Source organism: Megascapheus bottae, chromosome 6 (genome assembly GCF_031878675.1).
Source record: "Megascapheus bottae isolate mThoBot1 chromosome 6, mThoBot2.hap1, whole genome shotgun sequence".
NCBI lineage: Eukaryota > Metazoa > Chordata > Mammalia > Rodentia > Geomyidae > Megascapheus > Megascapheus bottae.
The window spans coordinates 1,909,654-1,979,687 of record NC_143514.1 but is presented as its reverse complement, the minus strand read 5'-3'; the positions used below and the strand labels follow the sequence as shown (position 1 = coordinate 1,979,687).

At 51.7% G+C, this 70,034-nt stretch overlaps 2 protein-coding genes across 2 annotated transcripts; both read right to left on the bottom strand.

The window, feature by feature from the left end:
* Positions 1–22,459: 22,459 nt before the first annotated feature.
* On the bottom strand, positions 22,460–30,150 carry Mab21l3 (mab-21 like 3). The gene is made up of 6 exons (XM_090333660.1): positions 30,075–30,150; positions 25,776–25,916; positions 24,543–24,834; positions 24,287–24,465; positions 23,892–24,086; positions 22,460–22,693 (listed from the first exon to the last, which is right to left on the bottom strand). The coding sequence occupies exons 1-6, from the start codon at positions 30,120–30,122 to the stop codon at positions 22,460–22,462; spliced, it is 1,089 nt and encodes a 362-aa protein (XP_090189786.1). The 5' UTR covers positions 30,123–30,150.
* Positions 30,151–45,130: 14,980 nt separating this feature from the next.
* On the bottom strand, positions 45,131–67,310 carry Slc22a15 (solute carrier family 22 member 15). Its single transcript, XM_090333659.1, has 12 exons — positions 67,180–67,310; positions 59,171–59,377; positions 52,854–52,986; positions 52,119–52,283; positions 51,425–51,554; positions 50,681–50,896; positions 49,705–49,845; positions 48,564–48,649; positions 47,436–47,547; positions 46,390–46,462; positions 45,735–45,923; positions 45,131–45,223 (listed from the first exon to the last, which is right to left on the bottom strand). Exons 1-12 carry the CDS (start codon positions 67,264–67,266, stop codon positions 45,134–45,136), a joined length of 1,629 nt encoding a protein of 542 aa, XP_090189785.1. The 5' UTR covers positions 67,267–67,310; the 3' UTR covers positions 45,131–45,133.
* Between the last annotated feature and the right edge of the window lie 2,724 nt (positions 67,311–70,034).

Here is a 70,034-nt window from a genome sequence, read left to right as displayed (position 1 = left end):
CAGGGAGAAAATGAGGGGCTTGAGGGCCAAGTCCAAGGCATTCTTGCCCTACTTCACACACACACACACACACACACACACACACGCGATCCTTGGGGCTTGACCTCAGAGCCTGAATGCTGGCCCTTAGCTCAAGGCTGGTACTCTATCACTTGAGCCTCAGCTCCTCTTCTGATTTTTGCTGCTTAATTAGAGATGAGCGTCTCATATACCGTCCTGCTTGGGCTGCCTTTGAACTGAGACCTGTAGCTTTCAGACTCCAGAGCAGCTACCATAACAGCGGTCAGCTCCTGGCAGCAAGACCACAAATGCTGTTGTGAGCGTGATTGTAGCTGGTTCCCGGCAGATCTGGGGTTGGTTGGCCTCTGGACCCACAGAGGGTGGGTGGGCCCTGATCACTGGCAGGAAGGTGGGCAGGCCTTGGGCAGGGTAGCAAGAGAAGGACACCAACCCCGCTGGCCTTGAGTTCTGGCCCGTGCAGCAAGTTGTGTGCCCAGGAATTTGTCCTTGTACAATTCCTGGGCTTGTGATTTTCCAGAGCTTTCCCTCGGTGTGTGGGGAGGAGGAGGGCAGGGCCTGGGGACAGAGAGGGCTTCTCTCCAGGAGCTCATCTCCCAGGCAGCTGGTTTTTTCCTACCTCGCACTCCAAAGGCGATGCAGCAATTCTAGGAGAGCCTGGAGCCTGTGCCAAGGGCAGGGCACGGCCGGTCCTGTCCAGCCACCGCTGATCTGCCTTGAGTGCTTCTGTACATTAGTGAATGCATTTGGCACCAGCCATGCAGTTGCTGGAGGGCTATGGGCCTTGAACCGGGGGCCTAGAGCTTCCTAAGAGGGTGCTCTACCACTTGAACCACAGCCTCAGCGCACAGTTGCTCATTAATTTAACCTGTTTCATTTCTCTCAGCAATGTCTCTTCTTGCAATGGCTACTTCCGGTCTCTCTTGCGTTTCTGTGTGTCCATCGTCAGAGTCTAGAACTTCTCCCAGTGTGGGGCTGGGACAGGTACTGCATACGGATGTGGTGTGGATGGAGGGGTGGGGGCTGGCACTCCTTCACACACGGTCGTGGGCAGACACTGCTCGTACTTGTCATCACTGCCAGTCTCTGCCACCTAGGGGCTTGCTCTAAGGGATTTGTCAGTTTGGTGCAGTTGTGTGAGGAGAGCTGGAAGATTCTGGAAGATTCTGGAAATGGAGATGCCAGAGAGCTAGCTCTCCCAGGGCCCGGTGCACAGACCTGTCTGCCATCGGTCACTTTGCCCCTGTGACCCCTCTCTGAGTTATTCTTTATATATATTTAATTTTTTAGACCTTCCTTCTCATTTTGTTCTTTCCAGTTGCCGTTTCCTTTCCCTTTTCCTTTCCCTGTCCTCCTCCTTCCTGAGACACTGCACTGTGACCTTGAATGCATGTCTGCCACCAGGCTTTTCATGTCCCAGCATTCCCTCTGGACTCTGGATGCCCTTTTTTTGTTTCCTCTTAAACATTCTTCCTCTTATTTTGTGTTGCCTCGTATCAATAGAGTGTCTGCATGATGTCTATGTGCGTGCACGCATGCATGTCTGTGTGTTGTGTACACATGTGTGTACGTGTGCTCGTGCATTCTGACCCTCCCACATATGAGATGGCTGACGGAATGGAGTTTGTATGGAACACGAGGCTTGCACGTCACCTGGCTTGGGCTGCAGTGTGGGGTGATGAGGTGCACGCCACCTACCTCAGTCTCCCCTTCTTTCAGCCAGTGATGAGATTGGCAAAGCAGAGCTTGGCTCAACTCGGGTGGGGGATGCCTATGGCCTGTGACTCTTTCCCCCCATTCCCAGTCAGTCCCCAGCCAGCTGGAAGTCCCTCCACCAGCACACCAGCGGCAAGGCAGGGCCCGGCTCAGCTGTGGCCTTTGGCAGGGGAGTGGCTCTGCAGGTCACTGATTTCAGAGTCTCAGCATTTTGACTTCGATCACTTTGTACTTCTGCCTCTTTCAATTCAATTCTAATAACTTGATTGGCACCAAGCGAAGATGGAGAGTGCATTGCAGCATCAGGGATCCAGTTCCTTGCCACCAAGCATAATTGTTATTTTCATCATCGCCAGAGCTTACTCTCTGGGGTGTTTATTCGTTTGAGGCCGTCCAGTCATGCTGTCTCCCAGATATCTATCTTTCCTTCCTCCCTCCCTTCCTCCCTTCCTTCTTTCCTTCCTTCCTTCCTTCCTTCCTTCCTTCCTTCCTTCCTTCCTTCCTTCCTTCCTTCCTTCCTCCCTCCCTCTCTTTCTCCCTCCCTCCCCCTTCCCTTTCTCCTTCCCTTCCCCCCCCCTTCTGTTGCCAATCCTGGAGCTAGAACTCCGGGCTGAGACTCTATCCCTGAGCCTCTCTGAGCTCAAGGCTAGCACTGTACCACTTGAACCACAGCACGACTTCCAGCTTTTTCTGTTTATGTGGGACTGAGGAATTGAACCCAGGGCTTCATGCATGCTAGGCAAGCACTCTACCACTGAGCCACGTTCCCAGCCATTTCCCACTTTTTTGGAGTTACTTATTGGAGATAAGAGTCTCATGGCCTTTCTTGCCCAGGCTGGCTTAAAACCGTAACCCTCAGATCTCAGCCTTCTGAGTAGCTAGGATTATAGGTGTGAGCCACCAGCACCAAGCTTCATTCTTTATTTTCTTCTATAATTTTTTTCCCCTGGTGGTTTTTGTCTTTTTCATACCATGGCTTAATGATAAAAAAAAAAATGTCAGGCAAACAAATATTTCCTGCGTATGTACTATGTCTAGGCACTGGGATGGGTCTTAGAATATGCACTGTTATCTATCAAGGAACAGAAAACCTCTAGGCTAGGAAAGAAGTGTTCGAAAGGTGGCTTCCTGGCCATACCATACAATCTAGAAATAATTCCTATAAAGCAGAAAGCATGGCTCAGCATGCTTCATGGCTCTGCCCCGCCCCCGGAAGTGACTTGGGGCAGACTTCCTGTGCCTCCATTTCCTCACTAATAAAAACAGAATGGCAGGTGGGTGCCAGCGGCTCACACCTGAAATCCTAGCTACTCAAGAGGCTGAGATCTGAAGCCTGAGGCTCAAAGTCATGGAAAGTCCATGAAGTCCTTATCGCCAATGAATGAGAAAAAAGCGGGAGTGGAACTGTGTGGCTTGAGTCGTAGAGGGGGAAAAAAAAAGGTACACGCCTAAGTCCTGAGTTCAAGTCCTAGCACCAACACAAAAAAATAAATGTCCGTGGTTGAAGAACCAATCTGTTTATTCATTCTCTCCCTCCCTTTAGCCTGGACACCTAGTAACAGAGCAGAGAGAGAGGGCCCTGCACTGTCTTAGCCTGGCACGGGCACGAAATCACCCAGATCCAATCCTAAACTTCCAGCCTGGAGTCTCATGCGTAACCCTTCATTCCAAGAATTAGAAAGGTTTCAAGCTGGGCGCTGGTGGCTCACGCCTATCATCCTAGCTACTCAGGAGACTGAGATCTGAGGATTGCAGTTCAAAGCCAGCCTGGGCATGAAAGTCCACGAGACTCATATTTTCAATGAATCATCAGAAAACGGGAAGTGGTACTGTGGCTCGAGTGGTAGAGCATTAGCTCTGAGCTGAAGAGCTCAGGGACAGTGCCCAGGCCCCACAACAGACAAAAAAGGAAAGAAAGAAAGAAAGAAAGAAAGAAAGAAAGAAAGAAAGAAAGAAAGAAAGAAAGAAAGAAGATTTTTTTTTCCAGTCCCAGGGCTTGAACTCAGGCTTGAGCACTTGTCCTTGGGCTTTCTCAAGGCTAGAGCTCTAGCTCTTGAGCCTCAGCACCACTTCTGACTTTTTCTGTGTATCGAACCCAGGGCTTTGTGTATGCTAGGCAAGCACTCTACCACTAGGCCCACTCTCCCAGCTCATTCTCAATTGTGTGCAGCAAACCCCCAAAGAATGAGCATCCAGGAGGGAGAGGGCAGCGTGCACTCCGTCCTTTAATCATTGTTATTACTAAGTAGTCGAACCGAGTGGCTACAGTTCCATAGAACATTAAAGTCTTGCTCTCCCGCTTGATGACTGACTTGCTGACAAGAAAGCATTAGAAACCCAAGCCGAGCCTGTGAGTCTGGGAGCAAAGCTCTCCACATGCCCTTGTTGAGATGACAGCTCTGCCCTTTCCGGTTTGGGCAATGACCTTGGAAGGTTCTGCAGATACAATCAGGCAAATATTAGACAAGCATTTAGGAGTGAGGCTTAGGATCCAGCGGCTCAAACAAAGAAGGGTCTGTTTCTGTCCACAGCCAGGGGTCAGGAGGCAGATGGTGCTAGGACGGTTGGCAGAGTGGCAGTGAAGAGTGCCGGTATCTCGCTGCCCTGGCCTTGCTCCTAGGAACACAAGAAGCCTCGTGTGAGTGGATGCTGTAGCGCAGGCTTGTAATCCAAGACCGGCAAGGGCTACAGTAACAACACCAGCTTCGGTAACTACAACAACCAGCAACAAAGGAACAAATGACAGAAGCTCAGAAAAGTAGCAAGGTGAGTATACTTAAAAGTAAAGTTTTAACCAGGCACCAGTAACTCATGCCTGTAATCTTAGCTACTCAGGAGGCTGAGATCTGAAGATCATGGTTCGAAGCCAGCCTGGGTGGGCAGGAAACTCCATGAGAATCTTATCTCCAATAAATTACTCAAAAAAATCAAACTGAAACAAAAAGCCAGAAGTGGCACTGTGGCTCAAATGGTAGACTGGTCACCTTGAGCAAAAGAAGGTCAGGGACAGCGCCCAGGCCTAGAGTTCAGGGCTCAGATCAGAAAAAATAAAATAAAAAATTGAAGCATCATAAGCAATAGATTCATGTGAGCTTTTGTCTTCAGGTTGTGTGTGTGTGTGTGTGTGCACCCCAGTATTAGAATCTGTACTTAGGGCCTAGGCACTGCTTCTTAGTTTTTTTCACTCAATACTTGTGCTCTACTACTTGAGCCACAGCCCCACTTCTTTTTTTTTTTTTTTTTTTGCCAGTCCTGGGCTTGAGCTCATGGCCTGAGCACTGTCCTTGGACTTTCTCCAGGCTAGAGCTCTACCACTTGAGCCTCAGCACCACTTCCGGCTTTTCTATATATGTGGTACCAAGGAATCGAACCCGGGTCTTCATGCATGCTAGGCAAGCACTTTAACCACTAGGCCAAACTCCTGGCCCGGAAAGACACATTTTAAGAGTCTCCATTTCTCCCCACTACAGCTTTTTTCTATGTATATGGTACCGAGGAATTGAACCTGGGCCTTCGTGCATGCTAGGCAAGCACTCTACCACTAGGCCAAACTCCCGGCCCCCACTTCTGGCTTTTTAGTAATTAATTGCAGACAAGAGTCTCACAGCCTTTCTTGTCCTAGCTAATTCTGACCTTGTTCCTGCACAGCTGTGTGAAGTCTGGGTCTAGCACCAGGCCCTGGGTGGGAATGTTTCTTGAACTGTGTTCATGTGCTAAACCCAAACCTGGTTTTAAGACTGGGGTATATTTTATTTGAGAGGGAGGTTTTCTAGCTATCTGGGGTTCCAGTCAACAAATAAATCATTCTACTTTTGAGACCGCCTTCTGGTCTACGAGCTGGGACCACAGTATAAGCAAAATAGTTAAAAAATATGTCATTTTTCTAAAACACTCTCCAAATGTTCCGAATGTTCCTGGCCAGTAAACATACATTTTGGGGTTGTTTTTAACCACTAAGTTCTATCTATTCGACGAAGTTATATTTAATAGAGAAACTTTATTGATGATTTTTTTGGATTTTCCACTGTGGTTTCTTCCTCCCTCCCCGCATGGTTCTTCTTCTTCTTCTTTTTTTTTTTTAATTGTTCGAGGCTGGAGCTTTACCACTTGAGCCACACCTCCACTTTCAGCCTTTTTCTGGTTTTAATTGGAAATAAGAATCTCTCTGATTTTTTTTTTTTTTTTTTTTTTGCCAGTCCTAGGCTTGAGCTCAGGGCCTGAGCACTGTCCTTGGACTTTCTCAAGGCTAGAGCTCTACCACTTGAGCCTCAGCACCACTTCCGGCTTTTTTCTATGTATGTGGTACTGAGGAATTGAACCCGGGTCCTCGTGCATGCTAGGCAAGCACTTTAACCACTAGGCCAAACTCCCAGCCCCAAGAATCTCTCTGATTTGCCTGGCTGGTTTCAATGGATCCTCAGATCTCAGCCTCCCGGGTAGTTGATAGGGAGGGCACTGTACCCGGCTCTTCCTGCTTTCTAAAGCCTGTAACGGGACTGTGGCATCCACACCAGCTGAGCATCAGGTATGATGACTGAGTGGTGATTCTCTGTGCATCCAATGGTGTAAACGAAACCCACGGACAATGGGAAGCTGTGGCTTGTTCTGTGGTGCTAAGGACGCAGGCAGGCCCTTCACTTGAGCCACTGGGTATCAGCAGTTTGCATTTTTTCCCGAACCCCTGCGTCTTGTGCCACCCTCACCCTAAGCGCAGCTCTAACAGCTTATGTATCATACAGTAAAGGAATGTGTCACAGTCGCCACCACGTCCCCTCAATTCTCAGCACAGGCCACAAGTGAGGCCAGCAGACTCCCAGCCAGCCTTTGTGACAATGGGAGGGTCTCTCAACCCCCTTCTGTGGGAGTCCCCGGAGCCTTCCCTGCTGCCACTCCCAACCCAAAAAAGTTGGGCACTCGGTGGCACACACCTGTAATCTCAGCCACTCAGGAGGCTGAGTGGCTAAGCTGGAAAGTTAGCTGACTCCACGAAGCTCTTATCTCCAAAAGCCAGAAGTGGAACTGTGGTTCAAGTGGTAGAGCACCAGCTTTGAATGAAAAGAGCTCAGGCCAATGCCCTGAGTTCAGGCCACCAGGACTGGCATAGAGTAACAGACAGACAGACAGACAGACAGACAGAAGTAGACAGAAAGGCAGAGAGGGCAAGTGAGCTACTCAAGTAGGAAAAATGGAGACCAGGAGGGGGTGGAGGCACAGGTGTCCTGGGGACCTTCTGCCTAGTGACTTTTATGTGAGGCTGGGCTCTGTGTCACCCTGTGGAACCACAGCCCTAAGGAGGAAGGGGGGTGAGGGAGTGAACCTGAGAGAGAGGAGAAGGGAGATGGATAGGGAGAGGAGGAGGGAGAGGAGGAGGGCTGTGTCCTCAGACGCCCTCCTCTCCCCCTCCCCCACCGCAGGCCCCTGAGCCATCCTGGAGCCAGGGCCTTGTCACAGTGACGTCATCTCCTGTGCCAGGAGACATCAACTCATTTCCCAGAAGCTGCAGTGGCTGGCAGAGCTTCCAACTGATGAGCCCTGGGGGAGGGCGAGGGAAGAGGAGGAGGAGGAGGGAAGAGAGGAGGAGGGGTGAGGAGGGGGGAGGGGGAGGAGGGGGAGGAGGAGGGAGGAGGAGGAGGAGGAGGAGGGGGAGGAGGAGGGGGAGGAGGAGGAGGAGGGGGGGGAGAGGAGGAGGAGGAGGGAGGAGGAGGGAGGGGAGGAGGATGAGGAGGAGGAGGGAGGAGGAGGAGGAGGAGGAGAAGGAGGAGGGAGGGGAGGGGGTAGGGGGAGGGGGTAGTAGTGGTGGAGAGTTCACTAGAGCAGAGAACAGCAATAGTAGGAACCCACTGCTAGAATTGAAGTCATAAATAAAACCATTTAACTGAGATGAGACTGTGGGGAGGAGGAAAAACCCCTACCTAGAAAAAACTCACAACCATCCTCAGAGGGCACTAGTGGGTGTAGAGGGGTGATCCCCTAGGGAAAGACCCAGACAGCAGACAAGGTGCATTCAGAGGAAAAGGACAGAGTGACAGGGGGCAGTGGTTGCCCTCCAGGGTGAGGCCCCCAAGACAGTGATTTTAATCTCACTTACGAGTTGTGGAGGGCACACAGACAGGGTCCCCCAGAAAGTGGGGAAAGGAAGGGTGGGAGCTTGAAGGACACCCGAAGATGTTGGGTCTGTTTTGTCCCACTCCCTGCACAGTGCCCGTGTTGCCTGCACGCCAGACCGGTTGACTGAATATATGACTAAACAAACTGGCACAAAAATATGTTAATCTGCTGGTTGGCTCAACACCTGATATCCTAGCTACTCAGGAGGCTTAGATCTGAGGATCACAGTTCAAAGCCAGACTGGGCAAGAAAGGTCCATGAGACTCCTATGTCCAATTAACCTCCAGAAAACCAGAAGTGGGCACTGTGGTTCAAAGTGCTAGAGTACCTGCCTTGAACTGAAGAGCTCAGGGGCAACACCCAGGCTCAGAGTTCAAGCCCCAAGCTCATATACATAATATAATATATATATATATATATATATATATATATATATATATATATATGTATCTGGCTGGATGCAGGTGACTCATTGCCTGAATCCCCAGCTTACCTCGGGAGGCTGAGATCTGAGGCTACTCAGTAGGCAGTACGGAGGCCATGAGTTCAAAGCCCAGGACTAGCAAAACAACAGCAACAATACCAAAAATGCCTTTGTGTGGACTGCTTGAGATTCCACAGCTTCACCTTCCCTGTGGTGAGAGAATCTTTGGGGCTTGGAAGGGGAGCTGAGGCTCCAGGGGAAGAGGGCCAAATGGGAGCCAAAAAGCTAAGTGCGAGTATGAGGCTCTGAGCTCATCACTCGATCCTCTGGCATGCCCGTTGCCAGCTACGCGATAGGCAGCAGAATACCTGGGGATCCCAGTTAGAAAGCCAGCCCAAGCAGCAAAGCCCCCGAGACTCTTCTCTCCAATTCATCACCAAAAAACCCAGAAGTGGAGTTTATGGCACATGTGGCAAAGCCACCATTCTTTGAGCATATAAAACCAAGGGAGTGTGGAGGCCCTGAGTTCAAGCCCCAGTACTGTCCCAAGCTCTGTCGCTGCTGAGCCTCTCCTTGCTCTTAGCCTTTGAATCAACATTCATGGAAAAATGGACTGTGCCAGTGCGCCGCTCCTTCCACGGTCATACTGAGCCTAGGTGGGCAAGGCCAGAGCCCAAGTCCTAGCCCAGCTCCTGGTGAAGCACCCCCCCCCCACACACACACCAGAGTCCTGTGGCCCTGGTACCAGGTACCCACTTTGTGTGGAGACTCAATGAGGTCCCCTCCCCCACAAGGGTCCTCAGGGGGTCCTTGTTCCATCAAGGTGGCAGCAGAAGGTCCTGGGGGCACCTGTTCAGGACGGCTTCCTGCCAACCCAGTCGCCTGTTCTCTAGGGGATTGCTTTATTGTTTTATTGCAGGTGTCTGCCACTGGGCTGTCTGCCCCCTCTCCTGCCTCACTGGCTTCCAGCAGATGGCACAGCCAGAACCAAATGTCCAGCACCAACATACCAACTAGGGAGTAGTGCCCCCCAGCAGGCACTGGCGGCCCTCGCCTGTAACTGGAACTATTTGAGAGGCTGAGATCTGAGGATAGCAGTTCAAAGCCAGCCCAGGCAGACAAATATGAGTGGGTTGTTTTTGTTTTTGTTTTTGTCTCCAATTAGTCAGCAAAAAGCTGCAAGTAGAGGTGGAGATGCAAAAGTAGAGTGTGCCAGGCTTGGGCAAAAGGAAAAAAAAAAAGCAAGAGCAGGAAGCCTGGCGCCAACACTCATACACAAAACCAAAACCAGCAATAAATGCCAAATGAATGGCAGTCGGGCCAGACAGAGGCCCCTGTCACCCACTGCCTGAACTACGAGGACCCCCTCTCCCCCACCTATGACCCGGCCAGGAATACCAGGGTCTCTAGGTGTGGAGGCACCGCGCATGTGCAGAGCTCCTCGCCAGCATCTGTGGACCCAGTAAGGATGGAGATGCGTAACCATGGAAACCTACACTGCCCTCCCTGCGCAGTGGGTGGGGCCTGAGACCCCAGGAAGCCTCTCCCGCCCCCCCCCCACATCAGTCTGAGCCCCCATGCTGCTTGGCATCCCTCTCTGCTCAGGAGGCTGAGAGCTGGAGGATGGTGGCTGGAAGGCAGGCAGGAAAAGTCCAGGAGAATCTTATCTCCAAAGAACCAGTCAAATTTCAGAAGTGGTGCTGTGGCTCAAGTGGTAGAGCGAAAGCTCAGGGACACCACCCAGAATCTGAGTTCAAGCCCCCACACTGGCCAGTGTGAGTCCCAGGAGCAGCCAAGGCTAGGTCACTGGGTCACGGAGCTGAGCTGCCCTGTGTGCAGCCTGGAGGATTTGTGGGCGCCATTTTCTTCTTTCATGAAAGCTGAAACCTGTCTCATCCACTGACAATGGCGTTCCTTTGTTAAAAATAGAAGAAACTCAGCATCCTGTGAAAAGGCCAAGATTTCCCATGAGGAATTACCGTGCTGGAGAGTGGCCAGGCGGCCCTGGAGGCGTGCCTGCAATATGGGGAGAGCCCGGGGCCTGGCGGGCCAGCTGCTGCTAAGGAGGCGCCTGGCTCCTGACCCTGCTCCCCAGCCGGCCTTTGGGGAGTCTACAGAGCCTCTTTTCTGGGGTGTCCTGGGTCCCCCCTGCTTCTGCCACATTCCATCCCATCCTAATCCTTTTGCCACTATCAGGGCTGGAACATGGGGCTTGCAATTGCAAGGCACGTGCTCTACCACTTGAGCCACTGGCCCAGCTGCCAAATCCTTTCGTCCATAAATAAGAAATAAGGCCCCTTGCTTCTGCCCAGTATTCTAAATTCTAAAGAGAAACCCCACCTGGGAGGTTGAGATGTGCGCTGATAAACCTTTCTTCACATTGCAGAGCCTGGATGAGCTTTGTAAGGCCCGTCCTTAGTCTTGATTCTGTGCCCCAGCGAGCATGAGGCCTGCGATTTGCTGGGAGCTATGTTAAGAGAATAAAAGACCCAGCAGGAGATGGAGGTCCTGACCAGAGGGTTCACAGAGGTTAATGTGTTCTGGATTAGGGGACCCCCCTCCCGCCTCCTGGCCTCCATTGTCCCTCTGCTTTACCCCTAGAAAGCCCTGTGAGCTGAGTGTGGTGATTTACACCACTAATCCAGTTACTCATGAGGCTGAGAGCTAAAGATTGTGGTTTAAAGCCAGCTTGCATAGAAAAGTCCATGAGACACTCATCTCTAGTTAACCAGCAGAAAGCTGGAAGTGCAGGTGTGGCTCAAGTGACGCCAGCCCTGAGCTGAAGAGCTAAGCAAGGATATAAGCCCTGAGATGGAGGGAGTTCTAGTACCAGGCATGCACACACACACACACACATAGAGCCCTTTGTGTCTCTGAGTGCCCACCATGATGGAGCTGAGGACACCCCCTCCCTTCCAAGATGCCAGCCAGGGAATCTTCTGTTGCCCCTATCTCTTGAAGGTTGGGTTTGGCTCAGTGAGCAGCCAGAAGCACAGCCCACTGAAGGCCCGGGCATAACCAGTTCCTTCCAAACCCACTAGGTACAGCACACCCTGGCAGACTTGGCAGACCTGAAGAGCCCTCGGGGAGGATTTGGTGGGAGCACTAGCAGAAGAGTGGGAAAGAAGCTCATCAACACCTGAATTCAAAATAGCAGCTCCATGCTACCTGCGCCTGGGCCCAAAGCTGAGAAAATGGCCTGGGGTCACCCAGGAGTGGAAAGCAGTACTGGAATTCACAGTAGTAGATGTCCAGATAACGAAGCAATTATAACCTCATTTCCCTTTCCTGACTGGGGGCTGGGGTTTAAACATTTTTAATTGCTGTGGACTTGGTGTTGTTTACAATCTGCAAAAGGCTAAAACCCAGAAACCCATGTAGATTTGTCATTGAACAGCCAAACTCAGGAGAGCGAGGCACTGGTGACTCATATCTGTAATCATAGCTACTCAGGATGGAAGGAAGGAAGGAAGGAAGGGAGAGAAGGAAAGGAGGGAGGGAAGAAAAGGGAAGAGAAGGGGAAGAAAATGAGTATGTTGGGACTCTAGAGAAAGATTTTTGTAGACTTTATGAGTCCTTATAGCCCTAACCTGTCAAGTAAGATCTCTCTCTCTCTCTCTCTCTCTCTCTCTCTCTCTCTCTCTCTCTCTCTCTTCTCTCTCTCTCTCTCTCTCTGTCTCTCTCTCTCTCTCTCTCTCCCCTCTATCCCCCTCCCTCTCCTTTTCCGTCTCCCTCTTTCTCTCACATGCATAGGCGTGCACAGCCAAGGTCACAGCCAGGGTTGTGGCACAGCTCCCAGGTCCACTGGCACTGTTGGTTTAGCACCAGTTCAAGTCTGAGTCTTTCTGGTCAAGCCCACTGGGGTGGGGCTGGGGGGGGGTTGTACAGAAGATTCTAGAAGGTATAAAGCTTATACAACCAGAGCTTTGACAGCTCCTGGTTCCTGAGGTGGTGGTGGGGGGGGGTATTTATTTTGGGAGCAAAGGGAATTTTGAAGAGGGTGATTTTATTCCCTCCTGTCTCCAGCTAATTTAAACCTCCCCCACCCTAGGGAAATTTTTAGTGTGGTATAATAAGGAACTTTCCAGATCACAGCCTCTTTTCTTTTTCTGAATGTGTTTCTTATGTAAATGCTGCATGGGGGAAAGCTCCCAGGCTCTGCACCCTCTTTCTGCTCCCCAAACCTGCAACCTAGAGACCCAGGAAAAGATGCCTTGAAGCACCTGGGTTTCTTTGCTTTTCCATTTTTATCCCAGCTTCCCACTTTTTTTTTTTTAATCTTGATTCCTCAAATCAAGCATATTTTAGACTCATCTGTGAAACTAGAGGAGTAGCTGGTCTCATTTAGCTTACCGCATGGAGCTGACATTTTGCCCTGGACCCCCAGTCTGGGGATGCAGGGCTGAGGGGGAGAGAGCGGCAGGGGGGAGGGGGAGGACAATGGGAGGAAGTGGAGGGGGGGAAAGACACATTTTTTTTTTTTTTTTGCCAGTCCTGGGCTTGAGCTCAGGGCCTGAGCACTGTCCTTGGACTTTCTCAAGGCTAGAGCTCTACCACTTGAGCCTCAGCACCACTTCCGGCTTTTTTCTATGTATGTGGTACCGAGGAATCGAACCCGGGTCTTCATGCATGCTAGGCAAGCACTTTAACCACTAGGCCAAACTCCCGGCCCGGAAAGACACATTTTAAGAGTCTCCATCTCTCCCCACTACAGCTTTTCCCCCAGACCACAGTACTTCTGGCTTTTCATTTATTTATTTATTTTCTTTTGTAACAAGTTAATTGGAGGTGCGGGTTTTTTGGATTTTTTTTTGTGGGGAGGGGCCAGGTCTGGGGCCTGAGCACTGTCCTTGAGCTTTCTCAAGGCCAAAGCTCTACCACTTGAGCCACAGCACCACTTCCTGCTTTTTCTATACCCTTGGATTTTCTTTTCTATCAGGGCTAGATTGGAACCACAATCTTCAGATCTCAGCCTCCTGAATAGCTAGGATTACAGGAGTGAGCCACCAGCTCTTGGACATTAATCCCCTGTTTAAACACAAGGCCCATTTCTCCTACAAAAAGTGGGCAGAAGTGAAGACCCCTGGAACACGGCATGGGGCCTGGACTCCCTGGCACCCCTCCCCCCGCCAGGTGCCAGCATTGGACATTGGCTAAGCCTTGCTGTGGTGCAATGCTGCCAGGCCCAGGAGCCGGCGGGGCCCAGGGCTCTCACACATGCTGGAGGCCAGCTGTTACAGCCAGGGCTGCTGGACTACCCCAGGGCCTTGATAGTGCCAGGAATGTCCAGGGGGCTGGGATACCGCCCCCCTCGCACACACACACACACTTGGCAGTACTGGAGTTTGAAGTCACAATTCTGCCCTTGCTAGGCAGGTGTTTTACCACCGAGTCACACCTTCGGGTTCAGACTTTTTTGGTACTGGTTTTATTAATAATATTATTGTTCGTTATTATTTTGGTGATACTAGGAATTGAACCCCGAATCTCACACTCACTAGGCAAGTGCTCTACCACTCAAGTCACAGCTCCTTGCCCTTTTTTTGTGTGTGTGTTGATTATTTTCAAGACACGGTCCCATGTAAAGCCTGAGCTGGCCTGAACTGTGATATCCCTGTATGTGCTTCCTCGTCTTGCCAAGAATGACAGGTGCTTGCTTCTCATGCCCCTCCATTGGTTGAGATGGGGTCTTCTGAACTTTGTTTTGCCTGGACTGTCCTCACATCTCACATCCTGACCCCAGCTTCCCGAGTAGCTGAGATGACAGGGTTCCATTGCTGTGCCAGACACTTATTTATTTATTTATTTATTTATTTATTTATTTAATGATCTCACATTCCTCCTGGATTTAAACCTGGTCTATGGTGGACCTGTTTTAGGACCGAGGTAACTGCCTCCAGGCCACTTTGCCAAGCTCTCAGTTCAGAAGGTGTTAGCTTGGCTCCATCTTCCCAGCTCCTTTCTGCCAAGCAGCTGGGATGCAGGTGTGATTTCAGGGGTGACTACAGGCAAATGCCACTGGCATAGCTCACAGCACTTCCGGAACCCACCTGTCCCCCTGTACCCTTGGTCTCCAATCCCGGCCTGCAGTCTGCTCTGTTGGAGAAAGCACCAGGCCAGAGGCTGCCATGTATGGGCTATTAGTACCAGGCATGGGGCCAGATGACCTGGGTTCAAGTCCCTGCTCTGCTGAGTTCCTTCACCCTGGGCCTCAGTTTCCTCCAGTGTGAAGTGAGAGCAAGATGGTGCCCTAAGGCAGGCGGGTGGACAGGGGCTGGCCTGGAAATGACCACAGACGCTGTCTGCGCTAGCCACTGGTGTTCTGGAAGAGATGTACAGGTCATAATTGCTGGCACCCGATTTCCGCCCAGGGTACAGTGTGTTCCGCCAGCCGCCGTGCCTGGGGGAATGGATAATAATATCCATATAATGCTATCAAGCCTAATGGCTCCAAGCAGCAGCCAGAACTCTGAGATTACAAAGGTGGTGTCAGTCCATCAGTGCCCAGAGCAGAAAGCCAGCCCAGGGTGATGAGGGGAGGGGCGTCACCAGGGAGAGCCTGGCACCCCTCAATCTCTTTCCCTTTTATTTATTTTATATTTTAATGCTGGTACTAGAGCTTGCACTCAGGGCCTCTGTTCTTGCTTGAGCCACAGCTCCACTTCCAGCATTTGGAATCATGTTGGTTCACTGGTGATAAGAGTTTCTTGGGTTTGTTTGTTCAGGCTGGCCTCGCCTTGCGATCCTCGCCTCTCAGCCTCCCAAGTAGCTGGGATTACAGGCGTGAGCCATCACAGCTTTCCTAAGGCACTGATTGCTGGGGAGTGGGAGGTTCTTGAGCCCCCACCCCATGTCTCTTCATACACCAGTGGATCTCACCATGTGAATTTGGAGGCTCAGAGCAGCCCTGCAGAGGGGTCCTTGACTCTACTCCCTCTTCCCTAGCTCAACTGGACTTCATTTTGCCAGGCAGGCCAATAAACGAGGACGAACCCCTCCTTTCCCAACCTTGAGCACCAACCAGGTAATCCATGGCAAGGTTGGCTCAATCGCCAGTGTCCATTGGTGGCTCCTGTGCCCAGGAAAGCTGGGTGAGGCTTGAGTGCGGAGGCTGTATGGGGCATCATCTCCAGGGGACGCCCTTCACCTCCAGGAGATATTATTCCCCTTGAAGCAGGACAGGGCCAGCCTTTCCAGCCTTTCTTTTTCCTCAAGACCCTTTCTGACCTCTAAAGTCCCAGACAAACGCAATCCCCCTTAGCGTATCTTATGCCAAATCTAGTTCTTCCTTAATTCCTTCTGCTTTCAAATCCTCCCTCTTTAGAAAAAAGTAGTTATCTGAACGAGAATACAGGCCACCCTGACCTATCATTTTGAGGGTAGATGCAAAGATTACAAGATTAATTTAAATTTCATAGCATTATTTGGAAGTCTGATGACAGAATTCTTTACCTTTTCTTTCTTTCTTTCTTTTTTCTTTTCTTTCTTTATTTTTACAGTACTGGAGTCTGAATTCAGTGCCTGGCATTTGCTAGGCAAGTGCTCAACCACTTGAGCCACACCCAGGCAATATTACTTTGGTCACTTTTTAGATAGGGTCCTGGGGCTGGCTTTGGACAACAATTCTCCTACTTCTGTGGCAACTGAAGGCATAAACTGTTTTTCTCAGCTTATAGTTTTTCTTGCCACCTTTTCATCCAGGCTGGTCACTGCTGTCTTGCAGGCAGCTGGGATTACAGGCATGTATTATCATGAAGGTAAGATTTCAAAAACCTTGGGATGAGTTACAGAGACAACGTGTGAGCATCTGAGCGGCTCTGTGTCTGCACAGCTGTGCCACATGCCCTCAGATCACATCGTCCCCACCTCGCAGCAGCCACCGTGGGAGGGAGGGAGGGAGGGAGGGTGAGAATAGGGTCTTCGCTTTCCAGGTAGGAAATGGAGACTAGAGAGATTAAATTGTTAGTCCACGGGAATTTCAGGAGAAATCGCCTCTAAATAAAACAATTTCCAATTAAATTAGCCATCTGGATTTTTGTTTTTAAAGCTCAGATTGGCCTTGCTTCTGCTTCCTGACTACTGAGATTATAAGCACGAGCCACCATATCCAACTAGAAATCTTTTTATTTTCTTTAAACCACAGCTTCTATTCCAGACTTTTTTTTTGTGGTGGGGCGGGGAGTGGTGTCATGAGGTTTGAACCCTGAGCCTGGGTGCTGTCCCGGAGCTCATTCTGCTCAAGGGTACCACCCCTTGAGCCACAGTGCCACTTCTGTTTTGCTGGTGGTTAATTGGAGATAAAGAGTCTCACAACCTTTCCTGCCTGGTCTGGCGTGGAAACTCATCCACAGAGCTCAGTCTCAGAGCTCAGGTGTGAGCTCCAGTGCTTGGCTAGAAGATATTTAGAACTAGCTTCTTCCTCCTCCTTCTTTCATAGGTACAACCCTTATTCAGTAAAAAGTAGAATAGACAAGAACAGAGTCAGATGTCCAATGTGAGGGCACTGGGTTTTCTGACATGCACCCTGTGGGACTGTGAAACCTCAATGACCACGAGCTTCCTGGAATGCCAGGTGGATGTCAAGTGTCCAGCTAGTTGGTTCTGAGGATACCAGTATGGTCAGTCCTCTTGGCTGAACCCTAAATAGTTTGGGGCAGTGCTATAGGGCCTTCCAGGGCTGACTGTGGACCACTGGCTGCCCACTACTGTCCTTGGAAGTGTGGTGGAGCTCACACCTCCATCTCCATGGGTGGAGGCTGGTGCTAGGGGACTAGAACCCAAATTCTCCCCAGAGACCAATGAAATCTGGCTCCTATCCTGCACCAGGATCCCAGCTCCCCACCAAGAGAAACCAGGAAGGAAACCAGACCTTCCACCAAATTCCTTACATTTTGGCCTAAGGGAAGAATTATTCCAGATCCAAACTCCAGGACTTTGAAGAAAAGCAAACAAAGCCAGAGCAGACGCAGAGGCCTTGGCCTGGGAGAGGCGAATGATTAACTTGGTTTTGAGGATTTTTTTTTTTTTTATTGCGGTCAAAGGTCTACCTAGGAAATTTTAGCTCAGGGCAAATTCGAAGAGGTCTTTTCCTCCCTTGGGCCACCTGAAGAGCTCCACCCACGGCCTCGTGGCACACATCAGGGGCGTGGGACAGCACTGCTGTCCCGCCTGTCAGATCCAGCCCCCACCCCTGGGTGAGCCCCTGGTGAGGCCAGCCCTTGTTCTGAGAGTTCCTCCATGTGATCTCTCTGCCCAAAGCCAGCTGCTGACCTTGGGCTGGTTTTCCTGTGACCTTCAAATACCCATGGGCGAGATGGGTCTACAAAGAATTTCCGGGGATAGTAGAGTATCCCAAACATGCAGGGCTTGGGGCGGGGGGGGGGGGGGGAGGGGGCGTAAAACACCCCAAATGTGCCAGGCACATAGAATCTATCTGCCTACCTTGGTGTCTGTCCTGGGCATTCTCCATGCCCACCCCCTCTCCCAGGGCTGTGCAGGAGCTGCCCAGCCACCCCTGTGGACTTTATCTTGCGGTGTCGCTGGGACCCCAGGCCATCCCTGGCCTCTGGTCTCTGGAATGTGGCTGGTGCTTGCACGTGTCCAGATGAGCAGCTGCCTTCACCCCTGGGCTCAGTTCCCACCCTACAGAGCAAAGGGGCTTCCCTGAGAGCAGGGATGGGGGCTCAGGATGCCTCTTGGGGCTCTGGGGAGCACGAGGAGGCCAGGCAGGCAGAGGCCTCTGGGAGGATCGGGTTGGGCCAGCCAGGCCAGCATGTCCCAGCTGCTCCCTGCAAGGCTGTCAGGCTTCCTGCAGGCGCAGAGTGCCAGCGCCCCCTGCTGCTTACCTGAATGAAGTGCAGGACCCTCCACCCAGTCATGCCCAGGCCCAGGAGTCAGGGATTGGGAGGGGAGACCCCTGCCCACAATACCCACAGGGCTGTCCTTGCCAGGGACTGCCCATGGGGCTTGCCTGCCCCCTCAGGCCTGAGTGGACCTTTGGGGTTGTTTTAATGAGGGCCCCAAATGTGTCAAAGCTCTCTCTCTGTGTGTGTGTGTGTGTGTGTGTGTGTGTGTGTGTGTGTGTGTGTGTGTGTGTGTGTGTAGAAGTCCTGGAGCTTGAACTCTCAGAGCCCTGAGCTTTTTTTTTTTTTGCCAGTCCTGGGCCTTGAACTCAGGGCCTGGGCATTGTCCTTGGGCTTTCTCAAGGCTAGAGCTCTACCACTTGAGCCACAGGACCATTTCTGGCTTTTTTCTATGTATGTGGTACTGAGGAATCGAACCCAGGTCTTGGTGCATGCTAGGCAAGCACTCTACCACTAGGCCAAACTCCTGGCCCGGCCTTGAGCTTTTTTTTTTGCTCAAGGCTGGCACTCTACCCTTTGAGCCATAGCTCCCAATTCTTTGGGGGGATTCATTGGAGATAAGATTTTTTTTTTTGCCCTGGGCTAGCTTTCAATAACAATCCTCAGATCTCAACCTCCTGAGTAGCTGGGGTTACAGGTGTGAGCTTCTGTGCCCAGTGTCTGTCTGGCACTGTGCCATCCCCTGTGCTGGGAAGAGCCGGGCTTCTCGGGTGCAGATTTCTCAGTCACCGGCGTGGGTTATAATCACTTTGTAACTCAGCACTCACAGCTGGATCCTCTTGGGAGATTCCTAAACTACAAAGCCTGAGGACCTAAGATGGATGTTCAGAGCAGTGATACCAAGCAGAGCAGGGGTGATCACAGGAAGACATGACGTGTCACATCACGCGAGGAGCCCACCGTGCCAGCATGGGGCCGGAAGAAGGGCATCACACAGCACCTTCCATGTGCATTGTTTTGAACACCATGTATGCACATGCAGTGACATGCACATGCCATGACACGCTCACCCACACCGCAACATGCACACCCGTGTTATGAGGGGCACACCGTGCTGTGGCACGCTCACCTGTGCAGTCCTGCAGCTAGCTGTGACCCCGGGCAGTGGGTCACAGGCCCCTCCTCACCACCCTGCAGCACGGGGAACGCCTTTCTCCTTGGGAGTCTTCGGCTCATCAAGGCACTCAGTTATGAACCGGTGCTCACACCTGTAATTCTTGATACTCAGGAGGCTGAGGTCCAACTCAGCTTGGGTAGAAAACTTCCTGGACTCCATCTCCAATCAAACAGCAAAAAACTGGGGGCCTGGCTCAAGTGGTAAAGCACCATTTGCGAGCAAGCAAGCTGAATAAGCAACACAGCAGTTTTGAGTTCAAGTCTCAGTACTGACAAAATGTCAGGTGCCAGTGGCTCACACCTGTAATCCCAGCTCCTCAGGAGATGGAGTCTGAAGATTGTGGTTCAAAACCAGTCTACGCAGGAAAGTCTATGACTCTTATCTCCAATTAACCTCTAGTGGCACTGTGACTCAAGTGGGAGAGCACAGCGAGGCTCAGGAACAGTGTGCAGGCCCTGAGTTCAAGCCCCACAACTGACTATATTGGCTTACAAGAGAAAATATTCAATGTCCTCTCAGTTCTGGAGGCCACACATGGGGACCAGGACGGTCTCCTTAGCGCAGTGGCCTCCTTAGGGTAGTGGCACTGGGTGACCAGGCCTCCCTATGGGCAGCTCCGGGGTGAGGGGGTCACCTGTGTTAACCCAGGGCAGTGGAGCAGAAAGAGGAAAGAACAGCTCCAGGGTGCCCTGAACCCCTGCCTGGCTTTGCTTTGGTGGCCCCAGGCAAGGTGGTGGGTGAAGCTCTAGGGCTTTAGGAATTGAGCCGTGTCTGGCTCTCACTTGTGGACTCCGCCTGCCCTCTGCTGGCCAGAGAGGAGATGGCAGGCATGCACGACACCTTCTCAGCCCCCAGGGGGACTGGGGGACTGGGAGAAGCTGCTAGAAGGCTAAGCAGTGTCACCTGCTCCTTCTGCACAGAAAACACTCATGGACTCTACAGCACAACCAGCTGTGTGTGTGTGTGTGTGTGTGTGTGTGTGTGTGTGTGTGTGTGTGTGTGTGTGTGTGTGTGATATTGGGGCTTGAACCCAGGGCCTCCTACTCTCATTTGGCTTTTTCACTCCAGCCTACCATATGAGCTATGCTTCCATGTGTGGCTTTTGCTGGCTGATTGGAGATATGTCTCAGCTCTCAGCCTCCTGAGATCAGCAGCTGGGATGACCAGATGAGCGCTGGCACTGGGTTGTCCTCCCTGATTGACACACGGTGACAGCCTGTTTTTAACCTTGCCCAAGACATTCGCATCGCAAAACCATCAGTATCATTCTTCCTGATGGATGAGTGTGTATGTGTGTGTGCATGTGTCTCACTCATCCATTGTGGGGCATCCAGGCTGTGTCCACACCTTGGCTGTGGTGACCAGTGCATCCACAAACTCGAGTGCTGGCCGTGGTGCGTGGACAGGCCCAGGGGTGATGGAGCGAGCTTTGGGTGGCCATGTACGAGTCCTGAGGCTCTCCTCCACCCACATGGCTGGCAGCCTCAGCTGGCTGGTTCAACTCCCCCTTAGGGGTGAGGTGGGGCCCCGGTGTTGTTTAACTGATCCTTGCCAGCCATTTCTATGTCTTTTTTTTTCTGAAAAGTCTTCATTTGGCTCATTTTCCCATTATTACCTGGGTTAATGAAGACATGGTGTCTGCAGGGGGGACTCCACCTGCGCATTGGAAAACACCAATACCAGGGGCTAGGTCTTCCAGGGAGGTGGACTAATGGAGGAGAGGGAGGAGGGAGGCGAGGGGAGGGAGGGAGGCAGGCAAGTGCGGTCATATTTAATGTTCACTGTGAAGATGGAGCAAGTCACTTGGGGGGGGCAGTGAGGGCTGGGAGAGGTAGGGGGTAATGGAGTGACATTATGGGGTGACATTAACCAGGATGTGTTATACTCACAAACTGACATGCTGAATGGAAACCCCTTTGTACAACCAAATGTAATTTTTTTAACTAGAAAAATAAAAGGATCCTAACCAAAAAATGTTTTTGTTGTTGTTGTTTTTTATAGATATATAAAAAAAGACCACAAACTTGAGAAAGCAAGTAATAACACACCTCACAGGGACACGTTCTCCAGACAAGCCCCACCCCCCCACAGGACTTGCAGTGAGTTAACAGAGGACCAGGCCCGCTGGGCCCCCACTCATGGCAGCACCCCTGGGGACCCACTGGGCGTTTGCTGAGATGTCTCTGGCCATTTCCCACGGGCTGCCCAGTGGGTGCCAACCTTTACTTACAGTACTAAAGGAAGAATGACCATTTTCAACCTCAGATGTGAAGCTGTCATGAAATGATCGATTCATGCTTTAAAAAAGAAATTTGTGCCAAATGCTGGTGGCTCACACCTGTTATCCAGCTATTTTGGAGGCTGAATCTGAGGGTCCAGGTTCAAAGCCAGCCCAGGAAGGAAAAATCCACGAGACTCTTACCTCCACTAAACTACCCAGAAAAAGCAGGAGGTGACACTGTGGCTCAAGTGGCAGTGCACTAGCTTTGAGCAAAACAAGTTCAAGGACAGCACAAACTCGGGCTCTGTTAGATGCTGTAGGAGAGGGAGAGGCCTTCGGGCCAAGGGGTATCACATGCCCTGTACCTCTGCCAGCCCCCCATGTCCCTGGGCTTGGGGAGCGGCCGCCATCCCAGCCTTGGGCCTGAAAGGCCATCCTGTAACCAACCCGGCCTAGCTCCTCAAGCCTCTCCAGGCACACTGGCTGCCTCCATCTTGACCTGAGGCCTATTGCCTAGTGAACATCAGTGAATGAATGAATGAATGAATGAACACATTGAGGGAGTGTACTGATGGGTAGGAAGCACGAAGGTCATTTCCTGCAAGGTCATCTATAGTAAGGAGCTTTGGGTGTTCACTTTTAGTTTTTGGCCAACACCCGGGCTTCTGTTTGCTTCATTCACGTGCGTGCGCTGCTCGAATTCTACTGCGTGAACCACGCCTCCACCCTTGCTTTTCACTGCTTACCTTGGCTATGGTACCTCAAGGACTTCCTTGCTTGGCTTTGAACTTTGATAAAGAGCCTGGGGCCAGAGGCCTAGCAAGCTGACAGCGCGTGCACACACACACACACATTGCACTCCATACCAGACAGAGTCAGAACTGCCACCAGTTCAGGATCAGTGGCAGGGAGGCTGGCTGGGGGGGAGCAGCCCCCACCCCCCACCAGGACCTTCGAGGCAATGAGGTGAGGCAGGGTTCGATCCAGGCGCCTCAGGGCAGGCTGAGGGAGGGGTTCTTCAGGAAGAAGGCCAGCTTCTGAGCCACAGAGTCCAGCTCACTGGCGCTGGCGGACTGCAGGAGGTTGCTCTGGGGCACAAAGTAGTGCCTGAGCAGGCGCTGGCTGGCACACTTGTGCAATTTCCTCACCAGGAGCGAGAGGGCCGGGCCAGGCTCCCTCCAGGCCTTGGGCTGTGGGTACTTTTCACAGGTCCAGAAGAGCACTGTCTGCAGGAGGGGAGGAGAAAGAAAGGAAGGGGAGGAGCGTCACCCTGGCTCCACCCCCTGCGGGATCCCCTCCACCTCAGGCTTCATGAGGGAACTCCACCATGTAACCCTGTCTGCGTCTGCCACTCCGCCCTGCCTCCCAGGAGCTCTGGGCCACCGCTCAGTCACCTCTCCCTCTGCGGCTCTGAGGAAGCTCTTATTTTGTGTGCCGGGCCTAGGGCTTGAACTCAGGTCCTGGGCTCTGTCCTTAAGCGTTTTTGCTCGAGGCTAGCGCTCTACCCCTTGAGCCACAGTACCACTTCTAGTTTTCTGGTGGCTCAATGGAGATAAGAGACTCATGGACTTCTGTGCTTGGGTTGGCTTTGAACTATGAGCCTCAGATCTCAGCCTCCTGAGCAGCTGGGATGACAGGCAGGAGCCACCAGATTCTCTACCCACATTTTCTCCTTTTGAGCCACTGGTTTGGAAGCCACCCTGGCTTGGAGCTTTCTCCTAGGACCGAACACAGCCCCCTGCCCTGGAGTTTCCTGGATATTTCTTACCATGGCTATCCTTGTTCTCCACCTCCTCCACACACACACAATGCAGTCTCCTGACCTGACCTGCACTGTCTGTTTGGCCTCAACATGTCCAGGCTAAACCCTGCCTCTCCCCACAAACTGCCCCACTCACCAGCCGGTCAGTGAGGCTATCTATGCCTCATCTCCCCACCGCCACCGCAGCCCGGCCCACCTCGTACGTCATACGGCATTAACTAACACTCCCCTATGAACACGGGGGTGGGGGTGAGCTTTGTTCCCTTCCAGCTGCCAGGAAGGCTCTGGAATCCACAAGGGACGGGACAGAGAAAAGGTGGCATAGGTACAGGGTAGAGTACTACTCAGCCCTAAAGAAGAATGAAATCCTGTCACATGCAGAGGTGTGGATGGAACTAGAGGTGTCTGTGTTAAGAGATACGCCAGGACCGGAGACAGTGCCTCCCTCCTTTGGGTAAAAATTAATAAAAATAAATAAAAATAAATAAATGAAAGGCTGGGCTCAGTGGCTCACGCCTGTCATCCTAGCTACTCAGGACGCTGAGATCTGGGGATCGCTGTTCAAAGCCAGCCCAGGCAGGAAAGTCCGTGAGACTCTTATCTCCAGTTAACCATCGGGTGGCCCAGGTCATCCCCCAGCCCGGGTCTCCCTGTGCGGTCACCTCCAGATGCTGGGCAGTGATGACGGGCCTTGAACCGGGACACCACACGTCTGCTGTCAGCTGCTTCAAGAGCCGCAGGCATAGGCGGCGACACCCTCCATCGTCGTCCATCTGGGCCAGCAGCGCCCGCTCCGCCTGTGGGAAGCTCAGCTGCCAGTGGTAGCTGCCGAGGGCCACCAAGCTGAACCCGAATGACTGTGGGGAGATCGAGGGGACAGGACATGGAGGGACAGGGCAGGAGCTTTCTCCCCTGGGCTTTGGCCTGTGAGGCCCCCAGGATGGGGAGGGGCGAGGCTGTTGTCCTGGAGACACCTGGGTGGACCCCCCTCTTCTAGTGACCCCCACCTTTCCCTGGGAGCCCCTGTGGTTTGGCTAGTACCCCTCTTCACAGCTACCTTGATGCACTGCGCTGTCTCTGGGGGCGGCCAGCGCCTCAGACACCGAGGCCACCTCGCCTTCTCTGGCCAGGCGCTGGGGACATCCACGGTGGGGACCAGCTCCACGTCCACGGGTCCCGAGCCCGTCTCCACAGCCACCCACACGGCCACACGGTCTGCCAGGATGCTGACCTTGCCTGCCGGGCACCACACAGTGAGAGGGGTGGCCATGGAGCTGGGGTCCCCCACCCACAGCACTGCCCCCCAGGCTCACCGGCCAGGCAGCAGGCCTTGATGGCGCTCTCCACCAGCTTTCGGAACACCTGCAGGACCTTGGCAGGCACCACGTCACCCTCGGTGTTCACATCCGCCTCGTGCCACTGCCACAGGGGCTTGGTGAACTGTTCCAGCTCAAGCCACTGTGCCAAGCCCTCGGGTGCCCGCAGCGGGCAGGGCAGCCGCGTGCCCTGCAGTGTGTAGTAGCGCCAGCGCTGTGCCCGGGCCTTCCGGTAGCCCGACAGGCCTTTCATGGGCACGGTGACCAGGAGCTGACGGGGTGCCAAGACCTGGGTCAGGAAAAGAGATGAAAGGGACGTGGTTGTGCCCACACTGAGAGGCCACACGGGTCCAGGGGTGGCTGAGCTGACCACACACTTCAGCCGGGCTGAGTGGACAGGACAGTGGCACTGCTGGGCACCCACACAGGTGAGACTACTCACTGAGGCTTGGGGTTCATGAACCCAGAAGTAAAATGAGCGAAAGGTTAGGAGTGTGGCTTAGTGCTCAGGCCATGAGTTCAAGCCCTGGGACTGGAGAAGAAGAAGAGGAAGAAGAGGGAGATGGAGAAGGAAGAGGGGGGAGGGGAGGAGGAGGCGGGGAGGTGAATCTCTGCTGAATCTCTGGACAGGATGTAAGGTTTGGCATTACCATTGGGGCTTCGTGGTCATTTGATCACTTGGCTGGACTTTGCTGCCAGGGCCCCAGGGCCTCTGGATGCACCAGATGGTGGTCAAAACTCAAGGTCAGGGCCGGGAGTTTGGCCTAGTGGTAGAGTGCTTGCCTAGCATGCATGAAGACCTGGGTTCGATTCCTTGGTAGCACATACTTAGAAAAAGCTAGACGTGGTGCTGAGGCTCAAGTGGTAGAGCTCTAGCCTTGAGAAAAATCCAAGGACAGTGCCCAGGCCCTGAGTTCAAGCCCCAGGGCTGGCACACAAAAACAGATAGACAGAGGGCCAGTCATTTCTGTCCCCTGCCTGCCACCCGCAAATCTCCTTCCACTCATTTCCTGCCAGAGTCCTGGACCTCGCCTGTCCTCCATCTGTGCTTGAGTGAAGTGTTGTTTTCCTTCCTTCCCACTGCAGGTGTGAACTCAGGACCCCTCTGTGCTCAGCTTCTGCTCAGGCCCTGCCTCCAGTGTCCTAGTAGGGGGAGTGCCTGGCACAGGTAGGGTCCCCATTGAGGTGTTGGGGTGCAGCCAGCAGCCACAGGAAGAGACTGGAGCTGACCTTGATGTTTCCGTTGTAGGCATCCGAGTACAGCACGGCTTGGAACCGGGCATCTTGGCGGCTGATCTCTGAGGTCAGGCAGTGGACAACCTTCTGCACTTCCTCCACGGTCTGGGAGATGTGCTGGCGTCTCAAGTCCACCTCGGGGGGGGGGGTATACCATGCGGTTATTGTTGTGACCCCAAGGCCCGGGTGCCTGGCCCAGCTCAGGGCAAAGGCCCCCTCTTGGGGCTCGGGAGGCCAGGCTGCGTCTGACTGCGGCTGGATGGTTGTGTTTTGTGTGAGTCCTAGGACTTGAACTCAGGGCCTCAAGTTCTCACTTGTCTTTTTTTTTCTCAAAGCTGGCATTCTACCATTTGAGTCACACCCCCACTTCTGACTTTTTGCTGGTTAATCTCACAGAGCTTCTAGCCAGGCTGGCTGTGTGCCACAGTCCTCAGATCTCAGCCTCTTGAGCTGGAACTGCAGGTGTGAGCGGCTGCGCCCGGCTCTCTGCTGATTGTGATTCCATATGGGGGTCACCAAGTCCACAAGGACCACAGCAAACAAGATCAAGGTTCTCGTCTCCCCCCTGGGAGTAAGCCTTGAGCCCTTCAGAGCTGCTTCTGCCCATCCCTGCTGAGAGGTCCCCTTCCCCCTGCCCCCTACCAGTGAGGGGTACGCCCCTCCCCTTGCCCCTCACCACTGAGGGGTCCCCTACTTTGCTTCTAGACCTTTCTCATGGGTGGGTATGGATCTGAGTGTCTTCTGAAGCTGGGTGATGACACAGGAACTAGAACATGGAGAGCGGAAGTGCAAAAGAGACAAAGACCAAGACACCCCCAAAACAACGCAGAGAAAGAAAGGACACGGCTTTCAGGCACCCATGAACTTCTCCATGCAGCCAAAAGAGAAAAAGCCTGAGTCAAAACAGTTCCTGCGGGAGGGAAATGGGGACCATAACATGAGAAAGGGTATCAATGTTTGTGAAGTAATGCACCTTCTATCTGGTGAATATAATGTAACCCTTCTATTAATTACATAAGAGTCAGCCCCTGGGCCCTGAGTTCAAGCTCCAGTAATGGAGTACACACACACACACACACACACACACACACAACACACACACACACACAACACACACACACACACACAACACACACACACACACAACACACACACACACACACAACACACAACACACACAACACACACACACAACACACACACACACACACAACACACACAACACACACACACAACACACACACACACACACACACAACACACACACACACACACACCACACACACACACACACACACACACCACACACACACACACACACACACACACAACACACACACACACACACACCACACACACACACACACACACACACACCACACACACACACACACACACACACACACACACACACACACACAATTTGGAAAATAAAATCAAACCACAAAGCTCCAGCAGGCTCTTGCAAAATGCCCCATGCACTTGGCCTAGACCGCAAGAGCACAGCAGAGCTTTCCGGGCAGGCAGAGTCAGGTGAGGGCAGACAACAAGCAAGACAGAAGCCTGGGCCAGAAATTCCCAGGAGGGGGCCAGAGATAGGAAGGAAAAAGCAGGGTACAGGAATAGAGGGAGGGGTGGGCAGGGGGTCAGAGGTGTCCTGAGGGTTGAGGGAGTTCAACTGTTGGGTTAGCTCCCCAGGGCACTGTGGCACAGTGGGAAGGCTCTGTCACATGCCCGTTGAGGCTGAGTTCTGGCACATTTTCCAGCATCTCTCAGGACTCCCTGTGGAAGCTGGGGTCTGAGGTGGGTTTGCAGGGGCACAGGCTGTCTCCCTGACAGGGGAGCACTGAAGCCTCGACAAGCCTGGGCCACTGACCAGGCGTGATGGAAAAGGCATGGATATAATGACAGGTAACCCGAGATGAAGTAGCACGAGAGCCAGGCCTGGCTGTGTGGGTCTGTAATCCCGGCACTTGAGAGGCAGCAGAGTTGGAGGCCAGCCTGGGCCAACAGACAAGACTCTGTCTCCAAGAAAAGGAGATGTGGGGGGGTCAAAACATAGCAGGGAGAAAGGCCAGGAAACAGCATTCGCTGATGGCTAGCTGTATTGGGTGCCATGCCCCGACTGACCTCTTCATTCACTGAGTCCTGAACTGAGGGGAGATGGACCAGAGTGGAGGGGCTCTTATCTGATGAGACCTGAGAGACAGAGAGAAGGGGAGGGGGAGGCGGGGAGGGCGGGGGCTCATAGGTTCTGTGAATCTGCCCACCTATGGAAGCTCTCTCCCCACTCCAGGCAGGCACAGCCCACCCTGGCTGTCCTGGTCACCAGGTGCCCACTAAGCCCCACCCTGCCCCTCCCTACCCCTCCCTCCATTCCTCCTCTCCCCACCCTCCCCCCCCCACCCCCAGCTTGTGTTGTGAAGGAGAGTCATGACGAAGGAATGCTTTTTAGAACCAGAAATGGCAAACTTGTCTCCATCACTCCAGAGACCTGTGCCCACAGGCCGTGTCCACAGCCATGTCTGGGAGCCAAGCCCACACTTCTGCCGCCTTGGGCTGTGACCTTTGTCAGCCACCCAGAAGGAGCTGGCAGGGAGATGGGGAGATGGGAGGGATGGGAGGATGGAGGAGATGGGGAGGGATGGGGGGACAGGGAGAGATGGGGAGGGATGGAGGGAGATAAGGAAGGATGGGGAGGTAGAGGCCTCCACACCCAGTTCCAGAGTCTCTTCATTGTCTCTCAAAGCCCAGGACACAAGACAGAATGGCTGCAGCCTCAAGAACGCCCCTGCCCATTACTGAATTTCTTTCCAAGAAGAAAAAGCTTTACCATCCATGTCAGGGGGTGAAAGGTAATGCAAGAGGGCAATCTGAGGTCATTCATCTCAGCCCACCGGCACACTCACCCAGCAGAGGCAGCCCTGGTGTGCCCTCCACCCCCAGGCACAGACACACACACACACACACACACACGCACACGCACACACACACGCACACACACACCATCATGGTGACACCCCCTTCCCAACCACAGCCTTGTGTTGTCCCAGAAACCATTACAGCTATTAATAGCACACGTCTGTGAACCACTTCCTGTTTCAAATATAAATGATTGGGGATTTAAGACTGATCCTTATCGTCCTTGCACTGGCTGTGACTCATGGCTTTGTCCTGAGCCAAGAGAGGGCTGACCAGCACACAGGACCCACGCAGCTGGCCACACCCAGGCCAGTGGTCCGTTTGTCCACTCCGATGACCACAGAGAACTTCCTTCCAGAAAACAGGAGGTGAGGTCTTGCCTTCAGGAATTGTGCTAACCCAATAATTGGCTAAGGCCAAGACCACTGCTTCTGTCTCTGCCCCCTGGGGCTGCTAAAGACAGGGTGGAGATGGCTGAGTCCTTGCTGGGGGTTGAGCTTGTCTACCTCCCCGCCTCCCCACGCCCCCAAGTCATTTCCCCATCTACAGATGAGAAACCCAGGCTCAGAAAGTGCAGGTTACGAAGTTACCCGAGAGTCAGGAGCACTCCTTGCTCAGTGACATGGCGAGTGGCCCACCTTGCCACTAAGTGTGGGCTCCCCCACAGCCCTCCTCTACCTTGTCACTAAGCATGCCCCCCACCACCGCAGCCCTCCCTCACCTGGTCAGTAAGAGGCTGCACCCCCACATTTCTCCCCACAGAATGGACGCCTCCCCTCTTTTCTCATGCAGTCCCAGCCCCAGCTCAGGGTTTATTAGCACAATGGGCACTCAGTGGGTGTCTGCAGAGGGCGCTGTTCTGAACGCCTTTGCTCAAGTTTAGTGTTCTACTGCTTTGAGCCACAAGTGCCACTTCTGGTTTTGTGGTGGTTTGTTGGAGATAAAATCTAGTAGACCTTCCTGCCCAGGCTGGCTTAGAACTGTGATCCTCAGATCTCAGCCTCCTCAGTAACGAGGATTACAGGCGTGAGCCACTGGTGCCTGGCTCCAGAGTTTGATTTTAAAAAGACCCCTCTTACTGGCTCCTTTTCCTTGGTGGTTTTATTAATCTCTTGGGATTCCCATCCCATTTTACAGGAAACCTGCCTGAGGCTTGGGCTGGTTTGGTGGTTTGCTGGGGACATACGTGGACATACACTGCATGTTCTGGCTGGGGTCTGTGTCCACACCCTACACGCCAGCACACAACTCTGCCAAAGAGACCAGACTGCCAGCTGCCCAGGCCTTGTGTGGCCCTAGGTTCTGGTGGTATAGTGAGGTCCTTTCAGGAGCTGTGGCTGTGCCCGTAGCCAGAGCTGTTGTGTGGCTTACCTTGTCCAGCAGGCAACTTTCCAGGTCTTCCCCAGGGAGGGATTTCATGGTTTCCAGGCAGATCCTGAGCTCGGTGGCCACGTCTCAGAGGACAGCACTATGGTACTGGATGCAGCCCAAACTCGCAGCTCTGCCCCGGCTGTCCTACCCACGTGGCGACGCTTGCTCCGTTAACTTCTGAAGAATTAAGACACCAATTCAAAAGGAGATCTGGCGACAATGGCTGGGTCCACCCAGCACTATAGGATAGCATCCTCTTGTGGGCTTGTAGTGTGTGTGGGGGGGTCTCTAAGTCCCACTAGTCCTCACCTGGCACCATGGGACAGTTCCATGGGACAGCAAGGCCACAGCTGGCCCCTCCTCTCCTTCCCTCCTCAGCCTGTTTACCGTAAACAGCCCTCACCCCAGGTCTTTACGATAAACAAATAGGAAATTGCTAAGTGGGCAGCAGCCATGGGCAGGAGCCTGGCACTGCTAAATTTACCCGGGCTCCACCGTTGGCATTGGCAAAATCGCACACACAGTGCTCCTGTGTAGAGACAGGCAGGCAGGCAGACAGAGAGAGATGAGGGCAAGGTAGAAACACAGAGACAGAGAGAAGTGCACACACACATACACACATACACACACATGCACGAGAAATGGCAGGAATCCGCTGGCTCACCTCCTGACCTATGGATGTAATTTCCCTCTTTCCATTGAAAGCTGGCATTCAAAATAAAGTGGTGGAAACAGGCTCTGAGCGCGGAGAAGACACTTGGCCTGGTTTTACCAGTAACTCGCACTCACGTTGGCAAACAGTTCAGGCAGTATGTGCCCGTCAGACTGGCTGGGGCTAGTTTTACAATAGAAAAAAAAAAATCACAGCAGCCCGATGCCCTGAGCGATGGTCGCTGCTACAAGAATGCCCAGCAGGGCCCAAGCCCGTAGCCCTGGCCAGCTCCGCCCAGCCCACCTCTGCCACTTAAGCCAGGCGCTGAGATTTATTTGCATATGGTCCCCAACATGCCAGGAGGAAGCTGAGGCCACACCCACCTGCCAGAGCCCAGCCCCAGTCCAACTGGAGAGCCAGCCCGGAGCCTGTAACACCCCTCAAAACAGCCATGGCTTTCCTGATTCTCCCTTTTCTGACTTATTCATTTCTTTTTTCAGACATGTTAAATTATCTTTTAAGTAGTTCCCTCCCCGCGTCCTCCCCACCTCTCCCAGCCCCTCAAGTGGCCCCATTCTGTTTTCCCCTTACTGAAATTATGGCTGACTGCCCTCCCTCCCCAGGTCTCTCCGTTTCCCAGCAAATGATGTAGTATTATTCTTGTTGGTAGATGGTAAAAATCCCACATTTTCTTGGCCCACCATTGTGGTGGGGCGCCAGGCTGTCTGCTCCCATGGCCGTGGGGCATTGTCTACCATGTCGTTATATCAATTGTCCTCCTCCTCCTCCTCCTCCTCCTCCTCCTCCTCCTCCTCCTCCTCCTCCTCCTCCTCCTCTTCTTCTTCCCATTCCCCTTCCCCTTCTCCTTCTTCTTCTGCCAGTACTGGGGTTTGAACCCAGGGCTGAGCACTGTCCTTGGGCTTTCTCAAGGCTAGAGCTCCACCACTTGAGCCGCACAATCATTTCTGGCTTTTTCTGTGTATGTGGCACCAAGGAATCAAACCCAGGTCTTCATGCATGCTAGGCAAGCACTCTACCACTAGGCCAAACTCCCAGCCAATCATCTCCTTGTTTTTATATCAAATGCTCCAGAAGATTCTAGAACCTTCTTCTCTTGGCTTCCCTTACACCAGTCTTCCTGCTAATGTGCTATATTGGGTTTTCACAGAAGGGGCAAGGGTCCTGGGAAAGAGAATCCTCCTGTCAGCATGGCCCACGGCCTCCAGGCCACTCACTCTGCTCACGAGCTGAGGGACCTTCATTCCTGTCCTCATGGGCGCAGGGCTTCCTGCTGTTTCAGTATGGATGCTGAAAGAGAACTGGAACCTTCTCCTGCCCTAAGGTCTAAGATCGACTCAAATGTTCACCAGCCAGGCACGGTGGCTCATGCCTGTAATCCTAGCTACTCAGGAGGCTGAGATCTGAGGATTGTGGTTCAAAGCCAGCCCAGACACTAAAGTCCCTGTGACTCTTATCTCCAATTAACCACTAGAAAACCGGAAGTGGGGCTGTGGCTCAAGGGGTAGGGTGGTAGCCTTGAGCTGAGGAGCTCAGGGACAGCATCCAGGCCCAGAGTTCAAGTCCCACTAAATAAATAAATGAATGAATGAATGAATGAATGCATGCTCGCCAGATGTGAGAGGAGCAAACAAGTATCTGAGCTAGTGTAATCCTGATGGAAGATAAAGCTGGAGGCACTCAGAGCAGCTGGGTGCCCGATGCGGATGGAGGAAATGGTTCCTTCTGGGCAGTTTCCACACTAGGGTGTCCGAGTCCCCCACAGTTCCCATCTGCCCCCGGGGAAGGACAAACTCGTGGCCGGTAGAAATCTCGGGCTCATGCACAATGAGCTGGCCAAAATCAATGGAGAAATGGTAGGCCAGTCCAGGCCCCAAAATGTCTTCCCCAGGCAGGCTTTGAATCATGATCCTCAGATCTCAGCCGGTGTTACAGGCGTGAGCCACTGTGCCTGGCACCACACATCCCTTTCTTCTTGAAGGAGATTCACCTTGTTTGAAAAAGAGCTAGACCCCCAGCAGGCTTCATAAAAGAACAAATGGATCCAGGCTTGAACAAATGAAAGAGGGAGGCCCTTCTCTCCCTCCACAGGGTAAGCGCACCCTGCATCCAGCCACGGACCAGGGAGAAACCAGCAGAAGGGCCGCTGGTGAGCTGGGGCTGGCTCACACAAGCAGCTAGAACTTGGGGAAAGACCCTGGAGACTCGGACTGGGATGCCACAGGCCAGAGCAGCACAGGCTGAATCTGCACACCAGGGGGTCACTCCACAGCCTCCCGTGACCAGATGCCAGACAACGGCCTTATGTAGAACCCACCACACAGCCTAGTCCTGGAAGCCAAACCCTGCCTGTCATGGTGGGAGCAGGGAAGGGAGAGACACAGACACAGGGAGAGACCGTGACAGAGTCTGGCTGGGCTGGGGTTCAGAACCTCAATCAGCCGTTCTGTTTCCCCACCACAGCCTGGGCGTTCTGTATGCGGACCCCCACATCATATCACGAGGCCCTGGGCATCCTAGAGACCACCACAGAGGCAGGGCCGGGTCTGGATGTGCTGTTTTCTGTGTCTCCGATAAAGATCAGGAGGCTTTCCATCCAGCTTGCCGTTCCCAGGCTGGTGGCTGTCCCAGCACGCCCAAAGGAGAAGGAGCCTCAGCGTGGGCCTGACACAGCGGGTTTACCAGTGTTTACCTCACCCCAGTGCCTAGCCCCTGGTACAGGCTGTCTATGATGAGTGCGACCCAGGGCAGACGGCTGCTGCCAGCTCCCTCTGTTCAGGCTCATGGAGAAGAGTGCTCAGGTCAGCTGGAGCTGGTGGCTCACATCTGTAACTCCAGCCACTGGAAAGGCTGAGCTCTGAGGATCGTGGTTAAAGGCCAGCCTGGCCGACTTCCTCTCCAAAATAATGGGTAAAAAGTAGGGCTGGAAACCTAGCTTGAGTGGTAGAGTACCAGCCATGCAAGTTTCAGGTCCTGGGTTCAAACTCTACTATTGCCAGAAAGAAAAAAATAAATAAAAATCACATTTCAGTGTGGGCAGAAAGAAGGGAGAATGTTCATTCAGTTCCATTCCCATCCGTTCACATGTGTTCTCCTCGTTCAATAACCCAGGCCAGAAGGCAGTAAGAAATTTATTTATTTATTTATTGGTGGTTGTAGGGCTTGAACTCTGGACCTGGGTGTTGTCCCCGAGCTCTTCAGCTCAAAGCTACCGCCCTACCACTCGAGCCACAGTGCCACTTCCGGTTTTCTGGTGGTTCATCGGAGATAAGAATCTCAGAGATTTTCCTGCTGGAGCTGGCTTTGAACTGTGATCCTCAGATCTCAGCCTCCTTAGGAACTAAGATTACAGGCGTGAGCCACCAGCACCTGACCAACCTACTGTTTCAGGAAACACACGTCTGGCTTTAATCAGTGTTTTACCACAAGGCTAACGGGTGACTCGGAAACTGCTCCTGTTGGTTTCAGAGCTGTCTGAGGCAGGAGGTGACAGGAAGCAGCTAATGCCGGGGGAACACCGGGACCTTCTACTCCTGGCCCCGTGCTCAGGACCATGAGAAGACAAACATTGCCAGGCGGAACAAAATAGAAATTCCGGTAATAGACGCATGCAAATATAGCCTAAGGGCCTTTGGCAGTGTCTCTGAACGAAAGCTGGGCACAGGCTATGGGTGGAGTCCCAGCCACTTCAGGAAGTGGGTGCTGAGGTGACGGGGGGTGGAGAAGGCCCCGTGGGGGGCATGAGCACGAAGGGGAGAGGGTGGGGCACCCCAGCCAGAGGCATCCGTCATCTAACTCAGCAATAAGCGGTCAGATGTGTCGTCAGCTGACATGTTATGGCATGCAGCTGACGTGACCCACAGAGCCACTTTGCACTGCAGCATGGTGGGTGTGATAGGTATAAAAATGCCTGGCTATGATCTTCCTTCCTTCCTTTCCTCCCCCTCTCCCTCCTTCCCTTCCTTTCTACTTTATTTTTCACCAGTTGCAGGGCTTGAACGCTGAGCCTGGGCGCTGTCCTTGAGCTTTCTCAAGGCTAGCACTCTACCACTTGAGCCACAGCACCACTTTGGGCCTTATATGGCTTAGTGGTAGAGTGCTTGCCTAGCATGCATGAAGCCCTGGGTTCGATTCTTCAGTACCACACAAACAGACACAGCTATGATATTTATTACAGTGCCATTTGTAGCAGAAACAAAATGATTGTCTATCAAAAGAGGGATAGCTTAATAAAACATTCATGTCATGCAATTATTTTGAAGAAAGATTTGGGCCTGGGCCTGGTGGCTCACACCTGCCGTCCCAGCTACTCAGAAGGCTCAAGAGCTGAAGATCTCAATTCAAAGTCAGCCTTGAGTAGGAAAGTCTAGGAGACTCTTGTCGCCAATTAATCAGCAAAAGCTGGGAGTACAGGTGTGACTAAGAGGTAGAGTGCCAGCCTTGAAAGAAAAGCCAAGGGAGAGTGTAAGACCCTGAGAACAAGCCCCCAGTACCAGACAAAAAATGCTCAATAAATAGCTGTATTCACATCTAGGCATGTGATATATACAAATGTCATAGTACATAGAATTTTGTGTGTATTTATTACACTCAGATATTGTGTGTACTTATGTCTATATATTCACACATTAAACATGTTGTCATGTACCACTGGAGATCAAACCCAGAAAATCATATACTATGCAATCTCTCTACCATGGAGCCAACCCACAGCCCACAAATAGTTACGAACTACTGAAAATAGAGTGTGCATATGGAAACTATGCTGAGAGCTATTTGCCATTAAAAAAAAAAATCCAGGATATATTCTCAGGGTAGCTGTCTGAAGAAGGCCGATGTTAAGAAGGCAGCTGATGTTAAGATGCCTCCCTAGGGCAGTAGCCTTGTGAAAAGCTCAGGGGCAGCACCCAGGCTGAGTTGAAGCTCCGTGACACCCCCCCCCCAAAAAAAAAGATGCCTTCCTGTATTGGGGAGTGTTTCCTATTCTGTATCCTTTGGAAAACCCCACTTGCCTTAACTTTACATACATGACACTCTGAGGGCTCTGGGGCCTGCAGTGCCTCTGCTGGAAGAACATGGCCACCCAGGCCCTCATGATTCTGAGATTGTCACAATTCAGCCTCTCATTGGGCAGTCTGTCCTGTCACATTGTTCCTGTCTTTTTTAATTTTTTGCCGGTCTGCAGGCTTGAACTCAGAGCCTGCGTATTGCCCCGGAGCTCGTTTGCTCAAAGATAGTGCTCAATCTAGACAGGGTGCTGTGGCTTATGCCTGTAATCCTAGCTACTCAGGAGATGGAGATCTGAGGATCAAGGTTCAAAGTCAGCCTGGGGCCTGAGACCCTTATCTCCAGATAACCTCTAGAAAATGGGAAGTGGGGCTTGGCTCAAGGGTAGGGTGGTAGCCAGGAGCTGAAAAGCACAGGGACAGTGCCGAGGCTGAGTTCAAGCCCCATGACATGGCTCACAAAAAGATAGTACTCTATCACTTCACCATTTCCAGCTTTTTCTGTGATTAGTTAGGGATGAGTCTCAAGGAATTTCCTGCCCTGACTGGCTTTGAACCTGGATCCACAGATCTCAGCTTCTTGAGTAGCTAGGATTACAGGCGTGAGCCACCGCGCCCAGCTTGTCCTTGGCTTGGAGAGCAGGCTTCACATTTCAGGATGATGTGTGAAGCAGCAGTCAGTGAATTCCAACGGAAGAGCTGTGCACGGACAGGTCCTGTCCAATTCTAGCCGAGAGACTGAAAATGGGGTGTCATGACTTGAAGGCCAGTCTGTGCTGTCCCAAGACCCCATCCCAACGCACAGTTGGGTGTAATGGCACATTCACGGGAGGCTGAGATGGGAAGGATAGCAGTTCCAGGCTAGCCCAGGCAGAAAAGTTCTATCTCTAAGGAGGGAAGTTGGCTGTGGGGTGGAAAAATGTTGGCTGGCCTGAGGCTGGCAGATCACAGTTCAGGAGCATGCTGGAAGTGAGGCTCTACCCTCCAAACAACCAGAGAAGCAGAGGAAGAGGAGGCAGAGGAGGAGGAAGGGGAGTTAGACCAAGAGGAGGAAGAGGAGAGGGCCTCAGGCAAGTAGATATGAAGCAAGTACATACAGTATATACAGAAGAAAAAGCAAGGCCACAAGTCATCGAAAGAGGTCTTAGGAGAAGCAGGCCCTGCAGCCCGTGACCTTGCATTTGCAGCCTGTGACCTTGGCCTCTGTTTATCACCAGGCTGGGGTGTTTCAAGCAGCCCAGGAGCTCAGCCTGGCTCGGCTGCTGCCACAATCCCACCACCAACCAATCCATCATTCTGGACAGCAGTTTCCATGTTGGTGGAGAGTAGACAAGCGTCTACCACTCCCCCAAGCTTGAGGATAGCTTTTTTTGGGTCTGTCCTGGGACTTAAACTCAGGGCCTGGGCACCGCCCCTGAGCTCTGTTGCTCAAGGCTAGAGTTCCACCACTTAGAGCCATAGCACTACTTCCGGTTTGCTGGTCCTTAATTGGAGATAGTCTCTTTCCTGCCAGGGCTGGCTTTGAACCGTGATCCTCAGATCTCAGCCTCCTGAGATCTAGGGTTACAGTTCCCAGCTTAGAGGACAGCTTTATCCCATCTCTGCCTGGGAGTTCTGGCCGTGGGATCACCGAGCACTCTCACCTGTGCCCTCTCCAGGTCTGCTCTTCCCCAGGCCTGGCCAGTTCTGTCCATGTTTAGCTATGGGGTGAGTGACCACCCAGGGGTCTCTATGTGGAGGAAGTGGTGAGAGAGCTATAAGAGGGTGTGCTGGGCTGTGTCCTCACAGCCCTTGGGAGCAAATTTCGCAGAGTCACCTCCTGGCTTTGGGACAGCTCTGAAGTCCAGGGCGGCTCCTGACCCCCCAGGGCTTCCGGTCTTGCCTAGAGATCTGTCTTCTCAGAGGCCATCTGCCAGAGGGTGAGGCCCCAGGGGAGACATACACCTAGTACTTAAACCTCCAGAACAGTAAGTTAAATAAACTTCTCTACAAGTCATCTAGCCTCAGGCTTTTTGTTCCGGGAAGGAAAAAAAATGGCCTAAAACAACTCTATAGGAAGAATCAGAGGTGAAAACTTGCTTCTCAGCTTCCCCGCAGGCCTTAGGGAAGACACAAAGGCACCTAAGGTAATAATGCAGAGTGTGCTACCAGAGAAAGATAAAATCTCTGCAAGTGAATGTTAGCCCCAGACTCTACTCTTCAGGTCAGCAGCGGAAACCTCAGCCTTTGTTCTGGAAACTTGAAACAATACTGAGGTTGCTAACTGACCAGGGAAGGCGCTTTCTACCTCTGCTTTCAGGGTACTGGAAGTCTGCAATCTCCTAATTTTACTTTAGTTATACTACAATGAATCTTTGCTGAAACTTCAAACACAAAGCACACTAAAGCTGGTGCTGGTGGCTCAGGCCTAGCTGCTCAGGAGGCTGAGATCTGAGGATCACGGTTCAAAGCCCACCTGGGCAGTAAAGTCCTTGAGAGTCTCATCTGCAATTAACCAGCAAAAAAGTCAGAAGTAGAGCTGTGGCTCAAGTGGTAAAGTGCTAGCATTGTACAATAAAAGCTAAGGGAGAACTCTCCTCCAGGCCCCGAGTTCAAGCTCCAATATTGGAGCACAGAAGCACCCGTATGCATGTCACACACGCACACACACAGACAATCAATATTGAGAAAATAGAACCTGGAAGCCGGTCATCTGTGGGAGGCTGAGATCTGGGGATTGCAGTTGAAAGCCAGCCCAGACACAAAAGTCTGGGAGACTCTTATCTCCTATTAACCACCAGAAGACCGGAAGTGGAGCTGTGGCTCAAAGTGGTAGGGCAATAGCCTTGAACTGAAGAGCTCAGGGTCAGCACCCAGGCCCAGAGTTCAAGCCTCACAACCAACCAAAAAAAAAAAAAAAAAAAAAAAAGGGAGAAAGGAAAGAAGGAAGGGGGAGAGAGAGGGAGAGAGAGAGAGAGAGAGACAGAGAGAGAGTAAGAGAGAGAGAGAGAGGGGGGGAGGGGGGAGTACGAAAGAAAAGGTATTCACTCCTAAGTAAAAGTAATGAGGATCTGCTCTTGCAGACAGCCCAAGAGGAAAGGAAAGGGATTGAGAAATGCTTCATATATGTTTAATTACTCTTTCCACTAAACTTTCTCTGGCACAGTGCCTAAACATGGAAATCATTGAGATTGCCCATGCTTATGTTTAGCTATATTTCTATCACTACTTCTTAAGTCACCTCCTCAACTTACCACAAAAGCAGTCTGCTTTCTCTCATGACCATGTCTGTCTGTGTCTTGGCCCTCAGCCTTCGTGAGTCATGGACAGTGACATTCAGAGGGCCAGGTGATACTTGAGGCCCTCTTCAAAGACTGTCCCTGAGCAAAGTCCTGTTCTCCAACCACCAGCCAGCAAGGCTTCCACTTGGACACTGCTTGGCCTACCTGACCCCCTTTCAGTGCATTCTTGCATACAGTCAACTGGGCATAAAAAGGGGCCAGCCACCCCACCTCTCTGGCTGAATTCCTGTGCAGTTGAACCACTGGGTTGACAATCACTGACCCTGGGGCTGCAGGACGCTAAGGCCCTCCCATCAAGGGCAGGTGAGATTTTGGTTTCCTCCAATGAAAGGCAAGGGTGCATGAACACTGGTTTCCTCCAATAACAGACACGATCACATCAAGCTTCAGCATCAACCCAGACCAATCACTAAAGGAGACACAAATGGCCTAAGACCAGCAGCTAGGTGGAAGGCCCTGGCACATGCTTAGCCACACCCAGGCCCTGTTATTGGAAATGAGGGCAGCGACATCCGCAGCTCTGGTTGCCCCATGCCAGGTGCAAGACTCAGGGTTTGGAGGAGTTCCCCCCTCCTCCATCAGGTGTGACAGGTGACACAATGTTCACTTCACAAGGACAATACATGACAGTGTACTGTGCCTGTAATCAGCACTTCCATTCAATCTCTCTCTGTCCCTCTCTCTTTCTCTGATTTTTTTTTAACCTGTCATGGGGCTTGAACTCAGGGCCTGGGCACTGTTCTTGGGCTTTCTCAAGGCTAGCACTCAACCACCTGAGCCACAGCACCACTTCTGAGTTTTTCTATGTATGTGTGGTACTGAGGAATCGAACCCAGGGTTTTGTGTGTGCTAGGCGAGCACTCTACCACTAGACCACGCTCCTGGCCAGTGCTTCCATTTTCTCCTCCACAGCTTGGGTCGACTTTCTTAGAAGAGCCACGTGCGTAAAGCTGAAGACCCAGTGAGAGTTTCAGGTTTCTTTGTCCAGAATCTGACTAAAGCTTGGCTGGAGGGGTGTTTGGACTGTGTGGGGCCAGGGAGAGGAAGAAGAAGAGAGATTTAGGAAGAAGAGAGGCCGAAGTTCACAGGGACGCAGCTAGTAATGCCAGAGCCAAGGGGAAAAGATACAGTATTCCTCAGTCCATAAAAGTCCTGAGAAGACTAAGTAGCCAAAAGGAAACACCATCAATGTTTTTGTGTATGCCAGTACTGGGGCTTGATCTCGGGAACTTGTATTCTGGCTTGGCTTTTTTACTCAAGGCTGGCACTGTACTACTTGAGACACACAGCTCCATTTCCAGCGGATTTGTCTGCCCCCGTTGGCTTCAAATGTTTATCCTCACATCTCGGCCACCTGAGTTGCTAGGGTCAGGATCACCGGTTCGAGCCACGGTCGCCTGGTATTAGAACCCGATTTTTTTTTTCTTTTAGAAATCAGAAGATAAAAGTGGTTCCGTCTTTTGGGGAAAACTTATTGGAGAAAATCAGGAAAACCGTCTCTGTGGTATTTTAACTTTGCTGTCTGAAAATGAACAGCAACCCCTCATAAATATGCAAGAAAAGCAACACCCAGCAGGAGGCTGGAGTCCCCAGAGGCCATCACAGGCCAGGCTGGGCTTGGGGCAGGAAGGAGTGGGGATAGCACCTGACTCATTCCTGCCTGGTATAAACAGCTTTGCCCCTGGGGGAAATTTTCTGAGCAATTACCATCATTAGTTTGAATTATGGCTGTAAGAACACATGAACAATAGAGTGACTAAACATTAACCTAAGAGCTTTCTGGGAAAAAGAGAAGGAACGAGAAGGGCCCAGGTCCTTTGAAAAAACTCCTGTCCACCTGGGGGGTACAAGGCTGGCTGTCAATTGTACAAAGCCCAGGATCCAGCAGATAGCCTTCAAGCTCATTCTGTGAACCCAGGCTGGCCTTGAACTCGCAATCCTCCTAAGAAAACCACAGACCAATATCTGCTATAGACAGGCATGCAAACACTTCAACTAAACCCCAATGGTTGAGGCCTAAAATCCTTCCTACTCGGGAAGCTGAGATCCAGAAGATCAAAGTTCAAAGCCAACCCTGGCAGAAAAATTCACAGGCTCTGTCTGTTATCGATCAGCAAAATGCCAGACAGGAGGTGTGGTTCAAGTGGTAGAACACCAGCTGAGCAGTAGTAGAACACCAGGCACTGAGTTCCTCATTGGTATATCACACATAAAAAAAACCTTTTTAAAACAACAATAATTCAAGCCCGCTAACATATAGTAAGGGCTACATACACATCACAGGCAGGTGGGGTTTACAAAGGCTGCATGCTTGCTTTAGCATATGAAAAACAATCATAGCACCATAAATGAGAAAGACTCCCCATTTCATCCAAGGAATGGCAGAAAAATCTGGCAACACATACTGTCCTTTCATGACTGAAAAGATAATACGCAACCAGCTAAGTGCAGGGTCTCAGTCCTGTAATTCCAAATACCTGGGAAGCAGAGGTGAGGGGATTGCGGTTTGAGATGAAGCAAACAATTCATGAGACTCCATCTCAGCAGTGGCTGGGAATGGGCTGCACTTCTGGCAACTCCACTGCCGGGGAAAGAGCAAGAGGAAGATCTCATCCAGGTCAGCACTGGAAGAAAGCAGAACCCAGGGCCCCAGAAATAACCCCTGTGCAACTTTCTGGGGAGAAGCTCAAGGGGTGAGGCAAGGGTATTTCTTGACACTTGTGTATATAAGTTTTCTGTAGACACTAGCCAAAGAGACTGAGCAACAAAAAGCACACATAGCCTCTAGGCTGGAGAAAAAGAAGTCTTGATTTAGGTGATGGTGCACAGCAAAAATCACAAGGAATATGTGTGCATGTGCACACACACACACACAAATAGGCTCAGTGAGGTTGGTAGATACACGATAAAAATCAATGTCTAAAAATTGGTAGTCAGCTGGGTGCCTGTGGCTCATGCCTAGAAACCTGGCTACTTAGGAGGCTGAGATCTGAGGATCATGGTTCAAAGACAGCCCCAGGCAGGAAGGACTTTTATCCCCAAGTAATCAGCAAAGAGCTAGAAGTGGAGTTATGGTAGACTACTAGCCTTGAGGGGGGGCCGGGAGGAGAGAGAAAGAGAGAGGGGAGGGAGGGAGGGACAGAAGGAGGAGAGGAGGGAGGGGGAAGGGGAGGAGGAGGGAGAGGGAGAAGAGAGAGGACAATATACCAATCACAAAGCACAACACCCCCGTGGATGGAGCTGGAGCTGTCCAGGCAGTGTGTACGTGGACGGGAGGGCAGGACGTGAGTCAGGGGAGGTGTTTCTATCCCTAAACCAGGAGGCCTGAGCAGCAGCCTCCAGCTGGGGCCCCTCTGAGGTGAGGAGGGGCGGAAGGGTGTGCCAGGGCTCCTTCCCCTGCTCCCTGGGCACACACCCTGTCAGCTTGAGCCATAGCACACGTGTGGGTACAGCACCACACCACACAGCCTGTCCCGGCTCCCCCTCAGCTCCTGCTGTAACACAGACACATGCAGACATGCGCACGCGCACACACTTACTGCAAGAAGGCGCGAGGCTCCGCTGTCCCAGGGCCACAGGAAGTGGTTTTTTTTGTTGTTGTTGGCTTTAAATAAAACCCTCTGCCCTCCCCTCCCAGAGGCTCCAGTCTCCTCCCCTCACCCGGATTCCTCCCAGCGGTGGGCGGGAGCGCCCAGTCCCTGCAGGAGGCTGGACTCTGTCACATTCCTGCACACAAACCTTGGGATGTGTAAGGACAACAGGCAAAGACCAAGCTCCCAGATGGACAGTGACATGGCTGTCACCTGTCCTGAGTTAAATGCTGTAGATCAAGTCAGGACGTTTGCTTGAAATATTTTCCATTGACTTCATTTCTAGGACAAAAGTACAGTATGAGATTTTCAGTGTGTATATGTATGTGCCTGTGTATATGTGTAAGTACATTGTGTGTGCATGTGTGTACATAGGTATGTCTATCTACATGTGCATGTGTGTGCACGGATATGGTGTGTATATGTGTATGCATGGGCACACGTGTATACTGCATTGTGTATGCACATGTGTGTATGTGTGTGTACAGGTGCTTGTGTGTGTGTCTAAGCAGAGACTGTCACAGAGCTTTGCCCTGAACTGTCTTATGTTGGGGCACAGAATCTTGCAATACTGCCCTCTGCCTCCTCTCCAGTGAATCTCCTGCCCTCAGCCTCTGCAGTAGCTGAGACTACAGGAGGGTGCCACTGGGCCAGACCAAAATAAATACGTTAAATGTCTGTGCATGAAACCTAAAAAAATATGCAAAACAAGGGGAGTGAAGAAAAGGGAGAGAAAGAGGAAACAGCTGAAACTAAGTAACAGGAAAGAAATATATATATCACCTAATCAGGAAGAAATAAATTTATCAATCATATTCTAAGAGTTAAACTTTTTTTCCCATGTAAAACTTGAGGTCTTTGATTGTTTTGTAAATCAGAATGGTGAGCCTTATAAGTGTGAATGTAAAAACGATTATGTAATTACTCAATTTCAATAAAAGAAAAAAGATGTGCAAAACCTCCTAGATCTTTTGTTGTTGTTATTTATTGTTTTTGTTTTTTGTGGGTCATGGGGCTTGAACTAGGCCTGGGCACTGTCCCAGAGCTCTTCAGCTCAAGGCTACTGCTCTACCCTTGAGCCAAACCCCACTTCCCATTTTCTAGAGGTTAACTGGAGATAAGAGTCTCAGATCCTTTTGTGCCTGGGCTGGCTTTGAACTTTGGTCGTCAGATCTCAGCCTCCTGAATAGCTAGGATTACAGGCCTGAGCCAGTGTACCTTGCTTGCAGAAGTTTTTGAAGTCACCTATCTATACTTTCCCTCAGGGAGGCATCCAGATAAACAGCTAGGGCTGAGAGTATGGCTTAGTGGTAGAGTGCTTGCCTGGCATGCATGAAGCCCTCAGCACTACATACATAGAAAAAGCTGGAAGTGGTACTGTAGCTCAAGTGGTAGAGCTCTAGCCTTGAGAAAGCTCAAGGACAGTGCTCAGGCCTTGAGCTCAAGATCCAGGACTGGCAAAAAAAAAAGAAAAAAAAAGTAAAGATCTCCAGTTGGTCAGCTGTCCCATTAGATTTTATTCTAAGTTGGTTTCAGGCAATCTGTTTTCCTCTGACAGAGCCTTCTCTGACAAATCAAAGCTGACTGATGGAATTCATCTAAGACAGTCAGCACAGAGAGATCTAGGAAACATTGATTGATCGAACAGCTCAGCGTTCATCTCCAAAGGCCTGGAACCAAATGGACAGGTTTTCTTTTAATTGAAAGTTATTATGTTATTTCCATACTGTATTGTTACTGATGTGTGTGTGTGTGTGTGTGTGTGCGCGCGCGCGTGTGCCCCACTCAGGGCTATGGGCACTTAGATAGCATTTTTTCTCAAGGCTGGAGCTTGGTTAGGTGGCACATATGGCAGACTGTGTGAGGAAGAGGCCAAGGCAGAGTGAGCAGATGTCTGGACATCTATTTATTAACAGGTGAACAAGCCAGGAGCTGGTGGCTCACACCTGTAATCCCGGCTGAGGATCATGGTTCAAAGCCAGCCCTGGCAGGAAAGTCCATGAGACTCTCATCTCCAATTAGTCAGCAAAAATCACAGGTGGAGCCATGGCTCAGGAGGTGCAGCACCAGCCTTAAGTGGGAAAAGCTCAAGGCCAGTGTTCAAGTCCCAGAACTGGCACACATGCACACACACACACACACACACACACACACACACACACACACACACACACACGGCTTCTGCTGTGTCAGGAGGAAGGCATCATGGACTGCTGGACACACCATCCTCAGCTCTGGAGTGAGGACCTGAGTTGGAGGTGGCCATGTTGAGCTGAGTTTAAACTGTAGACAAGAGAGGTGCCATCCAGAAACACACCAAGTCCCAGGAAGTCTGTGAAATCCCCTCACGCATATGCCTGGGGTCTGGGAAGGCATCTGTCCACGCTGAGCATGACCCGTCCCTCGAGAGCTCTCCTGGGAGAACAGTGATGACCTTCCTCCTCCTCCTCCTCCTCGTCCTCCTCCTCCTCCTCCTCCTCCTCCTCCTCCTCCTCCGGGCATGGGCCCGGCTTCATCTGATCATCTGAGTCTCTTCACCAGCATCATAGAGCTCTTCCTCTTCCTCACTCAGCCTCCCTTCCTCGCTGTCCTTCCTGGCAGGCTGAAATCCAGGAGAGGCAGCCGGTCACCAGTGACCCAGCAATGTCCCTGGGGGTTCAGAGCCCGCCACACCCTCTGCTGATGGAAGGTAAATGACCCGCACACCAGTGAGGTATCCAGAATGCTCTAACGTGCCTGGGGTTAATGCTCACCCACGGAAGCCCAGCCATGTAGGAGCCTGAGTTGTGAGGATCGCAGTTCAAAGCCAGCCCATACATGCTAATTGGAGAGACGCTTATTTCCAAGGAACCAGCAAAAAGCCAGAAGTGAAGGTGTGGTTCAAGTAGTAGAGTGCCAGCACTGGCACAGAGAGGGGCTGGAGGGTAGGGGAAGCAAAGAGACAGAGGCAGAGCAGAGAGAGAAACTCGTGATTCCTCAACCATCTTCACGATTTTTGCAAAGCAAGTGCTGTTAGATGCCACGTTTTTCTATTCTTTGTCACCCAAATAGTATTTCTTTCAACAGCTCTCAAAATCCAAGCTACCACTGGGCGCAGCAAAGGTGCCCCATACCTGAGAGAGGTCCAAGGTCTGTAAAGACAGGGCTTCGTCCCTAAGTGGCCGATATGAGGGTGTGTGAAGGTCAGACAAGTTCTCCAGCAGGGGTCTGTTGAGGGTTTCCGGCAATAGCAGGGTCAGGAGGCCTGACATCAGGCCTGTGGCTCCGAACACCAGGAAGGGCAGGGACGGCTGCACGGGCCTCTGAGAGGGCAGGCACAGGGGATGGAGCACAAACAAGCAAGGCCTGACCCAGGAATGCAGAGATGGGACTTGATAAACCATCTGTGCAGAGCTGGGCACTGTGGCTCACACCTGAGCCCCCCTACTCAGGAGGCTGAGATTTGAGGATCAGGAGTTGAAATCAGCCAGGGAAGGAAACTCTGAGATTCTTATTTCTAAATTAATCAGCAAAAAAAAGCAAAGAGTGGAGCTGTGGCTCAAGTGGTAGAATATCAGCCTTGAGCAAAAAAAAACTCCCCAGGGACAGTGCCCAGATGCTGAGTTCAAGCCCCAGTGTGGGCATGAGAAGAGGAAAGCAGCCCGGCCCATCCACCCCACCCCCCAAGGAGAACCAGCTCCTTTGTGTCTGTCCACCTCCTGTCCCAGACCCCAGGCGCTGCTGCAGGGCGCAGAGAAGGGAGAGCATGGAGCTGAGGGGTGGACTGACCAGTGAGGGGACGAAGGGAGCCAGCATCCCGCCAACCCTGGAGAACGTGGAACACACGCCCAGCCCAGCGTTCCTGAAAAGGCAAAGGCAAGCGGGCCAATGAAGCGTGATGGGGTGTTTCAGTGTGCTCAGATTGTGGGGCAGGAAGCAGCCTAGCTCCCAGGGGAAGCCTGGGGGGGGGGGGGGGGCTCGGCCACCTGGAACCTTCTATGGTGCTGGAAGTGATGGTGATTTCCCTGGCCTGCAGGGACGCTGCTGGGCCTGGCAGGCTGCAGTACTCAAAACATGGCGAGTGTGGATAAGGAATGAAAATCTGAACTCTGCCCTCTCATTCATGTATTCATTTGAGTGCCAGTGGTAAGGCCTGAAATGGGAGCTTTGAGCTCTGGCTTGGCTTTTTCTTTTTCCTTGTCAATCATGGGGCTTGAACTCAGGGCCTGAGCACTGTCCTTGGGCTTTTTTCAAGGCTGGAGCTCTACCACTTGAGCCACAGCACCACTTCAGGCCTTTTCCATGTATGTGGTATCGAGGAATGAAAACCTGGTCTTCGTTCATGTTAGGCAAGCACTCTACCACTCGGCCATGCTTCTGGCTGTTTTGTTGTTGTTGTTTTGTGTGTGGGGGGTGTTCTTTTGGTGGTTATTGGAGATAAGAATTCATGGACTTTTCTGCACAGGCTGGCTTTGAACCGTGATCCTCTCTCAGATCTCGGCCTCCCGAGTATTGCATTACAGCTGTGGGCCACCAGTGAGGACCCCAAACCGCTTTTAACTAACATGTGGAATCTCCTGTTCCTAATCATGGTATGACAGGAACTTTCACCACTCTCCATGTTTGGGTGACACCTTTGTGCCAAGGACCCTGGTCTCTGATTCACGGATCAGGATCAGTGACTGGTTTGGGGACACAGCCGTGAGGTTTCACGGAAGGATTGGGCTCAGCGCAGGGTCTCAGCAGCCAGCCCTGCCAGGCTCTGCACTCAGACCCTCGGGGGAGGGCAGGAGCCCCTCGCTGTCTGCCAGGCACAGGGCCAGCAGATGGCTCACCTGACCACCGTGGGGTACAGCTCTGAGGTGTAGATGTAGGCGGTGTTAAAGGCGGCGCTAATCGTCAGTTTGCCCAGCAGGGCGGAGGGCCGGCTGCTCATCCCCATTGCACCTGGAGGGCAGGGCGGCAGTGAGGGCCAGCCCGGCAGACCCTGTCCCCAGGGGAAGGGGGGCCTCCACATCTGCCCAGCCAGCAGGGGAGGGGACAGCAGGGCTGCAGAGCCCACTTGAGAATGGGCAGCACAGAGATGAGCCCTGGTCAGCTCTTCTCTGCAGGTCCTGCTCCTGCGCTGGGCACCTGAGGGCAGCAGCCATGTGTATTGTGGAGGTTTCAGTCCCCCCTCCCCGGACCCCCGTTGCCCGGGTGTGCCGTGAGGCAGGGCCCAGCTTCAGAGCAACCACTCTCCTCCTCCCCGCGCCTGGCATCTCCTGAGTGGCTGAAGTGTTGTGCCACCCTGGCGCCTCTTCTGGAAGGTCTGCAGTCTCCTCACCCTTCCCTCGCCTGGGCGCCATGCACGATGAGTCCTGTCATAGATGGTGTGGGCCACAGAAGCCACTGCTCCTCCAACACCCCAGTCCTGGGCTTGAGCTCAGGGCCTGAGCACGGTCCTTGGGCTTTCTCAAGGCTAGAGCTCTACCCCTTGAGCCTCAGCACCACTTCCAGTGTTTCGCTCCTTAATTGGAGAGAAGAGCCTGAAAGAGCTCTCCTGCCTGGCTGGCTCGAAATCACAATCCTCCAATGTCAGCCTCCTGAGTTGCTGGGTTTACAGGCGTGAACACCAGTGCCCTGCTTTAAATGTCATTCCTTGCTCTCAGTGCCGTTTCGGGGTGTTTGGAGAGCAGGGGACACTAGGGTGGGGTGCCATGCCTGGGGCTGGGGTGTCTCCAGTTGTGCTAGGCTGCAACTGGCAGGCATGGTGGAGCCCCTACCCCGCCCCCCCAACCCGGGAATCCCCACCCAACAACAGGGGGCTCAGTACAAGCCCGTGCATGGCCCCAGAGGGGAAGGTGGGAGACACAGCCCAGGGCTCACACACACAACTGCAGAGGGAGGCGCCCGAACCCACCCAGTTCCCTGCCTGCAACAGGAGCACTTTGCAAAACCCGTGCAGAGAGTCAGGGGCCTACCTTTCTTCTCTGGAATGAAAACCACCGTGAGACAGGCCAGGCCCCCAAGGCAGAGAAACGCAGCTAATGTCCGCTGGCGACCAAACCTGAGCGATGCAAGGGGATTTCAAATGGTGTCACCCTGCGTGAGCTCAGCCGCCCACCCCGTGCCAAGTGGACCTGAGCCTGGACTGGTCAGGACACAGGAAAAGCAAGCATCTCTGTAGACCTTTTCAAAAACAAGAGGAAACACAGGAGCCAGAGCGTATCCTCGCTGCTATTTTAAATGCTCTGACCCACGCGTGTAATAGGAGCTACTAAAGAGCTGAGGATCAGGGTTCAAGGCCAAGCGAGGCAGAAAAGTCTAGGGGATTCTTATCTCCAATTAATCAGCAAAAACTGGGAGCAGAGGTGTGGCTCAAGCGGTACAGAGCCAGCCTTGAGCAAAAAAGCCAAGCAAGAGAGTGAGGCCCTGAGTTTAAGACCCAGTATCGGCATACCGGCATGCTCGTGTGTGTGTGTGTGTGTGTGTGTGTAAATATATATATATATTATATAAGTAAATGTGTTTAATTGGGTTTAAGTCCAGTTAACTACATATATTGGATTTGTCTAAATTGTCTGGCTTGGAACCACAATTGTCCAGATCTCAGCTCCTGAACAGCTAGGTTTACAGCCCTAAACCATCAATGCTTAGCTTGAACACTGAATTCTAGCTGCACTGGCTGGGAGAAATGCAGATTTCTGCCTACACGTCAAGCCACCCTATCTGGCATTTACCTATGAGAGGGTGTGCCCCCGAATATCCTCCTTGGTGTACTTTATTCTGATACATGCTCATCATTTTTTTTTTTTTTTAGGTTGTGGGGCTTGAACTCTGTGCCTGGGCATTGTCCCTGAGGCTACTGCCCACCTCTTGGGCCACAGAGCCACTTCTGCTTTTCTGGTGATTAATTGGAGATTAATTGGAGTCTCTCAGACTTTAGTGCCCTGGCTGGCTTTGAACCAGGATTCTCAGATCTCAGCTTCCTGAGTAGCTAGGATTACAGGTATGAGCCACTGCGCCCGGCTTATTATTATTATTATTATTTTTAAAGGTACCTGTGACTGAACTTGGGGCCTGGCACTGCCCCAAAGCTCCTTGGTCCCAGCCCACACTCACCACTTTTGGTTCATCAAGTAGACGCAGATGGGATAGGACGGGATCTCGATGAGGCCGGATAGTGCCAGGTTGATGTAGATGCTTCCACCGAGGCTTCCCACACTCAGAGTGAGGCCGTAGTATACCAGGCTGCACACGAACCTGCAGGTGGGGCAGAAGGACACAGCCAGACGATAGAGGTCACCTCACAGACAATCAGAGCAGCCCTGCCGTGAGAACGCCATTGCTGCCTGCAGCCTGCTCCACACCCACCAAGCTTTGTGTCCTGAAAGACTTTCTAATCTAGCTGGATTGGCACTGGGGCTCACGCCTGTAATCTTAGCTACTCAGGAGCCTGAGATCTGAGGATCAGGGTTCAAAGCCAGCAGGGGCAGAAAAATCTATAAGACTCTTATTTTACAGAAGGAGAAAACATGGTACAGGAGGCTAGCTGCTGTGAGGATGGGGGGGGATGGTGGGGGGGGTGGGGACGATCCCTGACGACAGCGCCTCCTGGTGGCAGCCCAGGCTCACACCTGTAACCCCAGCTACTCAGGAGACTGAGACCCGAGGATCGCTGTTCAAAGCCAGCCTGAGCAGCCAAGTCTGAGACACTCTTATCCCCAACCACTAGAAAAGGAGCTAGGGACTTAGCTCAGTGGAAAAGCACTTGCTTAGCCTTAAGTGCAAGGCCCAGAGCTGGGTCCTCAGCTCCTGAAAAAAAAAAAATCCAAAACCAAAATACAAAAACCAACACAACTAATCACATGTGCACACACACACACACACACACACACACACACACACACACACACACACACACACACCAGAAGAAGAGGTGGTAGAGAGTGGGGGGCCGGCCCTGCACTGGCGCCTGTGCCCCTAGAACTGCAGGCCGGCCCCTCCCGACCCCCTGGTTCCATGCACCCCTCTTCTGTGTTCTCAGGAATGCCTGGGTGCTGCCTGAGCTGGACATGGAGCCCTCTCACTCCATTACCAGATGAAGGCCAGGACAAGGGTGTGGCGGAGGAGTGGCCGGTGCCCACACAGGTCCCGGAGGCTCCCGCCGCCCCGGCCGCTCTGGCTGGCCGCACGGGTGAGTGCCACGCCGTGCGCTGGCCGCCCATTCCTCCTGGCCAGCAGACGAAGTGCGTCCTCTGCCTCCTGTAGGCGCCCCTGGGAGTAGAGCCAGCGGGGGGACTCGGGAACAGACCTGCAAGAGACAGCATGGCAGGCCACACGGGCAGACAGACGAAGGATGGGGGAGGGGACTCCCTCACCGTGGCCTAAAGCCTGGCAACCCTGTGAGGGGAGTATTGGGACTTGAACCCAGGACCTCACACTTGCCAGGCAGGTACTCTACCTTTTGAGCCACACCTCAAGTCCTTTTAGCCTCTGGTCTTTTTCTATGAGGGTGTCTCATGCATGTCTGGGTTGGCCTGGGCTGGGATCCGCTTATTTATCCTTCTCACATAGCTATGGATTGAGATGAGGTCTTATACGTCTTCTAGCTATTCAGAAGGCTGAGTTTTGAGGCTAGCTACTCTCCAATTTACCAGCAAAAAGCCAATCTGGAGGCATGGTTCAAGTGGTAGAACTCTAGTCTTGAGCCAAAATAGCTCAGGGACTGAGCCCAGATCCTGGGTTCAAGCCCCCAGAATCCTCACATAAACAAAACAACAACCACAAAAAGAGGCTCCTCACTTACTCAATTAAAACTACAAGAAGCAAAACAACTTACAGAGACAAGAGAAACACAGCGGTTCCCTGCAGGTTAAGCGTCAAGGCCAGGGTCCTCCAGGAGCGGAAGAAGTACCCGAGCAGGGCACACTGGGCAATGCCGACCCCAAAGAAGAGGCCGCTCATGGATCCTAGTGCGGGAGGAGACGGAAGTGTGAGACAGGCTGGGCGCAGTGGCTCTCACCTGTAATCCTAGCTACTCAGGAGGCTGAGATCTGAGGATCACAGTTCAAAGCCAGCCCCGGCACAGAAGTCTAGGAGACTCTTATCTCTAATTAACCACCAGAAAACCAGAAGGAGCACTGTGGCTCAAGTGGTAGAGCACTAGCCTTGAGCTGAAGAGCTCAGGGACCATGGCGAGAGGCCATAAGGCCAGCCCAGGCAGGAGTGCTGTGGAGGCCTCCATCTCAACCAGCAAAGCAGGTGTGGTGCTGCACCTCTGCAATATCAGCTATCAGGCTAGTTGTGGGCAAAGCTCAAGACCCTTCCTGAAAGATAGCCACAGCGTTCAGCGGGAGATGTGGTTCGAGGGACTGAGCACCTGCCTAGCCAATGAGAAGCCCTGAGTTCAAGCACAAAATACTCCAAAATCTGGAGCGTGGGGGTGGAGAAAACCCTGCAATCTGAACACTTCTCTTCCCAAGCACGCAGGCCTAGGCCTTGGCCTTAGGGACAGTGTCCCTGCCTTGCAGTACCTGCCAGCGCCCAGTAGGCGGCACCCACGCACTCGTTGAGCAGGACAAAGGCCACCAGTGACATCCCGCCGTTCATGGCACCCACCAGGAAGCGGGTGGCGGCGAAGAACTCGTAGGAGGGCGAAAGCCCGTTCGCGATGGCAAATACAATGTCCAGAGAGAGACCTGGAAGAGAGGGCGGTGGCTGTGACTCGGGTGGCACACACCGCTGAGTGACAGGCTGCATTCACTGCTTCTAAACCAGCCCAGCCTGCATCCTGCCAGGAGAAATGGAGCCGGGAGGAGGAGGCAGGCATCCCGCACAGCCCGCCTAGAAAAGCAGAACATGGCACCCTCACTGGAAGGCTGTAAGACAAACACCAGGGCAGGTTGCTGAACCAAAGCCGGCTGCAGTTTGGTGTCGTTCCTGTGCGATTTAAAGACGTTGTGACGTTGTAACTTGTGTATGCTTAATCTAATCTTAGCTGCTCAGGAGGCTGAGAGCCAGAGGATGGAGGTTCAAAGGCAGCCAGGCAGGCAAGTCCTGCAAACTCAAACAGCAAAGTGCGAACCTGAAGGTGTGGCCTCTCAGGTGTACAGGTGCCACTGTGAGCAAGAAAGCTGAGCAAGCAGGAAGCTCTGAGTTCAAACCCTGACACTGACCAAAAAGGAAAAAAAAAAAAAAAGCAATGAATTCCCTGGGAACTGTAACAGCCTCTTCCTGTTCTTACTGGGTGCCCGAATTCTCTAGATTACCTGTGAGGTAGACTTTCTTCCTCCCAAAACGATCCGAAAGCTGACCAAAAGACAGAACACCCACAAACACGCCACTGAAGAAGAGGGAGCTCGCCACACTGACTTGGTAAGATCTGTCTGCAATCAGGAACCACTGCGGGATGGCAGGCAGCGACGTTAGGTCACAGAAAAACCACCAGTGGCTTGTAGCAACGATCTCAAAGTCAAGCGCGAATCTGTCCCAGGGACATCTACCATGCACCCCACAGAAGTGTCCAGGGCTCCCTGCTCTCAGCCTTACCCACCCTCCAGAAACTTGTGGCCACAGCAAATTGTTATCGTTATGATTATTGTTCTTGGCAGTACTGGGGTTTGGACCCAGGTTGGAGTTCTTACCATTTGGGCCACACTGCTACTTCTCACTTTTTGTTGACTAATTGGGCTGGTTTTGAACCTCGACCCTCAGATGTAGCTGGGCTCACAATGACCACTGACTTATTCTGAAATATGATGAACCTTGAAATTCGAACACTTGCTTTTCTACTTTTCATGCTCTTCATGTTCATTTTGGTGGTTTTGTTCTCTGCTTACAAAATTTTAGCCTATAAATTTAGTCTTATTTACTGTGAAGCCTTATTTATTATAAAGCTGGCTACTTAATCAACAAGAAAGGGTGAATGTGGCCACTCCCTGATGAGCTTACTCCTTTGATAACCACTGCAGAACTTCCCAAATCCACCCACAGGTGTCCAGTGACTGGAGTGGAGACAAAGGAAGAAGCAGCCATAGGACCTGGCCAGCGAATCCCAGATCCTCAGGCTTCTGTGATACAGAGACAAAATCATTCCTGGTGACTTTTCTTGCAGTCAGTGCTGGTGGGGCTAATGCAATGGAATACATGCAGAAGTTAGAGGAAAATGGAAGTGTGGGTATTTGTTGTTGGTGGTGGTGGTCATGGGGCTTGAACTCTGGGCCTGGGTACTGTCCCTGAGCTCTTTTGTTCAAGGCAAGCATTTTTCCACTTTGAGCCACAGTGCTACTTCCAGTTTTCTGGTGGCTAATTGGAGATAAGAATCTCAAGGACTTTCTGCCCAGGCTGGCTTTGAACTGCAATCTTTAGATCTCAGCCTTGTGAGCAGCTAAGATTACAAGTGTGAGCCACCGGCGCCTGGCAAGCATGGGTATTTTTTAAAAAAGTAAATTAGAGATAGTGGTGGCATCAGCATTCCTGAGATCTTCCTCACGGTCCAGATGCTGGGGACAGCTATGTCCTCATGTCCACCTACGGGGGACAGCTGATGTTCCATGTCCTCATGTCCAGATGCGGGGGACAGCTGATGTCCTCATGTCCAGATGTTGGGGACAGCTGATGTCCTCATGCCCAGATGCTACCCACCTGAGCACCTGGGGCAGTGCCTTGCCAGATCTGACTCCCTTCTCACCCGTGAGATTCTGGTTTAAATGATGTGCTTTGCTTTCCTTTTTTAAAAAAAATATTTCCTTTTTTATTTAAAGAATTTATTAACATTGATTTTTTTACATCATATTTCAAATGTTATGTTTAACAAACAAGTATTCAAGAAGGGAATGTCTATATAGAATAGATTTTAGAACATACTTAAAACTAAGCTGAGGGTTTGTATGTCATAGGTACATATTAATGTTTGTAATAAAACATTATGTATATACAGTATATTTTGCTTTTCATTTTTAACATTTTCAGATATTACTTGTATATCCATCACAAACCTACTCTGTGAATCAAAGGAGTTATTTTTTTTTCTTTTTTGTGCTGATACTAGGTCTCCAACTCAATACCTGGGCACTTTCTCTTAATTTTGCTGCTCAAGGCTGGTGCTTTAACACTGGAGCCACATCCCCACTTCTGGCTTTTTGCTGGTTAATTGGAAATTAAGGGTCTCATAGACTTTCCTGCCCAGTCTGGCTTTTGAACAGGATTCTCAGATTTCTGAGTAGCTAGGATTACAGGCATGAGTCACAGCATAGGACCCTTTTATGGCCTTTTGTCAATGGCAGGCCAAATTCTGAAGCTAAAGAAATAGATAGATAAGGGCTGGGAGTTTGGCCTAGTGGTTAAAGTGCTTGCCTAGCATGCATGAAGACCCGGGTTCGATTCCTCAGTACCACATACATAGAAAAAGCTGGAAGTGGTGCTGAGGCTCAAGTGGTAGAGCTCTAGCCTTGAGAAAGTCCAAGGACAGTGCTCAGGCCCTGAGCTCAAGCCCAGGACTGGCAAAAAAAAAAAAAAAAAAAAAAAAAAAAAAGAAATAGATAAAATGTTTTTCTTTTCATGTACATTAGCAGAACAGGAAGAATCTAAAGACAAATATTTCCAGTGTAGGGCCGGGAGTTTGGCCTAGTGGTAGAGTGATTGCCTAGCATGCACGAAGACCCGGGTTCGATTCCTCGGTACCACATACATAGAGAAAAAAAAAGCCAGAAGTGGTGCTGAGGCTCAAGTGGTAGAGCTCTAGCCTTGAGACAGTCCAAGGACAGTGCTCAGGCCCTGAGCTCAAGCCCAGGACTGGCAGAAAAAAACAAAAACAAAAAATAGTTAAAAAAATATTTCCAGTGTTTCAGGTTGACCTATCTAAATCTATTTTCCTTTTCTACTCCCTCCCCCATGTTTTTATTTATACATGCATTATGATCACAAAATTAAGTGCATAAACTGGGCATTTGTTATATTTTATTTTCAAAAAAAAAAAAAAAAGGTTTGAGGATCCTTGCACAAATGACATGGATGCAATCCCTCACTCATCTAAAGAAAACTGGCCTGGGAAGAAACCAGACAGCTGGGGGCCTGCAACAGGTGTGGCTGGAAGAACAGGAGCCTTGTAGCATTCAAAGAAGAAAAAGATGAAGAGGGCTCCAGGGTTACCCCAGATTGGTACCAGCAAAGCACACTGGACGGGTGTGGGTCCAAGCTTTGATTCTCACTGAAGAGACACTGCCCAAGTGCAGGGGACGCTGGACAGGTGAGGGCCATGCATGAGCTGGGCCAGCCCTGCATAGGGGAGGGGGACAGGGAGGGGGGAGGGGAGCTCTGAGAAGAGCAAGATGGCTTCAATCAGGCTTCAAGCATCTCCGGGCTCTATCCTTGAACAGGACTGACGGACGCCACAGGGTTTGATCAGCTCAGCCACACATGAAGTGGAGACTGAAGACAAGTTTTATAGGAAGTCACACAATGTGTCCTTAACATCTCCCTGAACTCCTCACGCCTAAGCCTTATGGAAATGTGACAAGTCAGATTAATCATTTTCTCTGATGACACAGAATAGGCTAACCTGGAAATCTAGAGTTTTAAAATGAACTGCATGCTTATGTAATCTTAAAACCAAAATTAATAGCCAAATAAGTACAAATATAGATACAAATGTAGAACCAATATGCAGACTGCCCTATCTTATAGAGCATGTAATGAACCAACCCGCTGTCACATGTTAGTCTCCTCCCACTACATAATTAACCAACCAGCTCTCATGCATGTATTAGTCTCCTCCTACCATAGCCATACAGAAGTGAAATATACCAGGTGAGCATGGTTAGGCTGGAAAGTTTCAGGTCAGGAACCCTGCAGGTAACAGGGCTGCCTGCTTAGGAATGGCGGGAAGACATCAGTTTGTTTTAAACTTAAGTTCCATAGGGATTTCAAAGTCATCTTCGTGTTTTTGGATTTATCCCAGTGCACAATGCATTGAAATACAAATCCTTAAGAAAGTTTCTTTTCCTCTCTTTCTTTCTTTCTTTCTTTCTTTCTTTCTTTCTTTCTTTCTTTCTTTCTTTCTTTCTTTCTTTCTTTCTTTCTCTCCTTTCAGGCACCAGGCTTTGAACTCTGAGTCTTGTGCTTGCTTGGCTTGCTTGTTCAGTTGGTGCTCTACCACTTGAGCCATGACTCCTGTCTGGCCTTTTGCTGGTTATCTGGGAGATAAAGTCTGTCAGATTCTTCTACTCTGGGCTGGCTCTGAAAGTTTATCTAAGACCTAACTATTCTATCTTATAATATACAGCAACCAGTCCCAGGCTTTGCTTCTCCTCTCCTCCTCTTCTCTTCTTTCTTTCTCTCTCTTCCTCCTTCCTTCTTTCCTTCCCCCCTCTCTCCTTCTCTCTCTCTTTCCCTCCTCCCTCCTTCTTTCCTTCCTCTTTTTCTCTCTTTCTTGTTACTGGGGATTTCCATGATAAAACCTACAAGTGAGGTTTGGGATCTGAGGGCCTTTCCTTCATCCCAGAGACAATCTGACATCTAGAATACTTTGCTTATTATCTTAAGCCCCCCAAAAGCATTTTATTTTATTTATTTTATTTTTTTTTTAAGATTTAATCTTTTTTTTATTGTAATTAGTAAAAGGGTTACATGATATTTGTCAGATAGAAGGTGCATTAATTCACATACATTGATACCCTTTCACATGTCTTGGTACCCGTTTCCCTCCCCCACCCAAAAGCATTTTAATTGGTCCACCAAATATTTCCACTAAGGGCAGCACGCATGACCAAGGAGGTCTGAGAAACAGCCATGGGAGAGATGTGGTCCACCAGTGACCCCACCCCCACCCCCACCCCAGGCCAGGCAGGGCCCCCAGCATGGGCCACCTAGCCCTCCCGTGGATGCCAAGCACTGAAGGGCAGACTTGTTGGGGTCCATGCAGCCCTCTCGTACCAGCTCAGGCTCCCAGGAGGGGCAGCTCAGGCATCTGGTTAGGGTACAGCCCACCTGGTCCTGAGGTACAAAAGGACAAGCTCCCCATACCCCAAGCCCACCCCCTACATCCCCTACACATGGCCACACCAGACTGGGCACGTGCCTGCTGGCCTTCCTGGTGGCTTAAAGTAATACTTTAGGCAAATGAAGTCATTAGATGCCGACCTCCAAGGCCCAGCCTCCTGGCACACAGGTATGGCTAGACTACCAGAACTACATGAACAGCAGCTTCTTCCTCGGAGCTCCGCACACACCTTTGAGGACTGTGCATACCGCAGAGAAAGTGTCGGCTCTGCTGTGGATAATCCTGAACTATACCTCAGTCCTCTCCAGACCTGACTTTCCCAGAAAGAAATTATTTCCTGCTTGGTAGAGGAAGATCTCAGTCAAGGAGAAAATCAGGTAATCAAGAGGTGCCTTGCGATGAGGGAGCACTTGGGCAGGGTATTTTGGGAACAGTTTCATGGTGATTAACGAACTTGACTCATTTCAGTGTAGCTGTCACTCTGAATTACCAGCTAATGGGTGAGGTGTATGGCCAGAACAACCAGTAGTACAGGCATAAAGAAGCAAGACATTAAATAAAAATTAGCCCTAAAGCAATGATTTTTTTTCCTAAATAGTTTTAATATACTGACTTTTGACTGTAGCGTATGGCTGGGGAAAATACACTGACCTCAAAATAATATTCAATTTCAGGTCTACTGTACCTACACTGTTATTAAATATTTCAACCTTACATTTTTTTGGTTGGGAACATTAATGAAGCATGGTAATTGTGTGTTGCTGTGATATTTGGTACTGTCTGTATAAGTCAGAGCTCAGGGAATAATTTGAATACAGAAGGCAGTAATTGACTACAGAAATTCAGCTCAATGGTGATTAGCTCATTTTAGAATATCAAGATTCCTTGAGATTAGGAGGAGTTTTTTTTTTGGCATTAAATACCAACTTAATCACATCACTTTTATTCATCCTTCCCTAAATTCCACCAAAAACATCCTTCAAGGTCTGAACCAAGGGCTGTATAGCTGCCAACTAGACCTTCGAAATGTGAGGTTCTAACACAGTGTCCAAAACTGTGGGTCCTGCAGATACTATTTCCAGGGAGTACGTATGATCAAAGTACTTTATATACATGTATAAACACAGAATAACGAAACAATAAACTTGTAAAGGAAAAATAGCCAGGCACCAGTGGCCCATGCCTGCAATCCTATAAGCCCAGCTACTCAGGAGGCTGGGATCTGAGGCTGGTGATTCAAAGCCAGCTCAGGAAAGCCTCCAAGATTCTTCTCTCCAATTAACCAGCAAAAAGCCAGAGGTGGAGCTGTGGCTCAAATGGTACAGTGCTAGCCTTGAGAAAAAAGGGTAAGGGACAATGCCCAGGCCCTGAGCTCAAGTCCAGAACTGGTACACACATCCACACATGCGCAGGTGCACACATACGCGCACGTGCACACCTGTGCATGCACAGTGTGTAGATGCAAGGCAAGCCTGGTGATCTCAGAGGTGCACACACAGGCATGCGCACACAGGCATGCGCACACAGGCATGCGCACACAGGCATGCGCTGCACACGCATGCGCACCCGCGGGCCAGCCCCACTTACCTCTGAGACAATGGAGGTGAAGCTGCTACTGAAACGCACGCGCTTGTGGAGCTCGCTGCTGTTGGCCATCAGGACCCAGCTGCCGAAGGCCTGGGCCACCGACTGGTTGCTTTGGCTCTGGTTGGGCAGGAGCCCGGCGGAGTCCCAGTGGTAGGGTGGCACGGCCCCCACCAGTGCCATGAGGATGGCCTCGGAGGCCACATAGAGCTGAAAGAGCAAACACAGGGCCGGACATTGGCTGCTGGGCCGGGGATGCTGGGGAGACTGGCTACTGGGGAGACCTGACCACAGGGGGGGAGGAGACCCGCCCACCCAACCTGCTCTGGAGACCCGCCCATCTGTGGAGACCCGCCCACGGGGGACACGCCCACTCGACAGGCTAACCTGTGCCCACCAGCAGGCATGCCCACACACCAGGCAGGTTGTTCCAAGTAGGACCTGCTGAAAGTCCCCGTCACCGGGACGGGACATCCCACTTTGGACCTCACGGAGGAAAGTACCTCCCCTAGCCCCCCAGGAATTACAGCCTGATTTTGACTCCTTTGTTTCCTTAAGACCCATATAACCCAGCCCCCAAACCCTAGGGGAAAGTCTGTGCCAGAGTCCTGCCTGCCTATTCCTTCTCTGATCTCCAGTTTCCAAACACCAGTGTAATTACTTTATAGCCTTTACTTATGTTCAATTTTTTTTTTTTTTTTTTTTTTGCCAGTCCTGGGCTTGAGCTCAGGGCCTGAGCACTGTCCTTGGACTTTCTCAAGGCTAGAGCTCTACCACTTGAGCCTCAGCACCACTTCCGGCTTTTTTCTATGTATGTGGTACCGAGGAATCGAATCTGAATCTTCGTGCATGCTAGGCAAGCACTCTACCACTAGGCCAAACTCCCGGCCCAGTTATGTTCAATTTATTTAAAAAATATAAACACAATTGTCCTCCACTAGAAAACATATATTGCCCAATCATCCAAGAAATATTTCCTGAACAGAGCTGAGAACCACATGCTTGTAATCGTAGCTAGTCAGAAGGCTGGGGTCTGAGGATCACTGTTTGAAGCCAGGTCAAACAAAAAGTTCATGAGATTCTTAACTTCAACCAGCAAAATGCCAGAAGTGGGGCTGTGGCTCAGGTGGCAGAGAGCCAACCTGGAGCAGAAAAGCTCAGGGATAGCACCCAGCTGCCGAGTTCCAGCCCTGATGCTGGCATGATCACGTGTCCATACACAATGAAATCATCCCTATTAACTTTGGACTTGCTGTCCTAAAGTACCTTTCAACAAAGCAGGTGTCTACAAACCACCAAGTGTGGTGTTCCCTGGGCACATGGCAACAAGCCCATCAGATGTGTGAGCCCACGGCCGATAATTTTGGAGTGGTGCCAGGTTCCTCTAAGCACTCCTCACACCAAGAGAGCACTGGACAGGACTGGCTGAGGGAAACCCAAAGAGCCCTGGTGGATGATGGGATTCCTATGTGGGATGTACCAGAGCGGAGGCTCTGTGCCTCACAGCCCACAACCAATGTGGAGCCCGAGGGGTGGGGTTTGCCTCCCCTTAGGACTGTCCCATCCTATTTGCCATCAGCTGAGCCTCTCTGGGAATGCCCCTCCCCGTCAGAATAGCTGAGTGATTTAGTATAAGACACTGCAGAATGCAAGTTCTCAGGTCTGCGTGCTTTCTGGCCTCTATTTGCATACCATTCAGAACACTTTAGAAGAGAAGGTCATCAGCTTATAAAATTAACCATCTTAGCAATGACAAGAGCAGATAGATGATACAGCGAACAGTACTGTAATGACAGCCCTCTCATCCATTCACCCACTGCCCCCCTCCACCCTGCCTGATTGCAGTCTGCTGAGATTTAATTGATGGTATAAAGAAATGAAAACCAGAGCCAAGGGAAACTCTGAGGAGGACTCAGAGCTTGCCTGCTGCCTGCCACGAGGCACAGCAAACCAGCCAGGCTGTGCTGAATGCAGGGCTCTTTTCTTCTGCCAAGAAAGCTGGCACCTTCCCCAGCCTGTAACAGGTAATTTCCCAGGCCTGCTTCCTCTCCAAGGCCCCAGATGTCCTCACTGCCTCTGCTTGCCACAAAGCTCCTTCCGGAGTTTTCTAGACTTTTCTGCATACACAGTTATTCATTTGACTAGTTGTTGGACTTATGGAGTAAACAACCTGGGACCCCCCTACCCTCTGCAAAATGGGGAAGAAAGGAAGAAGGAAAGAATGAAGGGAGAGAGGGAAGCAAAGAGGGAAGAAGGGAGGAGGGGAAGGAGGGAGGGAGGGAGGGAGGCAGGGAGGGAGGGAGGGAGGGAGGGAGGGAGGGAGGGAAGGATGAGGCAAAATTTGGTTAGTCAAAGCAGCACAGACTGAGTCAGACATCTGGCAGTCCCTCTTCGTGTCTGCTAACCCATGGTGCTTATCTGTGTTTCTCTAGACCAGGAAGTAAAGAGGAAATCCTCCCAAGTGTCCCCTCCATGATGAGAGCCACTGTTCTAAGTGAACAAGACTGTTTGGAGAAAGTTCGAGAATGAAGAATTGGAGCTGATGGCTCCCTGGGGCCACCATTCCTTTACAGGCAAGGAACCCTGGAACCTGGAAAATCCCCAGTATGTCAACCTACAATCACCATGGTTACCAGGCACCTGTGGCCCATGCCTGTAATTAATCCTAACTGCTCAGGAAAGTCAGATCTGAGAATCTCAGTTCAAAGCCAGTCCAGGCAGGAAACTCCAAGAAACACCAAGAAGCCAAGGTGGAGGTATGGTTTGAGTGGTAGAATGCCAGCCTTGCATGGAAAAGCCAAGTGAGGCTCTGAGTTCAAGCCTGAGTACTGGCACACAAAACAATAGAAAAGAAAACTACCATTCATTCTCCTTCTGAGTACTCTTCAGGACATCTTGGTAAGTCATTATCTCCTCTGGTCTAACTCCAGGGAGAGCAGACAAGCATTGCAGATGCTGTGACTCCCTCTCCCTCCTTCCCGTTCAATGCAATTATAATTAGAAGAGTGAATGAATGCACCAGGGAGATTAAATTTTTGTAAGTTTCAGATGGAGAAGGTTTGAAAAGTAATTTCATCTGAACCCCATTATGGAGCTATCATAATACATCTCAGGAAACCAAAGAACCTCCACAAAGAATGTCATCACATTCTTACAGTGTGAAGTCACCACCTTAACTGATGTTTATTTCTAATAGAGAGATGCTAAGTGACCCACGTGATTTCACCTAACAGAACAGCAAGTCCGAGAACAAACACCACTGGGGTTCTTCTCGGGGGAGATGGAAGACAGTCCTAGCGACTCAGGAGGCTGAGATCTGGGGATCCTGACTCAAATCTATGAGACTCTTTTCTTCAATGAACCAACAGAGTCAGAAGTAGAACTGTGGTTCAACTGCGGTTCAGCCTTGAGTTCAAACTACACACACACACACACACACACACACACACACACACACAAATTCCTATGATCCACTGTTAACTAAACCACATCCAACTTTTCCACTGTGGCCTATGAATCTACACTGGCATGGGTGAAGCCCAGCTCACATCTCCTTTCCCTAAGATTGGCCACCACTGGTTATCTGCCTTGTTGGCACTCATCGAGCCTCTGGGAGTGCTCAGTGAGTGACTTCTGACCCACAGGAACCCCAACAGGACTTCTGACTGAACTTGGCAGCTTCTGACTTGCAGACGAAGGGTGGAGCCAGGGTTCCCCATTTCTTTCCAGTCCAATCACACAGCTGGATCCAGCCAGGCTCGGCCCAGTGAGACATGGCTTCTGTCTCCTCTTTGCTTTCCTCCTGAATCATCCTACCCATCTGCCTGAAAGCCTCAAGGAAGCACTCTGGGAGTCTTTGCTCATCTTAGTTTTCAAAGCATGACTAGTTGGCTATGTTATTTGCTGGGGAAATATTCATTCATACATAGCCCTGTGTGTGTAGGTAAGCTCCAGTTTCCTGATGATGGGTCATATCCCATGAGAAAGAAAGCAGGACACAGGATTGTGTGTGTGTGCTTGTTCGTTTTGGTGCCAGTACTGGGGCTCTTTTATGCTCTTGCTTGGCTCTTTGCTCAAGACCAGAGCTCTACTACTTTAGTCACACCTCTACTTTTGGCTTTTTGCTGGTTGACTGGAGATAAGATTCTCATAAACTTTCACTGTCCAGGCTGGAATGACATACCAGAACAGTGGCCAGGAGAGGCGGCTGGGCCTGGGGGAATCACAGAAAGCTAGACCATGAGACTTGAATGAGGAAGAGACAGACCCAGGGGAAAGAACTGGGTAAAGGCACCAAGAGAGCAGAGGCCTATGTTTGCAGATCTAGGCTACTTTACAGAGCCCCTGCAGCGAGCTCTTCCCAAGCCTTCATCATCTCAGCTCCACCAGAACTCCAGGTGGCCTTTGTTGTTGTTGATGAGGGGGTTTCAATTCAGGGTCTCATTTTTGGGTGTTTTTTTTTTTTTTTTGCCAGTCCTGGGCTTGGGCTCAGGGCCTGAGCGCTGTCCTTGGACTTTCTCAAGGCTAGAACTCTACCACTTGAGCCTTAGCACCACTTCCAGCTTTTTTCTATGTATGTGGTACTGAGGAATCGAACCTGGTCTTTGTGCATGCTAGGCAAGCACTTTAACCACTAGGCCACACTCCCAGCCCCGAGGGTCTCATTTTTTTTTAGGCTGGTGTTCTACCACTGGAGACTCTCCACCACCCCCTTAGAGATCTAGTTTCTGTCCCTGTTACTTATTAGTCTTCTTTTAAATTAACATGTGTGTGTGGGCTCACCAGTTCTGGAGCTTGAACTTAGGACCTCACCCTCTTGCTTGGCTTTTTCTGCTCAAGGCTGGTGATTTACCTCCTGAGCCTCTTCGAGTCTGGCTTTGTACTGATTTACTCAAGATAAAAAGTCTCACGGACTGTTTCTGCTCAGGCTAGCTTTGAGCCTCAATCCTCAGATCTCAGCCTTCTGGTAGTTGTGATTTCGGGCGTGAGCCCCCAGTACCCAGTGGCAATTGTATTTTGATGGTAAGATTTCTTTGAACTGTACAACCATAGATCCCTGCTTATTTGAAAGCCAACTAATTTTTTCGTTGTACGTCAATCCTTTTTTTAAAAGGTATCCCCAAATCCCATCAGAGCTTCTCCACACTATCATATGAAACAAGAGACTGACAATTGTTTGCCAGGCATCCACTGATGAGCTTCCCAGCAAAGCAACCTTCAACTGTAGGATGGCTGGCTATCCATATGTCTAGGGGCTGGGGGTGTGGTTCAAGTAGAGGGGGTGTGGCTTAGCGGTGGGGCCTGGCTAGTGATGGGGGTGTGGTTCTGTCACTGGGCATGGCCTAGCCCTGGGGGCGTGGCACAGTGCTACATCCTGTCTCAAGTGGTAGAGCACTGGGCAAGCAAGTACAAGGCCTTGAGTAGCACCATAAAGAAAAATAAATAAATGTGATTAGTAATGGGAGACAGCAATTAAGGCCTTCAGAGTTGGCTTTGTGCTTTGTCCACATTGTCTGAGCTTGGATATATTTAAAGTAAAGGAGGTTAAAACCATTTGAAAATAGGGATAATAGCCCCTCAGAATGCGACTGTAAAAGGATCCATAAATGGTTATCAAACCACAGATGGAAAAAGGCCAAAGCGAGACAACTCCCTCCACCCTTGCCTCTCTCCTGGGACAGTGGTTTAAAAAAAAAAAATGCCTTTTCTGTTAAAAGCAGACAAGCAGGGGATGCTGAATCTCACAGACACGGTGGATGATAGGGAATTAGGTTTAACTGAGGCCACCTTATCTTTATAGTGGAAGCAGGGAAATCCAGGAAATGGGCTGCCTGAATTCCTCGAGGCAGGAGCAGACATTTGGATAATGGGTTAGCTCCCTGTGACCCTGACCCTTGACCTGACCCAATTTAGGCCTGGACCAGCTCTGGCCAAGTCTTCTATGCCTCCTGTCCCTGTGTCATGTCTCTGTGTCTCCTGGCACTTCTCTGTCCCCATGGCATCCCACTTTAGCTCTCCATTGGAGCTGATCTGATGTGTTGGAGTTGTTTTTCTGCTCTTTCGTTTTGTCACTCTAGGCCAACGGCACTGCCCCATAGGCTTGGGGCTCTGCCAGCAAAGCCTGGCAGACTGTGGGAGCCATAAGTAAAAGCAAACGATGACATTCACCACACCCGAATCAGCACTGGCCTGCTCAGTATCACACACCACTTGGGCGGATTTATTCTGAGTGTGTGGACACCTGATGGTCAGCTTAGAAGAGGAAAAAGGAAGAGCAGTGGAGGGCAGGGGAAGGGAGGCAAGCATGCAAATATTGGTGCTGGAACTGGGAGCTGGAACTCTGAGCCTCACGCTTGCCCTTGGCCCTTTCCACTCAAGACTGGCGCTGTACACTTTGAGCCACTCTTCTGCCTTCGGCTGTTTGCTAGTTAATTGGAGATGAGTATCACAGATTTTTCAGGCTTCAAACCAGAGTAGCTAAGATTATAAGCATGAATCACCTATTGCTGGTCTCAAAAAAAAATTATTCTTAGCCAGGCACTGGTGGCTCACGCCTGTAATCCTAACTACTCAGGAGGCTGAGATCTGAGGATCACAGTTCAAAGCCAGCAGGGACGGGAAAGTCTGTGAGACTCTTATCTCCAATTAACCACCAGAAAACCGGAAGTGGCACTGTGGCTCAATTGGTAGAGTGCTAGACTTGAGCTGAAGAGCTCAGGGACAGTGCCCAGGCCCAAAGTTTAAGCCCCACGACTGACCCTCCCCCCCCAAAAAAAGTAATTCTTCTCGTTCATTTTGTTAAATGGTTCATTTGTTAAATCCATTCTTAAGAAAGATTAAACATCATGAGAATAATTCTTTTCAATGGATTAAATGCTCTTCTAGGCTTTAACATCAACTGCCTGTTGGGCCGAGGCCTAAGACTGGGTTTGAGCAACTGTAGACTGATGGTCACACCCGGACTACACTCTGCTTCCTGTAAAGAACTGTAAGACACTTAACTATTCTGCTCTGACTCCTCTTCCCCAGCAGCCCTGACAGCCAGGTCTTGGCGCCCCCACCTCCAGCCCCCCCAAGCCTCTGGAATGCAGCCTCCTGCCTACATCCCAGAGGCTCACAGAAAAGGCTAGCAAGGGAATCTGCATGGAATGCCGGAGGGAGTCTCTTAGTGAAGAGAGTGAGGTCAGAGAGGTCCTGAAAATTGGCAAGGAAGGAGGAATTCTTGCCTGGTAAAATTAAGCTATAATGATCTTTTCTATGTGGGTTTTTTTTTCTTCCCGTGCTGGGGGCTGGACCCAGGGCCTTGGGCATGGTAGGAAAAGGCTGTGGCTGAGGCCCCGATTTTGGTCTTTTTGTTTGGGGATGGTTTTTTTGGGGGGGGGGGTGAGGGCTTCTTTTGGTTTTGTTTTTATGGTTTGAGTTGTGGTTTAATTCTGCAGCTCAGGCTGGCCTGGATCTTTTTTGGGTCCTCCGGCCTCGTCTCCGGGTGGGATCTCAGCTGGGTGGCGCCCCACTGGTGAAGTTGGGGTGTGTGCTGGTTCTGAGATTTGCATAGCAACTTGGCCGCCGTGCACCCCTTTGCACAGCACTGTTTGCTCCTTCGGTAATGGTGCACTGCAGAGAGCACGGTTTGCCGAGTCCTCGGGGCTCCACAGAACTTAAAACTAAGAGAACCGAGCCCTAGGCCGGGAACGGGGGGAGCCCCTCAGACCCGGCCGTGCCCGCGCGGCTGCCGGGGACCCCGCGGGTTTGGGAACCGGGTCCCTTATGGTGTCAAGAGCGTCCTTCTCCGACCGACTCCGGGATGGAGCCCCGAGACCACGGCGCCAGGGGACCCCGACCCCTCCGCGCCGGGGGACCCCGGACCCTGATCCCCACCGCGCCGGGGGACCCCGCGAGGCTCCGGGACGGCGGCCGCGGCGCGTCCGGGTGGAGGCGGAGCGAGGCGCCCGCCGGCGAGCCGGGCCGGGGCCGGGCCGGGGCCGGGGCCGGGGCCGGGGTCCGGTCCTCACCTGCAGCAGCCCGGCCAGAAGGAAGCACAGGTACCTCTGGTAGCCGTCCATCTCCCCCGCCGCTCGGAACGCCTGCTCCACCTCCATGGCCCGGGAACCAAGGGTTTCGGGGTGCGCGCGGCCCGGACCGGGAAGAGGAAGCGGGCGTGGCGGGGCGCGGCCTCGGGGCGGGTCTGGAGAGGACGCTGGGGGGCGGGCAGTGGAGATCTAGAGCCTCCGGGGGACACGTGCCCGGGCCCCCTTCCCTCCGCCCCCCCACCTACCCGCGACCCTGGGGCGGGGTGGGGGCCAGGCAGGCTGGCCAGGCCTCACCTGGGGCCCTGGGGGTGGGGGGACCAGGCTGGCCAGGCCTCACCTGGGGCCCTGGGAGTGGGGGGACCAGGCTGGCCAGGCCTCACCTGCGGCCCTGGGGGTGGGGGGGCCAGGCTGGCCAGGCCTCACCTGCGGCCCTGGGGGTGGGGGTGCCAGGCTGGCCAGGCCTCACCTGCGGCCCTGGGGGTGGGGGTGCCAGGCTGGCCAGGCCTCACCTGCGGCCCTGGGGGTGGGGGTGCCAGGCTGGCCAGGCCTCACCTGCGGCCCTGGGGGTGGGGGTGCCAGGCTGGCCAGGCCTCACCTGCGGCCCTGGGGGTGGGGGTGCCAGGCTGGCCAGGCCTCACCTGCGGCCCTGGGGGTGGGGGGACCAGGCTGGCCAGGCCTCACCTGCGGCCCTGGGGGTGGGGGGGACCAGGCTGGCCAGGCCTCACCTGTGGCCCTGGGGCGGGGTGGGGGCCAGGCTGGCCAGGCCTCTCCTGCGACCCTGGGAGTGGGGACCAGGCTGGCCAGGCCTCACCTGCGGCCCTGGGGGTGGGGGTGCCAGGCTGGCCAGGCCTCACCTGCGGCCCTGGGGCGGGGTGGGGGCCAGGCTGGCCAGGCCTCTCCTGCGACCCTGGGGGTGGGGACCAGGCTGGCCAGGCCTCACCTGCGACCCTGGGGGTGGGGGTGCCAGGCTGGCCAGGCCTCACCTGTGGCCCTGGGGGTGGGGGGGCCAGGCTGGCCAGGCCTCACCTGCGGCCCTGGGGGTGGGGGGGCCAGGCTGGCCAGGCCTCACCTGCGGCCCTGGGGGTGGGAGCCAGGCTGGCCAGGGGGCGGGCAGGCGGGGACAGCGCCCTGAAGGCTGCCTGGTTTTGTTTGTTACCTACTGCTTCTTTCCTAGCTACTCAAGAACCTGATGTGTGAGGGTGGAGGTTCAAGCCAGCCTGGGCAGGACAGTCTGTGAGACTCTCATCTCCCATGAACCACCAGAAAACTGGAAGTGGCGCTGTGGCTCAAGTGGAAGAGCATTAGGCTTGAGCAAGAAATGCTCAGGATAGCACTCAGGCTTCGAGTTCAAGCCCCAGGATGGACACACACACACACACACACACACACACACACACACACACACAGGTACACATAGAACACAAGTGATTGCCAAGAAATATCTTTGTCTTTTATTGGTTATTTACTTTCTGATAGTTATGTATGTGATCCCATCATAGACACATAATCATAGATAACATACCTAACACACAGGCATATATGTCTGTACATTGATACATGCGCAATCTATATAATATATGCATGTGTTTACATTGGAAGGTTTTCTTACAGTTGCTCTTGTAACCATGAGTTACTTGGAAGTTTAGCTGCTTTGCATTTGGTTCTCCTTTCGGAGTGTAATGACACTGGAGTAGGTGATTCTTTCCAGGCACTCCTGGCTCTGCCTTCCCCCCTGCTTTGTGCTATTCATCTTTTGTAGATGGATGGATGGATGGATGGATGGATGGATGGATGGATGGATGGGTAGGTGGATGGATGGATGGATGGATGGGTAGGTGGGTGGATGGATGGATGGATGGATGGGTAAGTGGATGGATGAATGGATGAATGGGTGGATGGATGAATGGATGGATGGATGGGTGGATGGATGGATGGGTAGGTGGATGGATGAATGGATGGATGAATGGGTGGATGGATGGATGGATGGATGGATGGGTGGATGGATGGATTGGTGGATGGATGGATGGATGGATGGATGGCCCTGGCGGGCAGGATGGAAGGTGATAGCACACCATATGGCCCCTTTAGAGGTTTTCCTTCCCTTACCCCAGCCAGGCCTTGCTGGGTGTTCCATTGTTACTTCCATTTTGAGGGCATATTTTCCCGATCAAAACATTTTTGTCTCATGTTTCTTCCTTTCCAAGTCTTTTTATCATTTTTACCATACTACTATCTTACTTCGGTAATGCAGGAATAATACACCTTGGGTATTTAAATAATGAAACAACAACAACAAAAATCCTTATGCCAGGCACAGTGGCTCATGCCTGTAATCCTCATTACTCAGGAGACTGAGATCTAAGGATCATGGTTCAAAGCCAGCCCAGGTACTAAAGTCCATGAGACTCTTATCCCCAATTAACCACCAGAAAACTGGAAGTGGTGCTGGGGCTCAAGGAGTAGGATGCTAGCCTGGAGCTGAAGAGTTCAGGGACAGCGCCCAGGCCCAGGGTTCAAGCCCCATGACTGAAAAAAAATAAACTTAAAATAATGTTTAGAATACAGTATCTAAGAAATACATACCATTTGGTCCTTGAGAAAATATTCTTAATCACTTTCTTCTTTCTTCCTTCTCCTTCTTCCCCCTCCTCCTCCCATTCCTCTTCCTCTTGTTCTTCTTGAGTCTGAGAGAATGGACTTCATGTCTGTCAAGTATTTTCCCAAAGCATTAGAAATATATCCTACATGTATGCAGAATTATATAGCTTTGTTTGGGGTTTTTAAGCCTGGAAAACATTTTCCCCTTTGTGAAAACTTTCTTTCCTAAGGAGATGACA

Excerpts from the sequence above, each read along its gene's own strand:
- Slc22a15 (XM_090333659.1), bottom strand. The coding sequence starts at position 67,266 with ATGGAGGTGGAGCAGGCGTTCCGAGCGGCGGGGGAGATGGACGGCTAC. Across the intron at positions 59,378-67,179 it reads TTCTGGCCGGGCTGCTGCAG|CTCTATGTGGCCTCCGAGGC; the intron begins GTGAGGACCGGA and ends TTGCTCTTTCAG. Across the intron at positions 46,463-47,435 it reads CTGTACCCCACGGTGGTCAG|GAACGCTGGGCTGGGCGTGT; the intron begins GTGAGCCATCTG and ends TTGCCTTTTCAG.
- Mab21l3 (XM_090333660.1), bottom strand. The coding sequence starts at position 30,122 with ATGAAATCCCTCCCTGGGGAAGACCTGGAAAGTTGCCTGCTGGACAAG. Across the intron at positions 24,087-24,286 it reads AGACAGCGCAGTGCATCAAG|TCATTCGGGTTCAGCTTGGT; the intron begins GTAGCTGTGAAG and ends ATCTCCCCACAG. Across the intron at positions 22,694-23,891 it reads TCACTGCCCAGCATCTGGAG|ACAGTGCTCTTCTGGACCTG; the intron begins GTGACCGCACAG and ends CCCCTCCTGCAG.